Consider the following 66,630-nt stretch of genomic DNA (forward strand, 5'->3'; position numbering starts at 1 on the left):
TTTTCTGTTATTTAGACATTTCACCCATTTGAAGGTAGGAAAAAGCAACTTTACAACCTCAAATCTGGTCTCTGTGGCTGATGAATATTTCACTTTGGATGAAATACCTTAAACAAAGCAGCTGAGGTAAAGATGCATGTCCACCTTCTCTTATTTATTTCTCCATCCATTTTCTGCCACTTATCCAGATCCAGCTTACAGGGACATAGTCGCAGAGCCTTGCTGTCATAAAGAGTGCAGTCTGGGTTGGACAAACTCAGCATAATGCTTATGTGAGTCAATGCAGGTCCATTAAAACAGTCCTACACTGGTAATTGTTTGAATTACTTGCATTGCATTTTATCTTGAAAATCTTCAAAGAAAAACGACCTCTCGATTTTTTTCTAGCGTCTAAAAAGCCGAAGAGGGTTACAGAAAATAAAATAATCTCCAAACGTTCCCCTGCACATTAGTCTGTGTGGTACTATTTTGACAGTCAGCCTTTAAGATCAGATTTGGAATCAGCTCCCTGCTCCCACCAACATTTTGGTACGCCGTGAAGATAAAAGCACCCGACGTGCTTGTCTTGGCATCGGTGCGGCTGAACCCTTGGCCGGAGGGTAAAATCCGAACCACAGAAAGCGAAGCCTGGACTGCCCGAGAGGAGAGGGCTGAGATGAGAGAGGGCAGGTAGTATGAAAAGAAAACAATAAGTTGGGGCATAGAAAACAAAGCTAGAGAAATGTGTGCTTATAGATGGAGGTCTGCTTAATAATTTCATTGAGTCAATCTCATGTGAGTGAGGCATCAGTGATGGCCAGAGGCAGCTATCAGGGCTGTGACGGTGATGGCACAATCTGTTTTTATGGCCTGTGGTCCCAGGCCGCAGGAACACCATCTCTGAGCCATGAAAGGAAAGACGACTTCAATTGAGTTATTGGATTGCGGAGTGAGAGAGGTGGGGAGAGGTCTTTTAACTTCATTAAACACTAATATGAAGCAGTCGGTGCCTGTCCTCCTTTTTAAAGCAAGCTTTCATGTGTGTGTGCGTCTGGCTTGAAATGAAGGCTTTGACAGAAGTTTGTGAGCTTGGACCCCCTCCCCCCCGCAGTCCCTTATACTGCACAAGCCAGTGGTGTTATTAGGTTAGGTTAGGCAGATTAGCATGTGCATTTTTGTGTGTGAATGCATGTGGCAGTGTGTGAGATTGTATGTTTTGACAGCATTAGTATTATAGGATTAGTCAGAGGCCATAGAGGTAATGTTGGACAAGCACGTGTGTGTGTGTGTGTGTGTGTGTGTGTGTGTGTGTGTGTGTGTGTGTGTGTGTGTGTGTGTGTGTGTAGCTGAGTGGTTTGCTTGTTTTGTGGGGGTTACAGGGGTTTTTAAAAATTAAATCGACTGTAGGTATCAGACCTAGTCCAAACAACCTTTTCACTCTCTAAAAGGAAAAACAATCCTCAGCCCTTTGGAAAATGCAAACAACAACTGAAGCAAGATAACAAACCATCCGCTGGTGATTTAAAAAAAAACCTGACCTCAGAAGCAGACTCTTAATGCTAATAATTCAGTATTGAATACTGTGAGACAAATGGAAGGACAGAAGATGAATCAAAATAAAGTGGATGCATTTCATTAAATAAAGTTCCAGTTTAGCTTATAGTTCAGTTTGTTCAGTGGTTTTGATTTTGGTAAAAATCAAACAAACTAACGTTCATTACAGAAAGCTAAACGAGCCAATTTATTCTGCCATTTTGATTTTATGTATTGTTACACATGACCTCAGAGCGGTGGTCCAATCAGTTGGACCAACTGATTAGTGCTGATTAGTTGCTGAGGGCTTGCCACATGAATATGAACCCACAGAGCTAGCTTCTCGGTCTCTCTCTCCTCCTCCTCCTTCACCTTCATCAGCACCCATAAGTTTCTGTTGCTTTTACAACTTTATTTATTAGGTACAGGCTGAGTTAGGAGTCACCAGCAATTCTGGCTTCAGTTTATTATCCGTTAGCTGAGTTTACAAGAACAATTTCAGTGGAGAAGCATGAATCCGACAGGCCATTATGTGACTGGTTCGAGGTCGTCTTCCTCTTTTGATTGTTTTAGCCGGGGCGCTTCCCTTTTTGTTTCAGTTTTTCAATTGTACGTAAATATTTTGATTATAAAAGTTTGTTTAATAGCAGCAGCATTGTGGCATCTTTTATGTCAGGTTCCTTTGAGCTTTATTTGGGGGCTCTTCCAGGATTGAAACCCAGGACCGCTCACAGTCCAAGCTTGAATTATACCCCTATATGAAGACAACAACAGAGAATTTCTATAGTGGCCATCTGACAGCAGCCACCTTCAGCTACCACAACCAGATATGTTTCTGTTGTGGTTTAACCACCTTGAAACAGGTACCATCTTGCAAGTGTGTGCTTCTAAAACCAGCCTGCATTAGCAGTATTTCATAGGCACAACTGGCATCCACGGAGGACAATTTTTCCCATGAAATGTTGGCATTTTTGTACATAGTGTATTTGCAGTATTTCCAAAAACGAAAGTAAAATGTGATTTTTAACATTTTCATTCATCAGTCAATTTTGTTCCACTTATCCGGGCCTTGGTTGCAGGGGGCCCCCTGAACCAGGAAACCCAGACCTCTCATTCCCCAACTATCTCCTCCAGCTTATCCCAGTCGTCGGGCTGAAAGATGTAATCTCTCCACGGTGTCCTGGGCCTCCCCCAAGGCCTAGGACATCTCACTCAGGAGGCATCCTCATCAGATGGTAGAACCACCTCAACTGGCTCTTTTCAGTGTGGAAGGGTATCAGCTCTACTATGAGCCCCTCTCAAAAGACTGCACTTGAATACAAATGAATTAACCGAGGACTATTTTGTGCATGTTCTGTGTTCGACCCCCACCTGAATTATAGACCATTTCTGTACATATGGGATTGACCAATATGGCTCCCCTAGGTCAGCTCTGTCTATTGCCGCATTCAGCAGATTTTATAAATGCTTTTTCACATTAATACTACACAAAACACTTTTAGACAAAAGCGTGCCTCCAGTTCTGTAGCAGTATTCTCTGTTTCAATATAAACACAACCTCATGCACAAAGTCAGATCCGTGAAAAGAACAGCTTCTCTGGTTTATTAGGGAAGAACTTAACTGGCATGCACAGAACCCCGATTCTAACCCCAGTTCCAACACCTTTGGGATGAACAGGAATGCCAGCAACGGGCCAGGCTTTGCAGCCAAAATCAGTATAAAATTCACTAATCCTCTTGTGGCTGAATGAGAGCAAATGCCTGCAGCAACTTAAAAAAAATCTGTTGGAAAGTATAAAACCAAGAGAACAGACGATCATATAGAATTATTATACACACATTTAATCAATTTGGAGTATGTTTTTTTCACGTTCATGCACATACTGCTTGCTTGTCATGCAGTCTAGTGTTTTTTTTTACACTTTTAGCATGTTTTAACCCCATTTTTCATTTCTTGCTTTTAGTAGAGTTAAATTGCAGAACTTCAGCAGGAATTTAAAGTTATAAACAACTGACCCATTAGAAGCTGAGTAATAAGGTGACATATAACTGTGAGCAGTATATGCTTGTAAGTCTCAGTCATACTTATTGGATGTTTTCAGTCTTGCAAATCTAATAACTGAACATTTGCGGAGCGGTATGTGCTTTTCTTATCTTCCAGCTTTTGTGCATATCACATTCGACAAACAGCAGTAAAAAGCAGAATGTGTGAAGTCTTTATTCAACAGATGGGTCCTTTAAACTGGACTGGAGGTTGCTTTATCTTTGCTCAACCGAGCCCTTTAATGCAGATGGATCACCCAGCCACTATTAGACAGACAATGTCTCATGTCAGGTTTACACAGTGCCTGTCTAACAGCTCAATCTCGAGTGGTCCTGGGTGTTTTGTTGTGACAGAATGATATGTAATCTCATATCATTCTGTCAGTCATTACATGAAAGGAGCAGTGTTTCCATCGACTTCTCTTAAATCTCCCTAGATTAGCCAGATGCCAGGAGGCTGTATGGTGGTCTGGACTGAGGCTGCAGGTTATGTTTGGACTGATGTTAGAAGACTCGGTTGGTTTATTGGTTGGTCAGTGGTTGGTGTGTATGTTGCTGGCAGGAGGTCCATTCACTGACAGAGGGATTACGGCAAGCTCGGAGTTCAAGCCTCTGCGCTGACAGACATCTTGCCCCCGAGAGTCAACACACACTCTGGAGACACACTCCACCTGCACCCGCGCCTGACCCCGATGTGTGTGTGCATGTGTGTGGGTTCATCGGGGGAAGGATTAGTGAGTGTTTCACTACGGTCTCTATCGACATAAGTTTTCCTTTATTTTAAGGAAACCTGTCTGCTTTGATGAAACGACATTTATGGATGATTCGCACGTCTTTGAGTTTAATATTGACATTTGCCTGCAGCACAGTCCAAAGGCCGCTGTGTGGGCAAGGAAATGGAATCAGATGAAACAAAATCAGGAACAACCAGAAGTGTGCAGTCACAGACATGGCAGCAGAATACATCAGCAACCATTAAATCAATTAAAGAGAAATATGGAGCGATATCTCGCCAAGAAACCTTATACTGCAGGGTTTACCCCCTAAATGAAATGACTGACAGCTCACTATTCTTTCTGGGTGGTCTTTGGAGGTCGCTCGCAGTGATGGTAGCGGAGGGGTTTTTGACCCTCTCAGCTATTTTTCATTCCTACTTTTTCCCCACATAAATCTTTAATGGAAGTAACCACATAACCCTCGTCACGTGTCTGTTTCTTAGTCCCAAAGGCAATTCTGACATCTTATTCACAGATCCATAGCACCTCCCTTTAAGAGACACTCTGTCCTCTTTAAGGATTTCAAGACTCTTTCCCCCGCTTGGGATATTAACACAGCTTTTAAAACAGTTCACTCTGGAGTCACAGAAAACCTTATGTCACTTCTCAAATGAGATGAGAGGCCAGAATCATTTCAAACAAACAGAGACTGCTTGGGTCGCTAAAATCACTCAGGGCTCTAATGTAGTTTAACATTATTTTCATCTGGCTTGGAAGCCGCTTTTGCAGGTTATGCGGGATAGTATAAGAATGTGGCTTTAAAAAAGTTTGATTCTGTCATCCAACAGAAAAAAAACAGTCCCCCAACAATCAATTACTTTTTAAATATGTGTTTGTGACTCCAAAACTGAAACAGGCATGCAGAATAGAATAAAACACACAAAGCTTAAACCCACAAATTCCAAGTGCCAGTGGACTCAGCTGCAGATATCTGATACAGTCCAGCGACTGCCAAACCCATGTTCCTAATGAATGATTAGCTCAAATTAGCTATAGATTCATTTAATAGCACACACATTGTTGCCACATAATTTTCAAATAACTTCATTTTGTTCTTTGTCCATTCCATTACCCTCAATTCTTTAATTGTTTACAGAGCCTCCTGTTTAGACCCTTTCACCTCTTCCAACCTTTTTCTCTGGTTTTTCTAATTCCTCAGCTTTTCCACCTCCCAGCCAGCCCCACATATTTGATCTACCACATCCTCCAGAGCTGTTTCTGCCTCATGTTTATGGGCATTTGTCTTCATTTGTCTTTTGTTCTCTTTACTGAGCTACCACACCCATTTGAACTGATCAACTACTGCAGCGGTCCCCAACCCCCGGGCCTCGGACCGGTACCGGTCCGTGAGTCGTTTGGTACCGGGACACGAGAGTTGAGGCTCAGGTGTGAAATGTGTAGTTTTCAGGGTTTTTATTGGTTTTCAGCGTTATTTTGTTATCGTTTTTATCGTTTACTCGGTGTCCCTGGGTCTTTTCAGGTGTGTTATGAATAAATTTTCTTGTTTTCGGTACTGGTGCTAGTTTTATTTTGTTGTATTTATCCGCGACACCTTAAAGGCCGGTCCGTGAAAATATTGTCGGGCTGGACTTTTTTTTTTTGCATACCTACAGTGCTGTGAAAAAGTATTGGAACCCTTTCTGACTTCTTAGTTTTCTGCATATTTGTCATACTTGCATGTTTCAGATCATCAAACTAATTTTAATATTAGACAAAGATAACATTACTAAGGGGTAAAAGTTATCCAAACCTCCCTGACTCTGTGTAAAGAAGGTAAATGCCCCTAAACCTAATATGTGGTTGTGCAGTCGAGTGTCTGCGGTAAATGGAAATGTATCTTTCACATCACTGTGGAGGAGATTTGCTCCACTTTCTTTGCAGAATGTTTTAAATTCAAACACTTTGGATGATTTTTAAAGCGTGAACGCAGTCTTAGAAAGTCTTAGAAAATGAATTTACACAAAAACAGGTAGGTTTGAATAACTTTTTCCACTTGATTTCAATGTTTTCAATTCAGTTTTATTTATATTGCGCCAAATCACAACAACAGCTGCCTCAAGGTGCTTGACATTGTCATATCGAAATGAAATCCTCATTAAAAAAGCTTTTTTTTTTTAACTTTTCTCATTTACACTAAAATACAGTGTTTATATTCACAGGAAGTACCTGCAGATCATCAGCCATGTAAGGAGCATCTTCACTTTTTTCATTGTCACTGAAACTTTACACTTGTGCACATTCACCTCATCTGCAGCTGTTCAAAGAGGAGGATATGATGCTTTCTCTTCATATTTTATGACTCCATTGTTGATTTTTAACAAGCTTGCTTCCTGCTCTGGGCTAATTATCATATCCTCACTACAGGCTCCAAGCAGCCATTTGCCCTTTGCCCTTTGAGTGTCATACCTTATCCAGATGTAAGGGCTTTACCACCGACCACACTTCACAGGCATTCTTCAGATTTCTTCTCATTTTGGCCGATTATTCCTCGTTTCCCCCGAGTCTGCCAAAGTTTTGACACCTTGATCCAATGCTAGACCAAACAGAGCTTAAGACACGGCAGCAAGTATGGACCACTGATCGCGTCTGTCTTAATACCTCAGTGGATGTTTGGGTCAGTCATGTGAACGGACTTTATAATTGGCTGTGTGTTTGGGTTTCTGCTGAATTACCAAGGAATACAACATGTGGTCCGCTCAGTGAAACAAAGAGTGATTTTTGTGGACAGGTGGGATTTTTAAAACAGGTGTACCAAGCGCTGAAAGAATGCTTGCACACAACGGCAACAGCGCCGACAGGCCGTTTATCCTCCCCGCCATTAAATCGTTTTTCATTTTGTATTTTTAGCCTGCGGTTGTGTGTATGCACAGGCTCAAACTGGTTGTTTGAAATGGATGCACTTCAGTGAGTTGTTCAAACGGCAGATGACTCTTGCTTGTGTTATACAGGAAGCTAAAAAAAGATTTATTGCCAGTTTTCCCTCGGGAAGAATAAGAAAGAAAATGTTGCCCGTGTTTGTTTGCACTCAAAACACCATTGTGGTTTTCTGAGATGCTAATGGCTCAGAGCAGCCGCTCGCATCTTGGCTCATGCGATTTAAACCGTACTGCTTCAAAACTCATAAAGTATTTTGTAAAATGACTTTCTGGAAGAGCTCTGGAAGAGTATTTATGATGTGTGCCACCAGATTTGTGGAATTACATAAATTGAGTGAAGTTTGCGGGCTAATTGTGCTGTTGGTGTTTATGGATTTTTCTCAGGAAATACAGTAAAAGAATATAGTCAGAGTTTTCATAGGAAAATATGAGCTGAAGCTCTTAAGTGCCCAGCGACAGTCCCACACTGTCTCGTCTAGCATTCCCTGCTAGCGGTTTGACTGTTTTTCATGTACAAATAGTTTCTGTCCGTGGCTTTTTTTTTCTTTTTACCTTATGGATTAAGTTAGTGTTTTCTCACACAGGAAATTGCATGTCTGTCGGGAGGATTGTGGGTCAGCGTCCTCTTCATAAATCATCTCTCTAACAGTGACCACATACTAACTTCATGTTACACAAAATCACTCTGCTGCCCTCAATTTGTACCTAAACTCTCATTTTCGGTAAATGGTGCCATATTTGATTTAAAAACTCTCTGAACTTATTTCCAGCAACATTCACGGTTAGCCCGAGCTGCTTAGCTTAGCTTACCTGCTGTTTATAGGAATAGGACATGTTAGATTTTCACTGGATTTAGGCTTTTCGTGTGAAATTGAACAACAAAATTCCTCTAGGCCTTTCCGATTCAGCAGACAATCTGTGTTGTGCTTTGCTTTATCCACATTCATGCCACCGTATACTAAGATAATAACGCAGATTAAGCCTTCTGCAAACACTCTGCTCCGTGTCATTCCATCGATCAGCCAGCACCACCCCGTAAATCCCCCAGCAGAGTGAAAGTATTGTTAAACTACTTTTGGAGCGGAATCGGGGTAGAACGAGTTGGCTGGACCTTTTATTTTTCTTATTATTTATTTTCTGTGTTTAATTGGACAAATGAATAGCATTCCAGCCTAAGAGCATAGTAGCATTATTGTTCTCTGAGAATAAACACAGAGGGGTCCTGTGTGGACTATAAAACTCCAGAATAAACAGCACTCTCAAAGCCCAGTATTGAATGTCTGTTTATGACTTGTAATATGAAGTGCAGAGCTCTAAAATCACTAATTACATCAGCTATGTGGATTTCTGGGGAGAGTTCTTAAAGAGCGGCTATGCACATGAGTGTGTGTGTGTGTGTGTGTGTGTGTGTGTGTGTGTGTGTGTGTGTGTGTGTGTGTGTGTGTGTGTGTGTGTGTGTGTGTGTGTGTGTGTGTGTGGAGGAGGCTTTTAAAATTAAGTCCAATGAGTTTTGTGGGCCGATGGCGGCCTCGTGCCTTTAGTGAAAACTCTGGCCTTTTCTAAAAGACATAGATCCGTTTGTTGAGTTTCGGCTCTGTGCCTGTGTGTGCGCTCCAGTATTACGAGCTTGTTACGTGTGTTCTACAGAAGGTTGTGCGTTTGTGTGTGGTTTGGTAAGGGCATTCGGGGGGCTGACCTCGATGCAGGGCGGGAGGGAAAAAACGGTTTCCTTTCCCCTGATCTCTGCAGACTCTGGTTATTAAAACATGTTTCCCCCTTCCGCTGAAATGAAGGAAGGTGAGCTGCCGACCCCATCAACATGTGCAGCACCATTAAAACCTGGAGGCAGTAACGAGAGCACGCTGAAACAGGAATGGATAAAGCCATTTTTTTGATAACTTGATGGATTTATTATTGATCCCACTTCGTGGGTTTGATTAGAAGTAGTTTTTTTAATCCTACAGTTGCATTTTTTCTATTTTTAACTTTCTTGTTATTAATAATAATTATTAACAATATATCAATTACTTAATGCATTTTTTGCTACATATTACAGTTGTGCTGCACATATTAAAAGATCTGCTGCAAGAGAAGAGACACCCAGACATGCAAGCATCAAGGAAAGAAGTGTAGAGAGTCTGAGGACAGCTGAGGGATGAGGGGGAGAGCCGAGAGGATGCAAAGAAAGGAAACATTCATGGCTGTATGTGCACAGCTATGCAGTTAGTGGCCAGTCGGCCCCGTTGGCCGCCTCTGCGTGCACCATCACCTCATCACTCAGCAACCTGCCTGGACGCTCAGCGGCCGCCGCCCAGTCCTCCCCTCCTGCTGCTGCTGCTGAAGCAGCCACATTACAACTGCGTCCCAGCAGAATGAGCCGTCACCTCATATCTCAGTGCAGGTATGGGCTCATTCATGAGTGCTGGACACAGATTTAACACGAGGCCAGTCGCTGGGATGACTGGTGGCCTGGCAGGCTGATGGATGGCCTGTCTGTATGGTTGAAGTTGTGCTGCTGTCTGACTGGACGCCACGATGACTGTGCTGAGGTCATTGCAGACGGATGAACCAAAACAGGCTGCGGGTGAATCGTTTTAGACATCAGATATTATAATAATGAGCTGGCTGGCTTGTTTAATTAGAAACAAAACAAAATGAAATCACATTTGGAGTTGCAAAGTTTGTGTAAACGTTACATGGTCTGCAGGTCAGTAACTGCTCTATACCTCAGTGGTTCCACAAAATGCCTGGAGTGCTTCACACACACACCTAACACAGCAGAGGGCAATGCAATGTGATTAACCTTTAAAGAGGCTTCAGACTGTAAATATTTTTAATAAAACAATAAACTTTTTCCAACCTATGTTATTTTTTTTAATGTTATCTACTCTTGTCAGGTCTCATATCTCCAGAAGTACATTAGTTAGAGACTCAAAAATCTGCTATAAACATGCTCAATAATAATCATCTAAAGGATAAAAAGGCCAGTGAAACAACTATTCAGTTTTATTTATATAGCACCATATCACAACAACAGTCCCCTCAAAGTGCTCAAAATCCTACAATTAGACAATCCTCTATGAGCAAGGACTTGGAGACAGTGGGGAGGAAAAACTTCCTTTTAACAGGAAGAAACCTCGAGCAGAACCTGGAGGTGGATATCTGCTATATCTGTGGAAATCGTTTATGCCAAAAAATAACAAAAATTACTCTAAAAAATATTTGCAAACAGATTACAAATGTAAAAAAATAAATAAATTGAAATCTCAGGAATTTCCTACTGCAGTCTTTGAATTCTAGCTTGTAGTTTGGATTACTTTCAGCAGTGGATCATTATGTACTTGGTACCTTGTGAGTACTTAGAATGAAAAATACACTTCTCCTTTAATATCTATAGAAGACTTTGTAATACATGCAAAATATATTTTAGCAACATCTTGCTGAAAAAGGTCTTTCCTGAAAAAGATGTCATCTGAGTGTCCTTCATACGTCATGCCATCCACACCACATTCACCAGTGTATCATTGTCAGGTTTTCTAATAAGAATGTTAGATTGTGACTGTGTGTTCTGGATGTTGTGTTACTAATTTACCTGTTTAGCTGTCAGTGACGTTGCACCAGGGTTTTGTTTTCAGTGCATTTGTGGCTTAAGATTTGCAAAAATCATACATTTTTTAAAATGTAGGCACACTTTATTTTTATCTATATTTTAACAATTTATTTTAATTAAATTCAGGGAGAAAATCCTTTGTAAATTATTTGTTCTGCTTTTTTGTTCATTTAAATTTTACAGAGTCACACTCATTTACACTTTACTGTAGCACAGCATGTAATTACACCAGACAAAAATGTCATTTCCTTTGCTGGATATGTTTCACTTTAAAAGCATTAACCGATCAAATTAAATACATTAACAAAGAATGGACACAAAGATATTCAAGTGCCAACATCTCAAGCTTGTTATGCTCTTCTTCAGTCACACTGCTCAAGAGTTGCTGTGTGAACTGTTCAACAGAGGAGCAGCGCTGCTGTAACAGGAGGCCTGTCACTGCCGACAGCACCTATCTCAACTATGGGTCATACACATTTATAGCTCATATCACATTCACTGGCTATAGACAGCAGCAGATCAAGTCAGCATTTGTGAGTAGATCGTATCCTGCTGTACATAATTTCATGCAGAGTATACAATAACAGACTATAGCAATGTAGACCGCATAAAGTAACACAATCTCCTGTCCATCAATTTCTAATGTAAATACAGACTGTTAAAGAACACATAGTGTTAGAGAGCTAATACTCACTGCCTGGAAGAAAGGAAAAATAATAAGTTACAGAGAAGAAACGTTGTTTAGACATCACTTTAGATTACAGAAGAACTAAGTAGAGAAGTGGATCACCTGCGACAACTAAAGCTCAGCATCATCCAACACTAATCCAGAGTTTTTTGTGCTTCTTTCACTAACAGATGGGTGTCGCAAATGTGTACGAGCACCAATGAAGCTGCTTAGCCTGAATATCTCAGATCTGGGGCCACTGCTTTAGTTTTATTCCGCTATCTACTATTATGGCCTGAGCTGCAACAGGAGTTGTGAGATATCGTAACATGGACTAATGCATTAGATCAGACACCAAAACGGGCGCGCTAAAGCCGGTTTAAGCAAAGCCAAGACTGCCATCTAGTGAATGAAACATGTCATTCTGTTCCCTGGGCTTTCATCCATTAAAAAAGGAGTCACTGCTGCCTTTTTAAGGAATATTCAAGGTCGTAAGGCAAAAAGAATACAAAAGTGACATCATAGTGGCAAAAAAGATTGATGTACCTTCTTGTTCCATGCTAATGACAATAAACTTACAGATTATCGTGAGGGCAGGACCCAAATAAATCTTTGGATTAATTTTTTGGATCCTCCTGCAAACACTGAACATGAGCTTTGGAATAATCGGCTTGCAGGTACACGGGGATGCAAGGTGCTGTAATAAAGGCTCTAATAAACAATAAAGCCAGGCTTGCTTGCAGGAACAGTGAGGATGAGTGAAGAAAGAGGGAGAAAGTCAGCAGAACATTCTGTTACTGAGGAAGAAAAAAAGGAAAATACCCTGAAAAATGGTGCTTTGGGGTTTCATATTCTGCACAGACCATTAAAACTCTATTTTATGCTGTTACCTCACTGTAGGTTCAGTGAAATGTCACACACTTTGGCTCAGTTTGAGGCGAAAGATGCTTGTAGATTTAAGGCCTTTGAATTTTTCCCATTTTAATCAGTCTGCGATGATTAATCTAAACCACAGTTGGGTGCTAATGCGCTGCCGGTGTCGTTTGAGTGTGTGTGAGAGTGCAGCCTGGGATTTTCCTGAAGAATTTTTAATTTTGGTAGGTGAGATATTTACAGCTTTGAGACCAAATCCAGACCCATAAAAACACACACACTTTTTTTTTTACATGCCTCTAAATACAGAGTTAATTTGCTTTTTTTGTCCTCTGTGACATTAGTACATGAACAGTGAGTGTGAGGTGTTTTAAAGGGTTCATTTCATTATTCCAAAAAGCACCCTACCGTCAGGAAATAAACACACTTGTGGAAAATGAAGTGTCTGATGTGGGTGTGAAACTTTTCTAAAGGCCAGAAGATTAGAAAGCATTCAACAAACCTACGCTGTTCACATTTGTGCAGCTCACAGAACTGGAAACCAAGATTTTTCTCCCATGCTATGAATTATACTTACCCCATCTACCAGGCCTTGGGGTAATAAATCAAGGATAGGTTACTGGGGCTATAAAGTCAAGCCACATCTCCCTAATTTCAGTAGTGGCTGGCTGCACTGAGGCCAACTGGAATCAGGGGACTTGCTCTGTGGGGCAGGGTGGTAACACCCAGGTGGTCTGGAGCTCAGGTAGTCTCTGACATCTTTCAAAACGACTGCCACGTCCAGACAATCTTTGGCCTTGTTTTGGCTCCGGGCCTGAATTGCTCCCCTTGGGCTTGTAGATCAGAAACCAGCTTAAATCATACATGTCCTTTTGTGTTTGTGGCGAGCATGAATGGAGTACTAGTGCTACTTTAAACCTGAATCTATTTAAAGTTTAACTATATTTGAATGAATTTTATAGAAACCTGAGGAAACACAAGGAAATGCTGAGAATCCACGCTACGTTTCTCTTTGCCACCAAGGATTTATTTGTTTTGAAAGCCCCCCCGCCCATAAAACTTCCAAGTACTGTGAGAAAACCTCGTAGTTTATTTGGGAAAAGAAGCTTGCCACTGAATAACACTTTGTTACATTAGTTCAGGATTTAATAACATATAAAAAGCAACAGTGTGAGGCATCTAGTCCACTCCTGGAATAAAGCAGAATGGGGTGGAGAGTGGACGTTTATACGAAAACAATCCAAAATGTTCATTATAATTCAAGCAATGGTCAAGACGGCCCTCTCCCTCTTCCTCCTCTTTTTCTTCTTCTCCTCCAGGCGACCTGTAGCGTCGGCAAAGAACATGACGTCCTCTTTGCTCTCGATCTCCCGCTGGAGGAAGTGCAGGGCTGCACTGTTAAAACCCATCACATCCTGAAAGAAGGAAAGTGGAGAGAGAATAGAAGCAACAATCGGTTAAACGCCAAAAAGCTTTGCTCGGTCCCGCTCCCTTCCACTCAGATGTCACTTACTCTGATTTCCCGCACTTTTGAGAGTGTATTGGTCCGTAGTTCATCGATGACAGACAGCAGCATCTGGTTACTGGAGATCTGACCAAAATGGATCCTAGAAATAAACAAAACACTTTTATTAGGTGCACCTTGCGAGTGTTATTCATGGTGTGTTATCCTGCTGGAAGCAGCCATCAGAAGATCATCACTTGCAGTTATAAAGTGATGTTAACGGTGAGCAACAATACTCAGGTAGGCTGTGCTTTTAAGTGTGCCATGAAAATATCCTCCATCCACTACCTGCAACCTGAACTGTTGAAAGAAGGACATATGGATCCACGTTTTCATGTCCGTTTCATCCATGTGTCACAGAAGAACCTGATCCTCATCTCATCGGGCGATGTTTTCCAATCTTTAATTATTCATTTTTGTTGAGCCCATTCAAATTTGTAGCCTCGGCTTCCTGTTCTTATAGCGCCTTTGAATAATCTGCATTTTCTCAACATTTTAGTTTCGTTAAAACGTTTGATCATTGAAATGAGCTTCATAACACCTAAAAAACCCACCATTCTTATGTTAATTCGTTTTTTAAATTTATGTTTTAAATCTTTTGTTGTTTAAAATTTTCATGCAGATCCCAGACTCCTGAGTCACCACTCAACTGCCCAAAGATTAAATCTGACTATAAAACAGACAACCATAATAAAGCACGTCTCACTTGAGAAGGAAAAACAGGCAGCGGCAGACCAGCTCCACCTCCAGGCCCTGCTGGATGTAACTGTTGAAGAGTTTCAGGAGCTCGGGGACATAAGGAAAAGGCAGCACCAGCAGAGAAACCTCCAGCTCACTGATGATCACAAAAAAAACGTAAAAAAGAAAAAAATCTGAGTGTATTTAAATGCACAGGACAGTGTAGGCAGATGGTAATCAGCTTCACATCATTCGCTTGAATCTTACCTCGATCTGACCTTCTTTATCACATCTAAAACGTAGCGGGAGGGCTTAAAGAGGGGCAGAGACAGATTGAGTTTATAGCTTGAGCTGAAAACAAGGTTTATTTGTGATCTCAGTATGAAGACATTTATTGTTCATAACTCTGTTTCTCTTACCGAAACATTTCCAAAGGCCACGAGGATAGGGTTGGGTTGCGGTGGAGGAAGCTGCAAAAGAGGATGAACTGTTTAATGTGACCTGTGATGCTTTTTAAAAAACAAAAAACCTGATTTAAACTTCTCTGATGTGCCCTTTGATCTTCTCCTGCACATCTGGACCCAAGTCTGTGCTTCTGCCAGTATTTACATGACTCCCTGAAAGTCATTGTGGATCTGCCACAGGTGCCCGGTCACAACTATGTGACTCATCAATTTAAACTACACTCTGGTAAGCGCACAGAGCTAAATTTAGCAAGTAGGGTAGTTTCCATGGTGATTTTTCAAATGCCCTATTGTAAGTGGACAGAGCAGGACTTCCAGTGGAGCCTTCCAAAAACAGCATCACCACTCAGGGTGGTCCAGAAGTGCACAGGAAGATGACCTTGAAGGGAGGAACTTAAAAACTAAGGTAATGGTGTTTGACCTCTTCCTCACATCACTGCATTTGCAGCTGCTGGAAAAATGATTTCTGCTCAGAATCAGCTGAGCATTGATAAAACAAAAAAATGCCTTTTTACTGCACTACCCCACAGCAAAAGTAGAATAACTGAAATCATGACTCAACCTCTTTGCCTGCGCTCTCACAGGCATATCTGTGCTCTTCCATCTTCCTTGTTTCCCCTTTATAAAGCTCCAGAGCCTCCATGATTCGCTCAGCCTGCAAAAAAAATCAAAAAAAAAAAAATCGCACAAACAGGGAAAAGAAGGCTTCTGATTTTTGACCCTCATAAATATGAAGAATAATTCTTAGTAAAAGGCAACTGAAATATAGAAAATCATCAAGGATTTATTCAATTAATTAATTATTAAAGAAAATATGCTTGATAAAAACTGAATGTGTACCAATCAAGTAAATTTCATTTGACCAAAGTCCGTTAAATTGAACACTTTACAATCCTACTTATGGAATACAATTACACAGAAAATTTACATGTAATCAGATTACTTAAAGTTTTCATTTTGGCCATAAATACTTTTTGAGTGCAGATAATAACTCAGCTAATTACTGAAGAGAACTCACAGCTTTGACTGTCTCCACAGTCTTCTTGCCAGCAGGTGCTGCCTCTCCTTGCGTTTCTCCCGGTACCTGAGAAGCAGAACGTATAAATGCATCACTCATCCAACATAACAGCAACTAAGTGTAGAAGCTGAAAACTAAGCACTCACCACAGGTGCATCTCCTTTAGCCAAGCTCTCCTCAAACTCTGCCTCTCGCTCCTATCGACACAAAAAGGAGGCGGTGTTTAGGTGTTTATGTCAACCACTGTAACATCATCTTTGTGGGCCCTGTCCTCCACCTCACCATCTCCCTTTCTTCCTCCAGGATGATGGGCTCCCTCGTCCTCTCCCAGAGACGCAGGGACTTGTCGTGAGATGACGACACGAGGTGGTCTCCGTTTGGGCTGATGGCCAGACACCAAACCTCCCGATGGTGGCCCTGTGATTCAAAGAGGACGTTCAGTGTTACAACGTAGCGTAGTGGCAACGTTCAAAATGTAAAATGATGAAGCTGAGCACTAAGAAATGTGGGGCAGCTACAAAAACAAAATCAAATAGAAAAGACCAAGTATCAACAGCTACTGGGTGGAGTGCTATAAAAATTAGATTATGAATTAATTCCTGATTTAAGATAAAACCCCTTTGAACCCTACGGCATAACACTCGTTGTCTGGTTATGGCGTAGGGTTATAACCCGTTTCCGGTTACATCGTAGGTTACAAATTAGATTTCCAGCTGAAGTCTATATAAATTTATTTATTTATTTTAATTAATTAATTTATTTTTTGGATGGGTTAATTCATTTTTCTGTAACATTATTGGGAGGGAGTGGGGGGTATTCATGTATTCATGCCATCTATGTTTTTGTATGCTATAAAACAGAAAAAAGAAAAGATTATCATTTCTGTGTACCTATGTGTTCTATGACAGTCTGGTATTTGAAAAGTAAAAAATAAATAAATAAGAAGTGTGAACTTAATCTAAGTAGAAAATTGATCACCCAGAATTGATCTGTGTGTTTCTGTGAGGAATAAATCCAATGCCATTCTCTGCGTAGCTCATGAATGAGGTGTAGTTTGGATTAGTTACCCTAGTTACACAGGCACACCTACTTCCAACTCCTACATCAGTTTACAGAATCATCTTCCCAATCAATCCATCTTCCCCAAATTGTATTTCTATCATTCATACAAACCCTCGTTACTCAGCTGCACGACTGAGACATTGTTTTGCTGTCTCCTATTTCACCACCAGATGTCACTGAAACAAAGCTTTGAATGAATTAACCTATTTTTAAAACAGCTGATGACATGGTTAAACACTGCTTCATTTGCGCATCACAAACGTATTGATGTGGCATCCTGGAGGATCTGATAGGGTCCAGGTATCACCTCATGCTACCGGCAGTGACACTGACAACCAGCCAAATGCAAAACTAGTGAAAAGAAACAGTCAGAAAAGATGAAAAGGGAAAGATGTGAGCGGCCTCCACCTGCCAAACCATTCCTGTTTTGGGGATTGTCTCATTGTTACCCCTCTAGTGCATCTTCTGTCAATTTCATTAACACCAAAGGAGCTGAAACTAATTAACAATTAAATTAACCGACCAGATTAATATCGTAGAAGTTTAACTGACTTCACTCTGAATAAAAAAATGTTCTTTTCATTTTCCGAGCGGTGGGCGTGGGGAAAGCTGTTACCTCAAGTGTCTGGATGTTCTCAAACTTGTCTGCGTCCCACTGTTTGATCTTCTTGTCCTTCCCTGCTGTGAAGAACAAATGAGTCTTGGGAACAAACTGAAGGAACATGACACTGCAAAGAGAAAACAGAGGAAAGAAATTATGAGACAAAGCAGACTTAGATCAATTTCAAACAAGGAGACAGGAAAGAATATTACACAACAACACATTTCAAAGGAAATTAGAAAAAAAGTGAAAGAAAAATCACATTTAATCAAAAATTAATTAACAAACGAAAAGAAATCATCAAGCACAGAAACTGAGATGGTCCATGAGAAACCAGAGGAGCGTGCAGATGAAAGAGCAGCTGGTGTGAAGTTAACAGGACACAGATCAGAGTCTCTAACCACAGAGATGAAGTCACGGTTGGAAGCTAAACTGCCCCGTAGATGACTTCATCACTGAGTAAAAATCTCTTTTATTTCCAGTTGAACCTCTGACTGTTTGGTTTGGGTCTGTGGTGGCCAGTACCTGTCGTCATGAGCAAACATGGAGCGGTGACAGTCGCCAAAATCCAAACCCCAGATCTTCACGTTTCTGTCGGCGGAGCCAGTGGCAATAATTGTGCTATCCTGGTTAAGAGACACACAAGGTCAGAGTCAGGAAGACTCTGGGCTGAAGTGAGTCTTGCAGCTAATAATTTTAATATCTCAACAGTACTCACGTGTGAGATGTCCAGACAAAGTACAGGCAGCTTATGTCCATACAGAGACAAGAAGAACTGGAGCAGCAAAAGGAAGAATGTGTAGATATGATGTAAACAGTGACATGAAGCCAGTGTGCGGTAAATATAAATTTAAGTCGAATCTTGTATGTCGAGCCTACCTTAAGTGTGTCTGTGTAGAAGATCTTGACTGTGCAGTCTAACAAAGAGACAGCCAGCAGTCTGTGGTCAGGAGAAAACTTCACACAGAGAACGTCTTCCTCCAACTGCAGAGTGCGTTTGTGCTTCACTGTCAGCCGTCTGAGTCACAAACACACACACACAACAACTCTGCAGGTAAGTCGTGATGCAATAACACAGTTTTCAACATCACTGCTTTCACCATATATAGCAATGTTTCATATTGCACCTACTGCAAATAACAGGAATAGTAAATTAGGCAGTTAGGGCCAGATATTACTGGACACATTCTTATTGTTTTACATGCACACCGTCCAAAAGAGCATCTCCAGCATCTCCAGGTTATAGCAGGAGTCTTGAGTTGAAGAAAACTATTGCATTAACTGTGTGTCAGCTATGTTGACACACAATAATGACACACAATACTTTGGGCTCTTCCCTTACTTTCCAAGGGCTCAACGCAGCAGATGGATCTGCGTACTCTAATTGGGACTGATTTAGACAGGACACCTTTTCTGACACAGTCTCAGGGACCTCCTGAGTCTGCAAAACTACACATTCACTCATCCATCTCCTCTTCAGCATCCAAATGTGGACCTTTCCCCCCCTTTTAAAGGCTGAAAATATTAATTTAATGTACATGAACACAAATCAGAACTGATAAGAGTGGACATGACGAGAAGTCGTGTTCAGAGACAAGAAAAAAATGTAAAACTTGTGTCCAGTAACATTAAGCAGTAGCATGAAGGCTGTGGCTACAAACTGCTGTGAGATTATGTTAAAGAGAAGACTTCATGGAAAAAACCAACAACAAAAAAAAAAACGCACACACAGCAGATTCACTGCAAAGTCTATTTAAATATTAAGATCAACCAGATTGACAATATGGAGAGTTGATTGAAACAGAGGCCATGTAATGTATGGGAATGTCCCGATCAGGTCTGCTCAGACTTGGTCTATTTCTACAAAGATGACTGGAACCACAACCACAGGCAGTTGTGTTAATAGCGCTGACAAAGTATTTAGAGAGGATTTGTTTGGTGAGTTTTGGCCATCAGGCAGTCACTGTCTGCAAACGCTTAAAAAATATTAAAAATAAGCATTTTATTTATTATGTTAATTGATCCTATATATACACATGTAGCTCCTCAGTAGTTTCAAGCTTATGCTGAACCTGACCACTTTATTCCAGGTGTTAAGGGTCCTATGAGATCATTGAAAATCTACCACATCGATCCTGAACATTGAACAAAATAAACTCACTTCTGGCTCGTCTCCTTGTCCTTTACCAGCTCAAACTCCCAGAACTTCACAGTCTTATCTGCACTTCCTGAGATAATCCCCCTCTAAAGGAAACACACACAAATAAAAAACAAATCAAATCAGTCTTCGGACTTCGATTTTTTAAAAAAAAAAATCAGTTTATGGAAAGGATAAGTTGGGTGTGAAAAACACTCAGACACACAAGCTGAGTACAGTGAGGTTTACCTGATCTGGGGCCAGGCAAATTGACCACACAGCTCCATCATGGGCATCTACAGTTTCCAGAAGGCTTCCTGAACCCAGCTCAAAGATCTGCAGCTTCCCACTCTAATAAGAACAAAACACAATCTTGACTACAAGAAAGTCTACAACTTTGTAAGGAGCAATATTCTCTCTTCCAAATGGTTGCCATTAGATTACAGGATTCAGAAAGAAATACACTCTACACGCTCAAATCCACTAAATCACCGACACATCAATAACTTATAGAGAACAGTGGTTGAAACTGACTGTAAGCCTTGGACAGAGTGTCTGAATGACTCAGTGTGTCCACATACCTTCGTTCCCAGGATTATCTGTCGGTCTCCAGGCACAAAGAGGGAGCAGAGGGCGTATTCGCAGGCCATGGTGCGAATCACCTGCAGAGTGGATCTGTCACAGTGGGCAGGACAGTTAGAAGACAATGACCAATGAAGCAAGAGCTTTTTCACTGAATGCAGCAAAATGAATCTAATTATAAGACCCTTTCAGGACGTGCTGCATCTAAACTGGTGTTACCTGTTCCAAACTTTGACGGTGTCTCCGGAGGCGGAGAGGACAGCCAGGTTGTCTGAGCTGAAGGCCAGTGTGCGCACATCTGTGCGGTGTCCCCCGAGTGTGAGGCGAGCCGTTTTATCGGCTACGGGGGTCTTGTGTGAGGTCTTCAGGCTGTAGGTCTCAACTGTGTTATTCTGGAGCAGCAGAGCCACCTTCAGCTCACCACCTGCACATGACAGGCAGTCCACCCACCTGAGAGGGGACAGAGGACATGGATGGTGTGTACATGTGAACAGACCCCTGATTCCGAAGAGCGTGGCTAGCGAAGATCCCTGACTTGTGACACAAGTACCTGGGAGGGATGCATCAGGTCAAATATGTGGTTCCATTTATTGTGGCGCCCCCTTGTGTAAATAAGAGAGGAGCCAGACACAACCTTTCTGATTCTGGAAAGTGCCATCCTACATAATTCAGGTACTTCAGATATATTTAGATCAACAACTTGTACACAATTTGAGCTATTTACATATAAGGACAAAATTATGTTGATGTTTGAAAAAGCTATGTTAAATACTCTTTGCCCTGTTGAACTTAAAAACTTGCTGTTTTCATAGGGGGGTTAATAATTGTGTCCTGATCTGTACTTACTTGAATAAGAAGTCTAAATGTTTTTTTTTCCACTTTGCAAAATTTATATTTTATATTTATTTCTATTTGTAAATCTTGTGCAGCACCACTATTGTCAGGTGGTAAGAACTTGTGCTTTTAAATGACATGAATCTTCATTTTGTTATTTTTCTACATGAATTAGCCTTATTTCATCCTATGAAATTATTCAAGGAACTAAAGACTGTTAGTTGTCTGGAATTGTACTGCAATGTAAGGCCGATTAGAGCAGTTTATAATACTTCATTCCTGCATGCTCCGCTTTTACTTCAATGTCCAGCAGGTGGTGGCAATGTACACAACAACCATGATCAGAGGAAATTCATGATCTCCTACAGGTAACTGTGGCTTAATGTTTAGAAATAGGGTCACTGGATCAACACAGATAAAGAGACAAACAGCGGCAGCAAAGTGAATTCAAAATGTTTGAAAAGTTAGATTTGAAACAAGAAAATTCATTTTAACATTTATTCGGATGCTATCTGGACCTAAGTTTCAAAATCTTAGAGAGAGCATAATTCGCTGCACTGACCTGATCTTGGAAGATGCCTTGATGTTTGTTAGTCTGATGATCTCGTCCTTCAGCATCCTCTTCACCACGGGCTCCTCTGTCTCCTCACCTGAAGCTTCCTGAGCTCTGCAGAGAGCAGGGATAATAATCATCAGTTCAAAGGGAGATCAACAATAACAAAAAAGCTGAAACTAATCATTTAGGCAGCAGCACTAGCACTTGTCCTTCCACCTTCACTGACATCAGTGTGTTAGAAGTAGTCAAGATAGGTGGTGTCAGTACTGGAGTTATATTAGCGACATTCATATGAAGCTTTCTCAGAAGAGAGCAGAAATACACGCGTTTAATTGTCTTTGGTAAATTTGTCCACCTCAGTATCTGAATGTCTGGCTAATAAAACTAGCGCTGGTTGTGCGGTGGTAACAGTAACAGTCAATGTGCAAATATTCCAAAGAACAGAATACATGTGCGCTTACTTGGTGGCCTTCTTTTTGGCTTTCTTCAGCTTCTTTGTCATTTTTTTCTGCACTTCTTCCTCTGACAGCACAGTGAAGAGCTCCAGGACTGAGTCGTTGCCCTGAAAGACATAGACGGCATAATGTGTGTCATCAATCGCTTTTAGCTAGAAAATTAGTTTACAAACACAAAGGCATTTAAACTAGTATGTGCAATGTTTAAATTACAGCTGATTGTCAGGCAAATGCTGACGGGCAGTGTGACTGTATAGGAGGAAATAACTCAGCAATCAGTCTGACCAACAAAACCAAACCATTGAAACTATTCTTAATCGCATTTAACCATCAGGTCATGTGATCAGAAAACAAATGAATATACAGACAATTACAGCAGGTTGTGAACTGACATACATTAGTGATGTCAGAATGATCTCTTTCACATTACATTAGCGACACTGACTAAAAGCCACAAGACGACCTTACTACTGATGAGTGCCTAAAAGCTACCAGTGAAAGAAGAAACACATACTACAGCATGACTACAGCAGGTCTCAGTGGGCTCAAACTGCACCGAGCAAGCATTACATTCAACCCACATATAAATACTGTGTATTCCAGACATCATGCCGAGTCACAAGCAGCTGTAAGATGCTTCAGTACTAACGTGGCAGGCGATGACTCTGGCGTGGCGGTCTGCTGTCAGTGAGACGACGCGATCTCTAGCTTCTCTCAGGATGGAGCCGGCCTTTTCACAAGATAGGATGCGCTGCCCAAAAAGAAAAAGAAAGAATAAATGTTAAAGAGAGAATTTGGTTTAATTTACAAAAATACTCTAGTTGAAGATGGTGTTGAATAATTGGAACTATTAACAACTGTGAAACATTAGAAAAAAAAGAATCAACAGCACAAAAATGTGGCAGTGCACTGACTTTATCCTTCTGAGACCTACACTGCTTAATAAAGAATGACGTTCCACTACAAAGTAGATGCATGCAGAGCATTTGAATCATTTTACCCTCACTGCAATGAATGCTACTTTACCTCTTCAAGGCTTTCATCCACGTCTTCTTTATTGTCTTCTTCATCATCATCAACCAACAGAGTTTTTCCCTTCTTCACCGTAGGCTCACCCTCAGCCTTTGCCTGCGCAGGACGCGACCAGACAGAGTTTTACGACCTTACAACAACTCCATTAATATCGTTTTTAGAGCCAAAACCTACAGTTAATAAGGATCTGATTAACTTCAATAACAAATTTAATGTAATTGAAAAAAAAAGTGCCCGTGTTGTGTAAAATTACAGGCAAAATAATACAAAAGGGAAATGAAAGACTACTAAAAGCAAAACATGACATCTTCATAGAAAGTAAAGCATCGCACATTAGGGGAGAGACTCCAGGATCTCAAGAAAAACTGTTTGCTTTCTCTCTGATTGTCTTTTTTCAGTAAAGGGCAGTTGGGGGAGGAAGAGAAAAAAGTGCTCAGCTGAGTCCTTTCTCACCTCCTCCAGGTAGTTGATGTCCCAGGCTCGAAGCTCACTGTCTGCAGAGCCCGTCAACAGCCTACTCTCCTGGCTCAGCAACACCATACCCCAAACCTAACATACACACACACATTTAAAACAAAAACATCGAGTCATCTTAATAATCTAGGAAAAACATTAAAATTCCAGTGGAAAGTCTCTTATAATCCCCATTTCCTTCCAGTGAAAGCAGCTAGTCACAAGAGCTCCACTATATGGACCAAAGTACTGCACAGTACACCTACAGGAACTGCTTGGCCATGGAAAATCCTGCCATGAAGCTCCCAGTTCACAGTTTTTGTCCTGAGGTTAATGCCAGAGCAGGTTTGGAACCACACTGTGCGCTGCAGCTTCAGTGTGGGTGATATTACCTCAAAATGCTATCACAAGATGTCAAGGAAATGTGCAATAATGATATTTCTGACACTAAAGAACAAAAAATACTCAATAAATGCTGTATCAATGAGTGCAGCTTGCAGCCAGCAGTGTTTATTAGTGCAAACAAAAGAAAAGGTATTAAACATGCTGTTCTTGTGATGAGTTACTGTCATTAGAGATAGACTACCCAATTCAAAATGTGAATCTACTGCCAGCAGCAGCCACATTATAGCCCAATAGCAGTGACACAGCATTACATGCAGTGACGCAGCATAAGTCCAATGTAAGCACAAAAGCAGGCCAGCTAGTGTTTTCTCTGGTACTATGTGGTCGACCTTTTTAACCAGTTACTTAAATTCCTCCTTTAGCACCAGGAGATTGCATCAGTAATTTCCATCCACTGTTTGTGCTTCTTGTTATATGGAGTGTAAGTAGCAAGTGCTCCAGTGTTGCTCAGGTGAGTCATTTGTTTAATGTTGGGTTGCACATCATCAGCTGTTAGCATCTCCTCCTTCATAGCCTGGTTGTACTTGATGGTGTGTTTTTGCCTCAAGTTTGTTGTTTCCATCGTCACCAGGAAGCGTTTTCTTGCACATTTTGTAAAGCATCACACTTTGTTAGAGGTTGCTGAAGTAGCTCCCTTTTACAAAATCTTAATCGTGGCAGAAGGCTAGAATATGATTCTGCTGCAACCTTCTTCCTATTAAAAGGGAGTTTTTTTCTTTCCATTCTTGGCAAGTTCAGAGGAGGTTGTCTGATTGTTGGGGTTTTATTGTGAACAATATCTGGCCCAGCCCTAGTCATACATGTGTGGAATATGTAGAAGGGAAGAAATTCCACAAACGGACTTGGACTAAATGCAGAGAAAGAAGCATCTCACCTCACTGCGATGGCCCACCATAGTCTTAAAGCAGTGCTGTGTGTCCAAGTCCCACCACTTGACAAAACTGTCTTTGGAGCTATACGGTGGGCAGAGCACACAATTAGCTTTTCAAACCTCCATTTCAAATATACAATCCAGTAGACGAGACACAATGTAAACATCACGGTGTCCTACCATGTGACGAGGAGGTTCTTGTCTCTCAGGAACAGGGCCTGCGTGATGACATCTTTATGGCCTCTCAGCCTGTACAGCCCACACTCATTGATGATGTCCCACACGATCACATCTGTGTCCTAAGAGAGGAGTAAACAGTTAACTGAGGTGATTCCTTGCAACTCACAGTCCGTCTTGTAAAATAAAAAAGCATTTTTAAAGGCAAAGTAAACCACTCAACAAACAAACCTCCAATTTATCTTCCATTTATATTAACACCTTTATTTTCGTGTAACTGTTGTCACTTTGATGTTGAGTTTAGAAACACGTCAACACTTAACAAAACCAAGGAACAACCTGCCACACTCACCTTTGAGCCAGTAACAAGTCTCGCCCCGAGTGCATCATAGTGTATGACGCTGACTGCAGACTTGTGGCCGTTGAAGGAGACGTTGCTCTCACCGTTCAGCAGGCTGAAGATTCTTACTGCACCATCTTCGTAACCCACGGCAATATGAACTCCATCAGGTGAAGGGCAGAGAAAGGTCACCTCATGTTTCTGACCCTGCAGGATCAGGACCTACACACACAGAGATGACAAGAATAAAGATAAGAACAGATAAAATCTGAAGGGAAGTGTACCTGGATATGAGTTGTCGCATTGCTATAATCACACTTGAACCTCACCTTCTCTCCTTTTCGAACATCCCAGATGAAAACATGTTCACATGCAGCCACAGCCACATAGCGCCCCTTCTCCCCTCCTCGAAGGGTCACATACGTGATGTTGGCTTTTTGGCTGCCAATGACCCCAAAAACGGCGCTGGCAACATAGCGCAGGTACTGCTTGGTCAAACCCATGACCAGCAGCTAAGGTGATGCTGAATCCTGTTTCACACCAGAGCACAGGAGAAAAATTTACTGTGCACACCTTTTACGGAAGAAAAACAGAGACTCAGTGCTTGATTGGCTCCACCTGATTCTACATAATGTCTGAATAAATTTAAGACAAGTTCAGAGTTCAGCATGTTCTGCTAGATATTGAAGTCTACATTTTCATGAAGATAATACAGAAAACTGTTTTATTATCTTTATAACACTGTTTGAAAAGTTGAACATTACACCCACATGTTATTAGTTATCATGTCATCCTAAAGTGGCTTTGACGCCTCCTGTGCTAAATGTTCCAATATAGTGTGGGGAAGATCGTGAATAGTTTTTATATGAAAAACCAGTTTCCAGATACAACAGGAGGCATAAACACATAAACACTGCTGTAAACATGAACCATTTTAAACTTTGGTACTAAACCACATTTGCACAATCAGGGCACCCCTCTCTTTTTTAAGGACCTGGCTTTCTGTTTGTGCAACTGTTGGCAAATGTTGCCACAAAAATGGAAACATCGTTGACAATGCATGCTTTCCATCATGACAACAAAGACGAAATACATTGTATATCAAATGTACCCAAGAGTCCACATATTAATAGATATTTACAGCAATAAAATGACGAATCTTTATCTATATAGCATAGTTTAATTTGTGCTGTAATTTGTCCCTGCTATCTAGAATATATACTCTACCACGTATGCGTATTAAATATATCACAGTTTTCAAAAATAAGGTTTTCTGTTTTATACCAGCATAAGACACTACATACTTAATACATGTCTGATCTTAGTATGCTATTCCGTATTAATGAGGTGTAAAGTATTTTCGTATTGTTTATAATGTGTCGAACTACGGCCTTTATTTCTGCAGTGTCGATTCAGTGTTGTTGGTCTATTCCTTCGTTTTATGTCCTTTCCTCATAATTTGCAAATCCTGCTTTAAAATAATACACCAAAAATACGTACTACTTAGTAAACGTGTAGCAAGGTATAGCACATCAGTCCTCGCAGATACGGGTACGTTCGTTTTAGTACACAAAACTGCAGGCAGAGTTGCCGGTTTACGCTTCTGGCATTTGACTCAACACGACAACGTCAACCTCCGCCCGCCCGGAGACAAATTTGACCCAAATCGAGTGTGCCTAAGCATGATACTCAGTTACTAGACCCACGTGGTAAAACAATTCTTGGATAATTGTACTTAATAAAAGTAACCATGACATAAATGTATATCTCTAAACGTTATATACAACATTTGCGTTTGTTTCGTCAATGTAAAGCGTCTATGTTGGTCCTCTTACCTTTGAAGTGTGACAATTAGCAACTACCTTGAAGTGCCTGACTTCGGCTGCTGTTTCAGACCCAACCAATCTATCACAAATCGTTACTAAAACAATACCATGCAGTGCTAGTTTGCCTATAAAACTATGCACACAGATGCAGTCTATTGGAAATATATATATTTTTAAAATATTTAGATAGGATTTTAGCAGTGAACTGCGAGTCAAAGAAACCTTTCTGTTTCTCTGTTTTCTCGATTGCGCTCTTTCTATTGCTTTTGACTGCAATACCAAAAAAAGACATTTTATACATTTTTGAATGTACAGTCCAAAATAAAATAATATATTAGGTCTTTACAGATACTCGTTTTTGTTTGTTTAATTTTTGGACAGAGACGTCTGGCTTAGAGCCAATGATTTTTGCGGTTTACATCAATAAAGTGACTCCACAGTGATCCCTAAGCAACCATACCGGAAGTGTTTTTTAAGTCAGCTGACTAGCACCGGAAAAATAAAATGATCTCGTGAATAGCACCGGAAAAGTGTTTGTCTAACCTATACAAAACAAAAGCGTGTGCTATTTTAATAGGAGAGTATAGACATGACAGAAAACTATAAAGAACAGAGTAAAAGTACATTAAACATACTCTAAAAAATAGTTGAAAGGTCAGAATAATCATAGTCACATGGCATTGTATTTCGTTTGTAATTCCAACATGTAACACATACATGGGACCGCCACTATAGAGAGAGGGAGAACAGACTTTCACTAACTACTTGATAATGATAAAATTAATGAAACACATAATTAATGGAGTCCTAACTGGCTTTTTCTAAAGGAGGGACTAAAACAGAAGAAATTCTTTAACAAGGTGCATTTGTACACTATTAAAGGAAAGGTATATGTATATGTTTTGGGTGGTTTTTTTAAATGCAGGAGGTCACTCGATTTGTTTAATCCAAGCACCTAGCAGAAACGTTTTTTAATCATCCACAGCACTTTATTAATGAAACTTGAGAAATAAATGTAATAAGTGAGATCAAAAACATGGAAGCAGACACGTTTATGTTCAGAAATTAACGAATTAGGTCAAAGAAAATGGGAAAATGTAGTTGTCATGCTTATATGAAATGTAGTTAAATGAAAACATTTCTAGAAGTTTATTTTGAAATGCCTAACGGGATGTTGATTTCTTTTAATACTCCAGACTTTACGCCGCAACAATCAGCTCTTAGCATGGTTGCTAAATGTGCAAATCCTTGTAATTGGCACTTTGAAACTTACTTTTTGACTGCATTTGCAGTATTTGTGCTTGTTAGTATGAGGACCCTGAGGATGAACATCACGTCTTGATTTTATATGGTGTCGTGTCAAGATTTATTAATTGTTCCTTTTATAATTTTGGCGTGACATCACCCCTGTAAAGGAAATACATTGCTAGGTGGGTAACTGTCTGTTTGGTTTCTGAAACACTCTGACCAAAGTGCACTATTTATCGATTTATAAAGAGACTATTGCTTTTCTGGCCTGACATAGAAATGCTTCGGAAGAGAAAGAAGTTTACCTGGTAAGAGACAGACGATTAATTTCTTGTGACGGATGCTTATCACACATGTGTTTGATTATTTTAATGAAATGCAGCTGTTACAGAGCTAATGGAGTAGTAACATGCCAAATGCCATGTCTTCAAACTGCTTATTTAATTTACAAAAAGTAAGTAAAAGTATCCAATTTGCCACAAATTAACAGCAAGAAAAGCAGCCAATTACAAACAAAAACAGCTCGACCAGCTTACTAAAAATAACTTTCTGCGTTACACCGAACTTATTTAAGGCTTACGAGTTTTGTCGTGCTCATGACATGGTTTTATCTCGAGCTGGGGTTTATATGGTGTTACATGTGTGAACAAAGGGACTACTGTCATACGTGTATTCAATGAAGCGCCCAGCTTTTATCTGGTGATAATGTTATTACATGAGGGTTTCTTGTTGAGTTTGCCGCCGTAAATCAGAGACAGTCTGATATGTGTGTCTGGAATCAGACTGGTGGCAGGTAGTTTGTAAGGTCCGTCTTTACTCCAGGTCGTTATTAGGAATGGGAATCGACAGCTGGTTTTCTACTCTCTAATCCGTAGACCTGCTTCATGACAAACATCTTGACTTTTCATTGCAGGGAAAGCTTATTTGTAATAATGATTCCTGAGTTCAGTAAGTGTTTCAGTAAGCCAGGTTGAAATGTGTGCTGTTAAAACAGCTGGCCGAGCTCAGCAGTGCTGTCTGTCTGACAGTTGTGTATTGCAAACGGTGAGGTTGAACTCAGAGTCACGTGCATATTTTGTACTGTCTGAAGACCCGGAGATAAGTAAAACCTATGTAGGTCACTGACATAGTAAAAATGTGGCTCCATTACAGACTCCTACAGATCAGTTTATTAGATAGATTAACAGGATGCATGTTACATATGTATTTGCATAGAAAAAAATAACATCTCAGTCTTATAGGTTTGAATTTTTAAACACTTCTTTATTCTAAACAGTTTATTTCAGACCTGAATGTATTTTTCATGTGCTAGGTAACTGCTCTGTTAAGTGATCTTATTAGGTCTTCTTGATGATCTAATGTCCTCCTCATAGCCACCAAACAGGTCTCTGGAGGCCAGAGCCACCTCCAGGAGACTGGAACACCCTTGAACTGGGTTTTGCACAAAGATCCAATACTTGAAAAATGTTTAACAAAATCATAGGTTTTGTTTTTACCCTTCAAGCTTTCAAAGATAATGTCATTTTTGCCAGTTCTCCCTGCCTGCACCTTTCTGTGTTCTCCTTGTGTTTGTGTGGGTGCTCCAGCTTCCTCCCCGAGTCATTTATGGGGTTAAGGCCAATCAGTGATCCTAACGTGGCCATAAATGTGAACATAAATGGGTTGTCAGGTTTTCTGTGTTAGCCTTGCAACATACTGGTGACCTGTGGCCCGATCACAGCTAGGATAGACTGATTACCTGTGAAAATAAACCAAAATGCAGATCTTCTCAAAAGCACAGCAAACGAGCACTGTTCATTTCCACAATCATCTAGATTTTTATTTTATTTTTTTGTCTGTCAAAGCCACAGGGAGACACTGGAAATAGGCAAATGACTTTATCTTGTACTTGCAGCCCAGCTAGTTGGTGATCCTCTCGAGGCTTGTAGTGCCAGATGGGGATGGATCCTCTGGGTGCTCGCTCCCAGTTTGTGGATATCCAGACTCTTCCCACATGGCAGCAGCAGCTGGACAATGATGGCGAGGAGAAACGGCTGGTCCGGAGCCACAGCATGCTCAGCCAGAGTTTCCCCTCACCCTTCCCCTACAGACCAGATATCAACCGCAAGATCATCCTCTTGTGAGTCACGCTGTTTCTTCACATTGTTGCTGCTCTGTAGAAATCTGTCTTTTTCATAAGAGGTCACAACGTCAGCCACGGTTTCTTCCTACACATTTAGACACAGAATCATATAGTCATTCAAGCAAAAATGTCACAATGAAATAACTAAAGTTTGAAAGTATATTTAACTTGTAGCTTTAACTGGTTTTGGTGGTCTATATGATGTATTTTTTGTAACTATGTCATACTAAATTTCTTCTTTTTTTAACATCTGCTCTTTGCAGTAAGATACAGCTGCTGTGTGTGTCATTGCTTTTGTGAAAGTGACCAATCATACCGAAACCATCAGTAAATCAGATCAATGCCCACAAAAGTTTCACTTTTTACCTGTCAGAGTGTGTATTCCCGCCCACCTTAACCAAAGAGAACCCAACTCACAGTGGTTGACTTTGAGCACTTGGCTGCTTAATCTAAACACACTTTTGGATGCATATCTGTGTATTCTGGTAATCGCTATCAATCATCTGTCATTTAAGCAAAGTGTGTGATCCTAGATACATCCTAAAAAAGGGCAGTAATATTAATGTATTGATATTAGCAGTATCATATAGTAGTAGTAGTAAATGCTGCTTGTGTGTCCATGTGCTCATACAAACCTGTTCAGAGTCCATAACCTCGTAAATCTTCTTTGTAGAGAAACGCATGACTATGTGGAGCCCGACTTGGCAGCAGTTTTTCTTTAGGAGCCTTGTTGTGGTGCCAGCCTTCCCCTGAGCAGTCATCAAGAGCACGCACATTCCTGCCACAATAGCATGACCAGGATTTGAGCGCAATTGACCCTCGAGCAGTGGTGCTTTTAAACCTTCCAGCAGCTAGAATTACAAAGGGGTCTATTTTTGAGCTAATATCAGAGGTTCCATATGACTACAGCTTAGATTTTCATTCTTTCACTACTTTTTCAAACTTACTTTTAAACCCATGGTGGTTAAAAAGTAAAGTTCAAGCAAGGTATCTGAAGGTATTGAAAGTCTTAATAGTGTCTCATTAAATAGATAAAGAGCTGTTGGCTCATTTCTTTTGACAGAAAGTCATTTATAGAGTAATTAAGAAAAAAATATTCTATTTTATTTACTTTATGGTTGTTTTAAATGTCAGAGTCAATGTCATTGGACCTCAAAGCATCATCACACTGAAGTTCTTCACAGAATCTTGTAGCAATGTTACTCTTCCTGTAAGTAATGTTTGTTGATTTATGTGATAGTCATGATATAACTCTGTCAATGTGTTGCTATTTTTATTGTTTTAAAATGAACTTGTGCTTTTCGTGGATACTCTGATAGCGCACACCTGGTACTATATGTTGTTAAATGACTTTGTTCATAAATGGGGAGAGGACGTTTCATTAGTTTGGGATATATCTGCTCTACGACTTAATACAGAAGCTAGCATTTGACAAAACAGGAACAGGGGATTTGCACGAGATCTGTTTCACTGTTGTTTGCAGGCATCCTGCTTGACTTGATTTGGTGACTCATCTGTAATTGAGCTAGGAGGAATGAGCTGAACAAAAAAAAATACACAACTCTTCCTCCGTGGTCCTGGTTGCTGAATATGTCTTGTGATCAAACACTGTCAACACATGCATTTCCTCATTGTTTTTTCCTAACACAACCTGAAGGGCTTCTGAACAAAGAGTTGACTTCAGGTATTAAAATAAGCATTAAAGTTTCGCCAAATGTCTTCAAGGTCTAAATGTTTGCAGTATGTTTGATCCGTCGGTCACTGTTACTGTTAGAGGTAAAGAAAAAGTCTTTGGTTACCACTGTGCTGTGACTGGGGCCTGGTGATGACTGTCAATAAAAGTCACAAAAAGCAACTTGGATAATGAACATCAGTAGAAGTTCAATTGGGTGTTGAAATGTTCGGACAGTGGCACAGTTTTCATAATTTTAACTCTCTGTGTCAACACAATAGTTTTTAAAATGCAACAATAAAGTGCAGATTTTTAGCTTCTATTTCCAAGTGACTGTGCAAAAACATCATTCTCACAGTACTCAAATGGATGAGTTACCCAAATAATACTTTTTAAAAAACCCAGTGAATTAGTTTTTTCTTTTTGTTCTTTGTAAAAAGTTTCAAACCCACAGACATTACCAAATAGCAGATTTCCTCTTTCTGATCCTTTGATGTTGGCACCTCTGGAGCCTGTAGCGTGAAACACTTTCAACATACCCAGGATATCTTTGTTTCACTTATACTAATTCAGACCAAAAACAACGATAGACTAGCCTTCTGTTTAACCATGTAGCTACAACGGTGTTCCCAAAAGGGGTGATGTTGGAAACGTATGATGACTCAAACATGATTGTCCATACAAAATATTGTTAGAGAGAGATGAGATTAAAAATATAATGCATGCTATAGTCCAGTATACCTGCTCCAGTTAATGTGTATGTGTAGGACATACATACTGTACGGTGCTTTTATCCGATATTCATAAAAGAAACCCTTCAGTGAATGTGGGCACATTAAACACTTTGACTGAAAATGCGTTACGTTATAAAAGTTTTCTTCAGCCGCATGAATTGAAGCTCAAAGTTTGCATTTAGATTGCATCTTTATTGTTTCATTGTAAATCTGCTGTAGCTGCATACAGCATCAAACTATTCAAAAATTGCGTCCTTGTCCAAAACATTTCCACACCTAGAAAATACAGAATAACAAACTCATACAAAACATTGTTTTATGGCAAAAAAAACCTTTACAACATCTTTGGCAAAATGACATCACAACGGTTTTTTTATACGCCATATCATTCGTATTTACTCTGTATAGTTTTAATAGATTGTTTTTCTTTCCCCACAGTGTTGGTGACATTGCTCTGCTGAATTGCACCGCCGTCGTGAACACCAGCAACGAGTCGCTAAACGACAAGAACCCCACGTCTGACAGCATCCATCAGCTGGCAGGACCCGAGCTCCGAGACGAGCTGCTTAAACTCAAAGGTAGACATGGAAGGTTAAACTGCTGAAATGAGCTTGATTTCACTTTGGTCTTCTCAGAGATATCACTGGGAGTGTTAAATATAACCAGTCACCTGATATCACGCTGGCACTACCGCTGGCACTTTAATACAGAGTAACTTTTATCAAGTCTCTACAGCTGCTGAAAGTACTGATAACACACAAATAAGTATGTTCTGGCTTCTGTTCTGACAGGAGCCCAGTTTTCACTGGAACTACTTTCTGCAGAATTGCTTCCAGTAATATGCTTTGAACTTTGAGCTCCAATTTCAAGGAACAAATACAGATGTTCTTGAACCCTGCAAAGATGTCTGGGTTTGTTATTCAATCATCTGCATCACTGTGGATGTGTGACAGTGTTTTTGAGATTGGCTTTTCAGACGTCCCAAGTACAAAAAAAGGTCTAGTTACTGGTTTTTACCCCGACACACTGGAAGTGTCTTTTCATCAAAAAACGTCACCTAAAAATATCTACATTATTATATATATATTGATGCTTTAAGATGCAGTATTTGAAGAAGCTGGTGCTCAAAATAAAAACCTCTGTGTGGTTAGCATACCAGAAAATTTAATCAGCAAATTTAATTGTCAAAAGAAAACAGTTTTCCCTTTCATGAACTCAGTTGTCAGCTCTCTGATTCACATGTGTATTTGCTGGATCAACAGTCATGAGAGTTTATTTTTAACATGTAATAATAAATATAATAATCTTTTTGTGTGTTTGTGTCCAGGATGTCGCACCGGGGAGGCAAAGCTGACCAAGGGCTTCAACCTAGCAGCGCGGTTCATCATCCACACCGTGGGGCCAAAGTACAAAGCCAAATACAGGACGGCAGCAGAGAGTTCACTATACAGCTGCTACAGAAACATCATGCAGCTGGCTGCGTAAGAATCAGCAACTTATAATTCAGCCCACGTGCTAAACTTGGCAGTAATCGGACTTTCACAAATTTCATCTGTTTCATTCTCTGTCAGAAAGCACCAGCAAACAGTCACTGAATGAAAGTGACTGAGCTTTCCAGCTTTTCAGATTACAGAAACACTGATTTTAGAAAAGTTGGATCTGTTTTAAAAGTTGATGGAAAAACATTAAATCCATCTGTAAAATATGAACTCATTGGATAAATTAAAATCAACCCCCCCCCCAAAAAACAGTGTTTCAGATTAAAATCCACAATTTCCTAATCAATATTTCACAGACCAGATTGTGCCGTTTCTGTCCTGATCTACTTGGTGATATAGATGTTTGCAGTATATGATGAAGTGGAGAGAGCAGTGATGATGATTTAAGGGAGAAGGCTGAACCCACTAAGACATAAAAAAGAAAGGAAAAAGTCAGACTGGCAAAATTTAAATAGTAGTACTGGAGGTCAAAGGAGCTTGCAAAGTGTGAAACTGGCTGATTGGGACCCACACCCAGTTTCACACCTTGGCTCAGGCGATTAGAGGATCATCAGGGGGTCCTTTTGTCCCTCTGTGGGGGGTCACTCCCACTAGGTTTATATCTGGGACTCTCCACCATTTGACCTTAGAACTGAAGAAGCTTCTCGGATGAGAGGTGAAACGTCTTCAAGTAACTTAAAGAAGTCCAGACGCTTTTCTTTGCAAGCTCCTTTGACTACGATGACCTGGATGACTGAGAACCTTCACAGACGTAGTACTGGAGGTATTTAGTGTTTTGTTTTTACCCCTCAGCTGTAAAAAGGCTGGTCAGAGATTGTTGTCACGCCTCCCTCAGGTGGGCAGGCAGCATGGACACCTGAGTTTGTGAATGCGATAAATCCAGAACATGGCAGGAGTTTTAAATGAATACCATACATGTATGTACTAAGAATCTTGGGGAAATTTGAATCTCAAACTCAAGGTCAGAGGACAAGTTTTCTGAAAATCTTGCAAATGCGATAACTCGCGTAGGTCACCTAGGACTTTCGAATTGATATAATAGGTTTGTCTACTAGAAAACTGAGGGGAAGCACTGACAGCTGCCAGCATTTTCTTTACATGGAATTACATTTTTACCTCCATCAAGGATGTTATGTTTTTGGTAGTGTCATTCTGTTTATAAACACAACAGCTCAGTAAGTTCTGGATGAACTCTGAAAACTTTGTAGGTGTGTAGAGTGGGGTCCATAATAATCCCTTCAAATTTGTCTTAAATTTGTCTCCACCAAGATCTTCAAGGTCAACTCAATGACTTATTAGTCAAAAACTGATGAAAAGCCTGAGAACTTCAAAACTACGATTGTTACAAGTTGGTGTGTATTGTCAGCATATAGAAAGTGCCATATGAAGGTTTAAAATATCATGTCACATTTGACCTCTGACCTTTCTTCAAGGTCAATAGAGGGATCTGAAGGTGCTATATTGAACCATTGTTTGTATTGACAACATGTAGACATATTGGGAATGATGTATGTCACATTTGACATTGTATAGTCAGTGTGTACTGTAGATGTGATGTGCAGTATGTGAGACTGTATTTCTTCATTTTTCACCACAGAGAGCAGTCAATGGCATCAGTTGGCTTCTGTGTGGTGACCACAATCAAAAGAGGTTATCCTCTGGAGGATGCAACACACATTGCTTTGAGTAAGACACACAGACACACACAGGTTTTTATTGGAGTGACACTTTAGTCATATTTTCTTATTTTTTTATCTCTCTTTGTAAGTTTATTGGTGCAGCCCTCCACCAAAATCCCGATTTCTCATGTGACCCCTTTGGAAAATTGAACTCCCCAAGCTTGTAATCGGCCCAAATTCAAAACAGTGGAATTTAATCTAAGAGGTTAGATTGCCACCCTGAAATCACTCAGATCCACTCAAACAGAAGTCTTACTCACCTCTGGAGTTAAAGCTACTACTGGCTGTAAAATAACCACAAAACCTGAACTGAATGTAAGACTGGATATACACGGGGCATAGTTGAGTGTATTAGTTCAGTGAACACCCAAAGAGAACCATATGTGGCAAATATTCTGCTTGTTTGCAAAATGTTTGTTCAGGTTTGTTCACTTAAATACACGACTACAGGTCCACACCACAGAAAAGGACGCATCTCAGTTGGTTTCATCCTCTTCTTAGTCTTAGAAAAATTGCAGTTCTCTGTAAACTACAGATTTGCTGTTATTTGTCTGTGTTATCTTGTAACAAACCAAAACAAATGTGTTTGTAGGGACAGTGCGGCGGTTCTTGGAGAATCATGGAAACAGCATAGAAACGGTGGTGTTTGCGGTTTCAGACACAGAGGAGGTTTGTGTGACTTCTTGTCTTTAGTTTAGACCAACAGGAAACACTGAACCTGCATGTTCCTCTTATTTAAAACCAGCTGTATTAAGTTAGCCATGTGCATATTAATCACTAATAGATATATATTCATATTTGTGCTCTTTCAGTCTGTGTTCAAGAAGTTACTCCCTCTGTACTACCCACGCTCTGAGGGAGAAGAAAAGGCTTGCCTACCTCTCATCCCAGCTGACATCGGCAATTCTGAGGGTGAACCAGTGGTTCCAGAAAGACGGATCCGCATCACAGAGAAACCAGGAAGCATTGAAGGTGCAGCCTTCTTCTTTTTTTTCTTTTTTTTTCTCAATAATGTGATGAACAATTTCCTGAAATCGGAAAGGGACACACAACATGCTTCACTTTCATTTCAGTCGAAAAGAAACAAAACATTTCTTCCCTGTAGTTTGAATTTGTAGAATAAAAGCTTTTCTTTTCACTTGAAAGACTTAATTGTCAAGTTGAAATAGTCTGACCGAGCAGTCAGCCGTTTGGCTTTTTAGGCTGTCAGCCATTCATGTTGTTTGTCACTCACTCACCAACGGAACCATAAAACATCTGAGCTCAATCATTAAATACAGTGTGAAGATGACACTGGATAATGATTAACTTAGAGCTCAGGTTGTTTTTGTGAGTCAGTCAGACTGCATCTGCCTTCAGGCTCCTGAAGTGTCAGGACATGATTGTTTTATTTGTAGTAAAGCACTGACAGGACATGAGAAGTATCGCAGACAGATTTTAACCAACATAATGCCTCGTCACAATGATTGTCTCAAAGCCCTTGAACAAAAGTGTTCTCCTAAAAGAAAGAGTTTGATGTGATCAGCACACGACTATCAAACAAAGGAAGATTCGAGAAACTTTCAGAATTCTAAATAGGGAAACTGTTTTGAAGCACATCAAAGCTTTTCTAGTCTCCCAACATTTGTATTTGTCCTCTAGCTAAATGCAGACCAAGTAGTCTTTATTGAAAGTAATCGAGGCCCAACAGTTCTGTAGAAATAGCAAAATGATAAAAACACAAAGGACAAACAGAAATTTTGAGTTTTTAAACCCTCCACATAAACTGGATTTTGTATGACCTCTTTAGTTTACCTCAGCTAAGCCTTTGCTTGCACCCTAAATGTTAGGTTTTGGTGAAGAGGCCTGTGAAAGTAACACCAGCCCATGTGTTAGTGAGTGTTTGTGGTTTCCATTTCGAGCCTCTTGCCTCCATTGACCTTAAGTGTGGTGCCTGCTGGCCTGATGCTTCAAAGCATCGACATGTGGCTTTGGGGTGTTGATCCAAAGCAAGCAGGCTGCCTGCGAGTGAAACCCAATAACAACAGGCTGATGTATACACACTGACAGATGCACATGTCCGTTTGGATGTTGATAAAATGCACAGACATGCATGCAGCAGTGCATGTGGTCTTGGAGAAACAAGGAATGAAACAGACTTGAACCCGAGCCTGGAATCTGTCAGCTGAGTTTATGACTTCATAGCAGCGCTTTCACACACGTGTAACGGCATCCTTGCAGATGAATTGGAATCTGTGTAATAAAATAAATACGGACAAACAAGCAAACCCATGAGAATGTTGCTGCATTTATAATTTGCTAAAACTTGTACACAGATAGTGTTTTGAGGGGAAACGATCGTTTAAAAAAGCCAGAGTTAACTGGATTAATTATTTTTTGTAAGTAGTATCGGATACAAGTTCAGCATTTCATTACGATGTCTTATCTGTTGGCTTGTCTAGATGAATGTGAAGAGGACAGCCTGGAGTTGGATCTGGGTCAGGTTGGGACTCACGCCTTCGCCCGGATGGAGGGCGACGTAGACAAACAGCGGAAACTGATTTTACAGGGACAGATGTCTGAGGCAGCCATGCAGAAGCAACACCAGAGAAAGTAAGAGTCCAAGCAAACTGTGAGATAACTCGATGATGCTTTCAAATGTTTTTCTTTAAATAAATGTAATAACATAATACTTCAAGTGTTTTCCACTTGTATTAACATTGACGTTGCCTGTATTAAAGTTTTCACGTGCAAAATCAAGTGCAGTATTTTCTTCAGTTACTAAACTGTAAATAAGTACAATTTGAATTACTCTATTTATGAAGTATTTCTATCTAATGCTGTTTCAGTTTGCACTGTAAGTGTTTGTCACTTAAAATTTTACTGAAACATTTCTGAACGGCTACGTTTTGGCTGCTTTCATGATCACACTTAAAGTTCTTTTTAGTTTTTTTGGGGGTTTTTTTATAGGTTTTTAGTAGATGTTTTGGCAGTAATTTACAGAGGCAGTAGTTATAGCATGTGTGTAACCGCTAATTGTTCCATATATTTAAGATACTCTTTCTGTTTTAATCCTGCAGCTACGGTCGCTGGCTGTGTCGAGCGAGAGCAGAGGACCTGTCAGACATCGCCGCGCTGAAAGCGTTGTACCAGACTGGTAGGTGTTTGAGCATGGGACGTGCATATTAGATCTTTGAAGGAGTCTTTCAACGTCTGAATGTAGATCTGAAACAAAACCAGGAACCAAAAGACAGTTTTCAGACATGTGTATTGTAAGGGTGCTCGCCTGAGAGTTTCTGTTTCGCCTCTGCATGAAGAGCGAAGGCAATTCATCCTCTCTAAGGCACAATTGACTGTCATCACCAGTAGGAGGCAGTGTTGTTGCACACAGTCCAGGACGAGGTTGAGCACCAATTAGCTCAGCCGATGTCAAGTGAGGCAAAGGTTGAACCTATTTGAACTTTCAGGCCGTGTTTTGAGGTGGGTACATTTAAGCTTTAACATTAAATATATAGTTTTAAATTAAAGAATATTTAATTTAAAACTATATATTTAATGTATTTTACTTGTATCACAAGAAAAGTCTTTCCAAAAAAAATGTTCTTTATGTTGTTGACTGTCTTAGGGAAATATGCAAAAGAAACATTTTACATTTTGTATTGATGCTACACAAGTAGAAGGTCTGTATGCATTCAAGTAAGAAACAAAGGCTGTCATACAGCCACTAATGCACATTACAGTTGGAGTGTTTTATCCAAAAGTCAGCTTTCCAAATCACTGCAGATTACAAGCGAAAAGTCCAGATCATAGTCACAGACACAGAGGCTGAACTGCTGGAAAACTATTACTCAGTGTTGGCCTCATCTGTAGGCAGAGGGCCAAACACAGACTGTATCTCCACACTTCTCACTTACTACATCTGCAGCTCTGTTTCAATACTGTGATACTATATTTAAATTAATACAAAATTGCAGGGTCTGAGTGTCTTTACACTTTACTGTGTATTTGTCCAGGCGTGGATATATGTGGCAGGACGGTGATGGTCGTGGTTGGACGAAACATCCCCGTGACCCTCATTGACCTTGAAAAGGTAACGTGTGCCAGTATGTCAAAGTGAAGCACTTTTAGTGATCTTAGTCATGTCGGACCTCACCGTAACAGATGGTGCAGATTTATTTTTTTGTGTACTCGTAATAATGCAATACGTGTGAGCAAGCACAGGTCACATTGATCTGCTTTTAACCTTGTTCACTGCACGTTTGATTTTACTCCTCAGTACCTGTTGCAAAATGCAATATATCTGTTTTTAAATAGGAAAAGCTGCAACTATAAAAGAAAATGTATCAGATGTGGGTGATCTGGTTTTTAACAGAACTGTAAGTAAATAAATACTCACAGTAATCCTGTGTCTTTGTTTCCTCTGCCCGTGTGCTGTAGGCGCTGTTGTACTTCATCCATGTAATGGACCACATCACAGTGAAGGAGTATGTTATGGTTTACTTTCACACGCTGACCGGAGAGCATAACCATCTGGACACCGACTTCCTGAAGAAACTCTACGACATCGTTGACGTCAAGTCAGTCTGACATTTTACTCACCTGATTACACTGAGCCTGTGGCTAATCTAAACCTTGAGCTGAAGGCATGACTGCAATTTTTTTAAGTATTTGCCTTCCATCTTTTAAATTAAAACATGTCAAGTATATTGGAAAACCAACATTAAATCAGATATGAAGTGGAAGAGAACATTGAATAGATAAGGCATTAACTTAGTTCCAGTTTTTGTCTTATTCCTCTGGCATTGAGTCACTGAGTAAGAACAGTCTGCTTCAGCTTTCCATCCAGAACTGTTGTCATCTGGGTTTACAATATATGTTTAAAGTAGAATTAGATTTGGCTGACATTGTTGGCCAACTACTTCTCCAGTCTTAACTAACCAAAACTTAAAAAAGAATCAGACAGAGAGAGGTTGTGTAAAAAAGACGGTCTTTGGGAATTCCCCTCTCATTCACTCCTTTTCTCTCTCAAAGGCCATGACGATACTATGATTGAGTCATTATAGTAGCCGCTTTCATATTTTCTTCCATGCAGCATAGTGCTTACTGGATTTTAAATCAATCTAACGGTCATTTTGTATCAACATGACAAAGGGTCCACTTTTCGAACTAAATCAAGGTGTTTAACATTTTGTATATTAGGTCATACAAACATTTAGAGTTGACTTTCATTTGACCTGTTTGGTGTTCGTTGGCTCTTGCTCTTAGCCTCTGCAGCTGCATTAAAGTTGAGAAACATTGGTCGTGCCACAGTACGATACCACCAAGGTTACAGTGTTTAGATGATTGGAAAAGCCAAACAAGCTGTGAAACACATTTGTTTCATTGTTGGCGTTGGCGCGAAGTCTCGCGGTGACTTGAGGCCAAGCAACTTGGCTCTGACTTGGCCTCAAAGAGTTCAAACGAGTTCTAAACTGAGACTGGATAAACCTTTCAAAGACAGCGCTCTGAAAAGTTGTTGTCAGACATGACTTTGTGATAACTGAGGTTGCAGAATGGATTTGGACCTGAATCAGTCATTCTGTTGAGCAATGACGTGTCCATTGTGTACCATCACATTGGAACTCGATACACATGGAGGCAGATGCTGTTTGATCTCTTTGAGATCTCCTGAAAAGTTCACCATTTATGAATATTTTCGTCGTGCTTAATCGTAGCCACATCTTCCAAATGGAAACCAGAAAGATCTAGACTTCTATTCAGAGATCAGAGTAGACCTACAGCTTCACTGTTCTGAAGTGACTCCTCTATCCACGCAGACTCCCCTGTTTGTGAATGTTATGTGTCCAAAATTAATAAAGACAGACATGAGTGGTCATACAGTAGATATTATTAGAGTTAGGTTTAAGTGTACGTCTTAATCATCCTACTACTACTGATTTAAAACTAGCACTTGAAACTAGATTAAACAAATTTCTAGTGTCCATAAACATCAACACACACATGAAACCCACACAATATCTAAACGTAACTGGGAAAAAAGAAGGGGTTGAAATTTTGTTAACTGGAAGCCACCAAAGGAAAAACCTAGAGAAACTCAGGTACTCGGTGGGTAGGAGAAGCGTTTATAGTTGTCATCTCTTTTTAGTTTTGGTTACTAGAAACCAAACTTGCTTCCTGTGTCAGTGGGAAACTCCATGCAGTCAAGACGTACCTTTCCACGCTTGTCTTTCTCAGGTTTCATTGCTTTCTTACTGTCTATTCTGTCGGTTTCACAACACCTTTCTTAACCTTCATAAAGAAAACTGAAACTGTAGCACATTCCTGATGTTTATCCTTTATGTTGTGTGATAAATTTACCCTAAGGGTGTCAGATGCAGGTTACGCGATATATTTCAGTGAGGCAGGAAAAGGGAATTTAAAAAAAAGCAAACCTTGCTTTCACAGAGTCTTTAAATGCGAATGAAGACGCCTTCATTCAGCTTCCCCTTTCATCGGAACAGGAAACCCCCATTCAGTCATAAGTGACGAGGGCGAACGTTTGTGTTCTGCTGATTCATCAGTGCAGCCTTAAAATGTTAGGGATGTTTAGGCTCCACCACCTCTGCAAACTTTTAGCTGGACCTAACGAAACCCAGACAACAGTCTGCCCTCTACTAAAGGCTCATTTAATGTGAAACAAAAAACGCTGAGGTTATCTGTTTGCTTGTACACTTTCTGACTTGGATATTGTACTTTGGCTGCAGTAGAAAATGATGACTGCTAACAAGTTTGTCATTTAGCAGGGGCGTGGGTCTGGCAGAGCTCTGTGTTTAAAGCACAAGAACTGTGCTGCCTGTCAGTCACAGAGACAATCAAAGCCTTTTTTCAGGGAACTTTGTGTCCTCATTCTTCTGCAGGGCGAGGAACACACGCACATCACGTTCAGGGATCACTTTACTTCTAAACAGTTACAGTTTCTGTCCTAGCTGTTTTCATTTAGGAGTATTTTTCTTTCTCTGCAACATTTCTCAAGCAGTTGCTTTGTTTTGGGGTTTTTTGGTTTGGCATCGTGATATTGAACCCTGGTCTGGCTATTTGGCTATTGATTGACTGCAGATGCATGTTAGCTTCAAATTACCTAACCAACAGACTCTCGCCAGATTGAACATATCCACAGTTTTGGAAGCGTATATGTTGTCTGCATTTAGCAGGAGACCGATGGACTCGAGAGTGATTATTTTTAAATATCCTCGGGTCCGGCTCTGGACCAGTGCAGAAGGCCACAAGTCACGGTTTTGTACGTTTGAATTATTTGGATAACTAAAAGTTCCTGTGTGTTCCTCTGATGGACAAATGTTTTGGTTTTTCTTAACACAAGCAAATTTAGTATGGATGGAAGTTCAGGTCGGCACTATTTCCAGAGTTTTCCAGAATGCAAGAACTTTTTGGCAGCATCCAAAGGGGCCGGGGTTAAAGGGAAAGAGCTTACTATTATTATTTAATTTATGTGTTTTATTTTAAGAGTAAAGTGGAAATGTTGAGTGTAAAGTTAAAGTGCATGGACTGTGTGGACAAACGTGTTCTCTCTGGATAAATCTGAATCTGAACCTCACCCTGAAGACTCAACATCTGTGTGTGATGGTTGATTCCTACAATATCAAGAAGAACTTCCAGATGCAGCACATTAATTAAAAATATCATCTGAATTAGTGAATATCAGAAATACGAGGAATTTGGCTCTAAACACATGTAACTAGTAACTGACCCACAGTTTTAGTTGGCGCTCTCTTACTCTGGGATATACCCCTGATTTGTTTGTTAGTCTCACGGTCTGTTTGTTTGCTTCTGTCTTGAAAACAGAGATGCGGGAGTTGACTCCAGCAACTTAGGAATGGCAGACATAACAGGCTTATACCGGTTTGGTAACCTCAAGTTTACATGTCATGTTTTTGCCAGTGATGTGGCTCTGTTGCTTCATTGGAGCATGGTCTGTAGTTAAATAATGGTGATTGAAATTGAGTTCCTCCCAAATGTAGATGCCTCTCGGGCCCCTCTTCCATCAGGGAGAGTTGGTTGCGTGAGACTGACAGACTGGTGAGCCATCTGTGGTTTTGGCTGCTTTGACTGAGCTTCAGATACGAGTAGATGGAGACAAGTGTCTAAAATTAGCTTCCTTCTGTAGACAGTTTGGCACAGTTTTATGGCTAAAGTTGTCTGATCAAAGCAGCGTAAAGCAGCATTGTAGTATGACAGCTGCTGTAGCTGACACTGTCGATTACCGGTAATTGTCTAATTACCTGTCTGTTCAATCAAATAAATAACCAAGCACTGGAAAAACATTTGGCACTTCCATGTGGTAAATGTGTCCATGCTAATGTACAGGATGGAGCTGATTGTAAAGTGGTGTTTTTGTGGGACAGTAAATGTGTGGCTTTGGAAACGGCCACAGAAACATTGTGTCTCCTCTTTCAGAACATCAATCATTTTCATTTCATAATACAGGTTTTTTTAATTTTATGTTTGATTTCCAGAATAATGAGTCATAGGGTTGCTGAGAAGTATTATTCCACTAATGTTCTGCTTTATTTCTTGCAGGTATAAAAAAAATTTGATGGCTTTCTACTTTGTACATCCAACATTCCGCTCGAAGGTAAGGGATGGTTTTATTTACAGTTTCTGCAAAGCTTATTTAATATACAGGCCTGTGTAAAACATTTATATTTCAGTTGATAATGTATAAATGTATGAAAACAAACCTTGTCTGTGTTGTTTATTGTATTTCAGATGATTTTGATCAAGTTTTTATCCTTTTTTTGTAAGAAAAAGAGTGAGCACAAGACATTTAAAAAGCCATATTTATACATTTAAGATTAAAATGCTGTGCCTTACACCCTTCAGTGGAAACTTATTTCCACTGCTTGCCTCATTCTTTTGTTCACTAGCCGGAGCTCGTGACCACAGGTGATAGTAAGAATCTAGACTGACCTGTAGATTGATAGCGTTGCTTTCATGCTCAGCTCTTTCTTCACTACAGCACACCGACACATACGCACCAGTCTGCCTGTCAGTCTCCTGCTCCCCTCACCCCTCATTCACAAACAACACCATGAGATGCTTAAACTCCTCCACTTGGATCAGCAACTCATCCTGACACAAAGTTGGGACTCCACCGTTTTGCCGTCAAAAAAAACATGGCCTCAGATTTGGAGATTTGTGCTAGTTTTCATCCCAGCTGCAAACCACTAAAGTGCAAGCTCGAGGTCACTGCCTCAGAACCACACATCTGTAAAAGGCAGACAACCAGGAGCGTTTTGCTTTTCTTATTAATCTAAGTCCTTACATTCCTACCACACTGATCCAGAAAATATTTTCCTCTTTAGGTAACTTCTGGTTTATCTGGTTTCTTGATAACTTTTTCTTTATTCATTAAAGTTCAGTCTTGCTCAGTTTTCTGTTTTTGTTGTGTTCAGTTATTCTTTGATTATTGCATGACTGGTGTCCTGGCAATGTAAAATCAAGCTTGAATGTTTTTAAAAACTGAAGTAAAAGTATCCAATTTGCCACAAATTAACAGCAAGAAAAGCAGCCAATTACAAACAAAAACAGCTCGACCAGCTTACTAAAAATAACTTTCTGCGTTACACCGAACTTATTTAAGGCTTACGAGTTTTGTCGTGCTCATGACATGGTTTTATCTCGAGCTGGGGTTTATATGGTGTTACATGTGTGAACAAAGGGACTACTGTCATACGTGTATTCAATGAAGCGCCCAGCTTTTATCTGGTGATAATGTTATTACATGAGGGTTTCTTGTTGAGTTTGCCGCCGTAAATCAGAGACAGTCTGATATGTGTGTCTGGAATCAGACTGGTGGCAGCCGTGCAGGTAGTTTGTAAGGTCCGTCTTTACTCCAGGTCGTTATTAGGAATGGGAATCGACAGCTGGTTTTCTACTCTCTAATCCGTAGACCTGCTTCATGACAAACATCTTGACTTTTCATTGCAGGGAAAGCTTATTTGTAATAATGATTCCTGAGTTCAGTAAGTGTTTCAGTAAGCCAGGTTGAAATGTGTGCTGTTAAAACAGCTGGCCGAGCTCAGCAGTGCTGTCTGTCTGACAGTTGTGTATTGCAAACGGTGAGGTTGAACTCAGAGTCACGTGCATATTTTGTACTGTCTGAAGACCCGGAGATAAGTAAAACCTATGTAGGTCACTGACATAGTAAAAATGTGGCTCCATTACAGACTCCTACAGATCAGTTTATTAGATAGATTAACAGGATGCATGTTACATATGTATTTGCATAGAAAAAAATAACATCTCAGTCTTATAGGTTTGAATTTTTAAACACTTCTTTATTCTAAACAGTTTATTTCAGACCTGAATGTATTTTTCATGTGCTAGGTAACTGCTCTGTTAAGTGATCTTATTAGGTCTTCTTGATGATCTAATGTCCTCCTCATAGCCACCAAACAGGTCTCTGGAGGCCAGAGCCACCTCCAGGAGACTGGAACACCCTTGAACTGGGTTTTGCACAAAGATCCAATACTTGAAAAATGTTTAACAAAATCATAGGTTTTGTTTTTACCCTTCAAGCTTTCAAAGATAATGTCATTTTTGCCAGTTCTCCCTGCCTGCACCTTTCTGTGTTCTCCTTGTGTTTGTGTGGGTGCTTTTTCTTTATTCATTAAAGTTCAGTCTTGCTCGGTTTTCTGTTTTTGTTGTGTTCAGTTATTCTTTGATTATTGCATGACTGGTGTCCTGGCAATGTAAAATCAAGCTTGAATGTTTTTAAAAACTGATGAACGGTTCTTTACACACATCCATTCTCTTTCTTCACTTGTCTCAATCAAGGTTTCAACATGGTTCTTCACCACTTTCAGTGTATCTGGCATGAAGGAAAAGGTCCGCTACCTCGACAATCTGCAACAGCTCTTCACCTGCATCAAGCCTGAGCAGCTCGATATCCCTCCATTTGTCTTGGAGTACGATGCACGAGTAAGAACACAATAACAGAGAGATCCATAACTCAGTCCTATGTTGTTTGCACATGATCCACGGATATCTTTCAAAGTGATTTGAATCATTTTGGAAAGGTAACTGCTAAAATACATAAAGGATTTGATAAAGCTCTCAAAACTAGCCCAAACGTTTGTTCCAAAAACCCCACACAGGTTGGAACTATTTATTTTAACATAATCAAGCTGACGTCCATCCAATTATTGCTCATCTAATTAGCTCTCCTTCACCAGCAGCAATGCATCTGAAGTATAAAGCAGCAGGTGTTCTGCCTTTGCCACACAGTATGTTATTGCAGATGGATAGAGCTACATTAACCTAGTAGAAATGAATGGTGTAAATCAGCCACTGAGTAATGCTGAAGGTTTTTTGTTTTGTTTTTTCATCCTGCTACCTTGTTGTGGCTAACTGCACGGAAGGTCAACCATTAAATAGACAGGAAATGAAAGCACATCAGATAATGTTGTAGGCTGATTCACTCAGCGGTGGGAGCTCAACGATTTGCAGAGGTTCAGAAGTGACATTCAGTTATTATTTTCCCTAATTATTCTTATTTTTACTACCTGCCTACCTAATGTGATATTAGAACAGAGTGTTTTAATACTGGAAAGTGGTTCAGCTTTTGCCACTTTAAAAACTTTTTAACATTTTATAGTTTAGCCATATGTGGTTATAGTCTGACCATTACTAAAGTACTTTGTAAAACATCTAATTTGGGCCAGTTTTTCTTTTTTTTTTTAGCTTTCTGACTTTACTGTGACAGGCAAAGTATGTCAGTTGGGTGCAGCTGTGGTAACCCCTCCGCCTTCCTCTGTAAGAGTTAGGGTTCATTTGAAGTAGTGGCTAGAAATTCTAATGTAGACACCAGAAAGTTGGTCCCACTTTCTCTAGATGACTAAAATATAGGTCAGGTGCTGAAGCATGTAGTTTAAAGTTACAAGCGACCTGCCAAAATAATTTGATGTGTCAGAAACATCTGGAAGTTGCAGCAGATTATCCCAGTTAATATATCTTAACTTGGAAAATATGTCACTACATTTGGAGCGCTGATGTTTGGAGCCAGTAACTGACTTCCTTTGATAAATTAGAGTTTGTGTGTCTCCACCTCCCTGTAAGCATCGGTTTTGCATTTTCAGATGCCGAAGGACGGACCGTAACCCTGTTTAGCCTCACGTCAGCTCTCTGGCTGATGGTGTTTTAGTAGAAATATTTAGGTAGGCTATGTTCCTGTTGATTTCTCGAATAAACCTGAAATCACACAAACCTTTGTGTGTTTCTATTCACGTTCTTTTTTCATCAGTTGTATTTGAGGGATCAACAGACGAGACAAATCTCTAGACTTTCCCTTTTCTATTCTCCTCTTCCTGATGTAAACCAGAGACGGTGGAAATGATTTCTGTTGTTCTTTGTCTTTTATTTTCATCTCCAGGTTTAATTTCACCTGTTAAACCGTTGACTATAACCTCAATTAAAATGCCCAGGATGCTTTGTGATTACTAAATGGACAAAATAATTATCAATAACTTTGATTAATCAAGATTTTTATCGTTTTAAGAAAAGTTAGCTGATGTATTTTTTTTACTGGCATGTTTGAAGAAAAGCAGGTGAGGAGTTTTTGATTATCCACTGATAACTCTGCCATCACACCTTCCCCTCAGGTTAAGAGTGTAATATCAGTAAATAATATCAGTCGCTCTTCTTGTTTTCATCTTGGTAACGTTACCCGCCTTCGTCCTTCACTTACTCCAAACAGCACCGCCATACAGTGCTCTTGTCACATCTCGTTTAGATTACTGCAGTTCTCTGTGGTCTACCTCATAAATCTCTTCATAAACTGCAGTTAGCTCAAAATCCAGCTGCTTGTATTGTATCCAGAATTGGATCTAATGAACGTATATCACCTGTTATTAACTCCACTGGCTTCCAGTTCACCTACGTGTCAATTTCAGATCCTGCTTCGGGACTACAATCTCTCTCTCTACTTTCAAATCGCGTTTTAAAACCCATCTATTCAGAACTGCATACCCTTCATTTTGACTTGGTCTTGTCGATGTTTACCTTGATTAGCTTTTATAGTTGTTTTTTTATTTGTTTACCTTGTAATAAATAAAAAGTGTTATTAATAATATTTTTATTATTAACTGTGGGTGTCTGTTTATACTCGGAGCTAAAATATGGGGAAACATGACAGATTGATGGCACATGTTTAAGCGTGTTTCCTTTTGGCATTCACTGAGTTGCCATGAAACGACGTAAACATTTGGATGTTCTTTAGTGGCATCAGCTAAAACAGACTGTCAGAGTAGAACGTCAGCGTTGCCCCTATTTTGAGTACTGAGGAAATGTCAAACCCTGAGGAAGCATAGTTAGAATCAAAAACAACGTCTAGTTTGTTAGTTTGATGCAGTTCGAACTTAAAAAAACGTTCTTGCATCCTCCGTTTCTTTAGAATAATTCACTTTTTCTTTGTTTTTTTTTGAATAGCTGATATGTTTGTAAACCACTGTGGATATCCACTTATTGATGTTGGATTGCAGCAGTAACAAGCTTGTTTTCATATTTTGTTACTCGGGGTAGTTATGAATAAAGACACGAGGTCACGGAGCTGTAATAATTACTGGTAGATGAGAAAATGCACTTGTACATGAGGTTACCTGTACAATAAAGTATCATCGTTTCAGATTCAGCATTTTGCAGGGAATGTAACTCCAACAGTGTCCTGATGCATCAAGACACAGAATCAATTTTTTGGAACAACAATGTATTTTCCACTTTCAGCACAGCCAACAACCTGGGCAACATTGTTTATATTGACACCTACCCAGAAACACTTGTCCTGCTGAGCTTAATTACAGTGCTGATGGAGTCCAGGAAGTAATTGCTCTGTTTGTTTGCTGAAATTGAACCTAACCAGGAGGTAAATTCTTAAACGGAATCTCTTTGGAATCCTCGGCCAGTTTGATCAGTCGTTAACTCTCACAGCAGACTCAGAACAGAATTGGCATTCGTTTATACCTAAAAGTAGGAACCAGGGCTTTCACTAAAACTCTATTTGCGCTGTTACTAACTACAGAGGTTGTGTCCTTAAACTCATAAGATGATGCCACAGTTTTTTTTCGTAGCAGTCAAATAAACCCCGTATTGCAGGTTTGAAGCTTCTAATGGGGGTTAAAGTGCGCCGTGTTCCAGAGCCTACACCAGAATGGTAAGGATGATATGACGTGTGAAAGAAAGTTGGCTACAGTTACCACTGAGCTTAGATAATTGTAGATTTTCTCAAAAGGGAAATTGAGATGGTATCGCTCATGTAACCACTCACCAGCCGTCCATTTTCCTTTATTAGAAAACAAAAAAGTGAAACTTGCCTCATTCTTTGTTGGTAGACTTATTTCATTTCACAACACCTGCTGGCATTTCACCATTGGCTCTCAAAATGGCCTCGGATCGACTTGTCTTTAGTACTGTTGGCTGTTTTCACATTTCTCACATTTGGCCACATTTATTTTAGCTTTGCTTGTCAGAGTTTGACAAAGTGGAATCTATTATTTCTTTTTAATGCTCTAATAAGCCTTTTCAAGGCACACTGCCTACAATAGATGAGCTGTTGTGTAAATGTAATTATGTAAATATTCTTCTTGCACAGAACTTGTTTGATTACAAGTTTAAATGGCGTATTTTCACATCCAAAAGGAGTTGTTTTTTTTTCTCTCAAAAATTTTTTATTACTTTTTTTGACAATCTGTGTGGAAATTTGTGGGGTGGGGGTCTTTCCCCCACTGGTCTACAGCTAAAATCCTTCTGAGTAAACATAATCTAACTTCATTAATTTTTGGCCTTTTTATGCCTTTATTTGTTTTCTGGCTCTTGTTGTCATGAGGTGCTGTTAGTTCTTAGACAGCTACTTTGGTAAAAATGGCTCAAATGTGGATATGTGCTCGTTTTATATGCTTGGGATCATTGTCCTGTTGTATGATCCATTTTCAGCCACGCTGTAGCTGTCAGACAGATGGCCTCTATCATATTTCTATATACAGAGGAGTCCATCATCCACTCAGTGACTGTAAGGTGCTCAGGTCCTGAGGGCCGAATCATCATCCAAATCGATACCTGTCTACAACCATCCTTGACAGTTGGTATGAGAGGTTTTGGTTTTCGTCAAATGTTTCGCTGTCCATTATGGCCAAACATCTCCACTTGAGTCTCATCTGTTCTACAGGTGTTTTGCTCTGTTTACATGCAGCTTTGCAAATCTAAGCTGTGCTGCCGTGGTCTTTTTACAGAGAAGAGGCTGTCGCCCAGCATCTCCCCAAACAAGCTATAGTAGTTTTTAGTCTTTTTCTAACTGTACCGTCATCACCAACTTTTACATTATAGAGTCTGAGATGCAGCTCTCTTTGTTATTTCTCTGAGCATTGCACAGTTTGACTTTAGACCGAATGCTGCGATGTTCATTCCTGAGATGCACAACTGAACGCACCGGAACAGCAAACTGCCAGAATGTCTTCATTTATAAAGTGCTCACAGTTACTGCAAATCAACTCATCACAAGCGTCTGATTAGCACCATCTGGCTGCTGCTTACCCTCTAAATTCATATGGAAGCAGTAAAGGTTTTTCACAGAACTACATGGTCCTGTGAAAACCTTCTTTTGCACATGAATATCTGCTGACCTCTACTCTGAGCTTGGACTTGAGCTACCTAAATCTAAAGCTGCATGTTTTTTTTTTTTGTTTTTTTTTTTAAGTGGATCAAAATGTGCCTCAAAACCACTTTTAATTTCCTTTCTCAATATGCTGTCGACATGTAGCCGAGGGATGAACCAACACGTCTACATGGCGTAATATTCTGGTCAATTGATGAAACAGATGTTTCTCCCTGTTACAACACCCCACGTAGACACAACATCTTGGTCTGACATTCTAGACTCTGAATAAATGTATTATTTTTTTAAATCATCATTAACGTTCAATAACCGTTCTGTCCTTTTTATGTGATGTTTCTAATTAAAGTTTTTGTGAAAAGTTTACAAGCTCAGCATTTAATAATAACACATAAATGTAAAAAAATAGAAAACTTAAAAACAGTAGCCAATCAGCTATTTCACTGTCATACGTGGAGCCCGAATATAAAATTTCAAAGCAGACACATTCTGAAAAACCAGTATCCTTTACTTAACTCGGCTGCACACTCACACCTTGATTCACACTCATGTTTTTGTGCTTGTATATTCAGTAAGAAGATCTTTTGCTTAACTAAAACTTGAATCTTTCTTAATGTTAGCGTGTTGACATAATCTTTAGCTTATCAGTGTAATTATTCTACCAGCAGAACAAAGCAGTCATGCCACACCCAACACTGCTGCCGTCTCTTCTGACAGTAGAACACTTTGAAGTTGTGAAAGGCTCTGACAGGTGTAGTCAGATTACTGCCCACAAATTTTTTTTCTGCATTATTAAAACACGTACAGCAGCTAACAGGACAGCCTGCCCCTCCTGGTACGAGGAATACAGCTTCCTGACACTTTGCTATATCAAGAAAACAGCACAATAGACCTGAATGAAAGCGAGGGTGGGTTGTGATTCATGAATAATTTACTTCCTGTTAGCATGTCCTTTCTGCAGCTGCTCCATCACATTATTGTCTCCCCAAAACACTTCTGTTGTGTTTTGTAAGGCTTTGTTTATTTCTTTGTTGCAGTGCATTTGACGTCTCAGGGCCACCGTAGTATAAGTCAAATTCTCTTTGTGTTGGCAATAATCACTTTAGTGTTACCAGCTTTGGCTCAAGCGATCTGTGCTAACCCAGGTGTTTGTTTTATTCTCATCTATAACAGGTGAACGGACCCTACCATCATTCAGAAGCTTCCGGTCTGTGACACGAGTCCAATCGAATCTTTCTGTCCCAAGTGGCGAAGTGGTGGATGTCTTTTCTGGACATGAAGTTTTCTGTGTGGTCTGACCTCCAACCTCTTTAAGGCTTTGAACCTCAGTTGAGGAAACTCTTCTTTTGTTCTGTTCCTGCCAAAAAAGACCAAATTAAGAGTCGCAGTGCACATATAGCACGGCGCGGTCTGGTGAGCAATCATTGTTACTCACCACAGACTATTTTTGGATCTGGCATGGCTCCTGGATTATGCCTTATACTGAGAGACTTACTCAGCAGTTTTGTCATACTGCCCAAAATATGAAGTATCACATCATAGCTGGCACTTAACTCAAAGGCTTCCCTGTGATGTGGTCGTATCAGACATCCTCACCCATGTCTCAGAAGATGGCTTTTCAAATGCTGGAGTGATACGGGGAGTGCCTGTTTGGATTTCTACACCACACGGAGCAGCAGAAAGTCTGCAGTAAAGACAAACATTGGGTTTTGCTCAGCCGGAAGTTTTTCTCCACCTGTTTCAGCGTAATATGAGACCGTGAGCGCCAGCAGTCCAAACCGGAAAATTCCAGACAAACATTAATGCCGGGGAGATTTTCTTTGATTAAAAGCACACGTCAGCTGGCTAACATTCAATTTACATCACAAGGTCATCTTCATATTGTGTGAACATGTGAAGTTAGCTTAGCTTGGCACAGAGACTGAAAGAGGAAGCAGAAAGGCTCAGCTTAAGGTGTCAGAGTCACTTCAGCTGTAGCATCATACATTAAGTTAAATTCACAAATATTACAGGGAGATGCCTCTTATCGTCACCATTTCCCAGATATGTAGATCTGTTACTAGAGGCAGTGCTGAAGTACTTCTGCTTAGCATTAACAATGTAAAAAGCCCTGTTTGTTTTCCAGTAGCTTTATGGTGGGCCTGAAAGGAAGCAGGGCATGTGTGCCTCTACCAAACTTGTTAACACCGTGTCACTGAAACGCATATTTAACCTCACACATTTAACAACATATGCCTAACATTAACTGCTTCCGATCTTTGACAGTTCTAACTTAAATACTATAAAACACGTTAATTTTCCTGTTTCTGGAGATGGAACATTTGTAACTGTTTCTTGAAGCAGTAACTGGAATCATTAAAAGAAATTGGCCACTAAACAGTGATACAGTTCTAATAAGGCAGTGCCTCTGTAACCCACAACAGTGGAAACATGATGTACAAGTGAACCTAAATTACACAAGTCAAGTCATGAGGAGTCCTCACTCTCACAAGCGCCGTGAAGGAAAGTGATTAACTATTTTTTGTGCTTTTGTGTCAAATCGCTCTGTTACTCAGTCACTAACTCCTTTGTTTGCACAGCTCGCTTCACTTTACGTTGTCGTCTGTAGTTTGATTTATCTTGGACTGCCACATGTGTGGGTGTCCAGGTCAAATGGAGTGAAGTAAACTCTGAAAGCATTTCTGATTGTCTGAACCTTCGATCAGTCATGATGTAGCAGGACCCCCGCATGTGTGGTAGCCCAACACTGACACTATCACCATAAATCGGGGGGTTCACCTGTGTGTAGTTCTGCGTTCATCCAGGCCAAACATCAGGAACTCTGCATGATTGCATTTGAACTGTGTTGGCTGCATGGAAACTCTTTAACCTTGAAATGAAAGCGGGGATGTTATTTAACACTAGCACACAGAGTTCAGCTTCTAACTTTTGAGGTTTCAGATAATGTGATGTGCACACTGGTGGGGGGTATATATCTCGTGTCACTTACTCCAGGAGCTTCTGTTTACTGTGTTTGTAGGGCTCCTTCTAAAATCAATAATAAATGCCCTTGTGAGGAAAGCATGCGCAGTCAGATTGAGCTATTTAATGTCTTTTGTTGTTTTCCTCAGTGCTTTGAGTTCCATCCAGTGAAATGAGGTTAGTGTTCCCTCCTTTGACAAAATGAAATGTGCTGTCACTGTTTTACCTTCAGCTGAATCGGTCAGCACAGACTTGCTGTTAGAACTGTGATTATATCAGAATGTGCATCAATGAGCCAAAATATCTGTGTGTAGATGTGTCCTGTTTGGGGGAGTTTTTTATCATTTTAAAGTGATATGTGGAGGGCCTGCTGTTTGACATCCTCTGAGCTTTACAGGAAATGATGTCATTCATGTTTAAATTTCCTGTTCTTTTTTTTTTTTTTTTTAAACACTTTGATCACAAGAAGTTTTTTTTCTTGATAATAACGGGCTTAGACTATCCTTTTAGAAAAGAGCTGGTTGTATTGTGGAAAGTATTTAATACCTGATGAAGAATAAAGATTGATTTTGGTGCTGTAGAAACGTTTGTTATGTTTTCAAAGTGACTTTTCTGCTTAGTCTCAGTTTTCTTAATAGCGCCTCAAGGTTTTGCTCCAATTTGGAAAAAAGTGTAAAGTTTAATTTCTAACGCAACTCTGAATTCTTACAATCATCATTATTATTATTCAGGTGCATCATAATATTCCATTTACCTCGCAGCTAATGGATGAGGAGAGATTTGGTGCTAAGCTTGTGATGTGTGCTCTGCAGCAACTTAGTTCTGTGAAATGAAAATTCCTCACACGGTGTACATGAAGGGTATTTATGCAACTCTTAGCATTTCGGAGAACTCCATGTTGCTTTGAGTTCAAGCAGTTTAAACCCACATTCCAACACATATGGTTTGGCTTGACTAAACAGTGAGGTACGGCTGAACGAAGGACGGCTTTTTAACTTCTTACCTTTCAGCCTGAAAAAGTCCATATAGTAAGTATTAATGTTACAACACTGTGATACATTTATTTTTATACATTTTACAAAATTGAAAATTCTTCGTGCTTGTGTTTAACATAAAGCAGAACGTGACACTAAATAAAAGTAAGATAATTCATTCTTTTTGTGGCTCTGCCACAGTTTTTCCTTCCACTGTTGTTTAAACGGGGTCGTGTGATTGTTGGGGTTTTCTCAGGTTTCTCTGTATTATTGTCGGGTCTTAACCTTACAATATAAAGCACTTTGATGCAGCTGTTTTAATTTGAGGCTATTTAAATTAAGTTGAATTGAACTGTGAGAAATCGGAGAAAATTGCAAGTCTGTTGACATCTCCACAAACGGAAATTCCCATCCATTATACTTACATTCAGAGTCCAGGCAGAGCTGCGTTGCTTAAAAATAGAAATTCTTTCACAAAATGACGTAAGCGCTCAGCAACCCTGCTTTCATATAGGAATAGAACCACAAATAGAACCAGTTGAGTCGTGTCCCCTATTACAGAGAGACGCACCGCAGGTGATTTGTACTCATCAGCACAGACTGTTAGGCGTCTGTCTCTGTGTATAAATTAGATGGCAATTGTTTGCTAACCTTAGCCAATCTGTGGGCGTTTGCATGGATGTGCAACACCTTCAACCTCTTGCTGGCAAGCTAGTTGCTGTAAACGCTTACAATCAGTCTCCAGCAGCAGAAAAAAAAAAACTATCACCAGTAAACCAACAACTTTTCCTGGTTGCAGAGATTTGATTTGATTTTGGCTCTTATATTCTTGTACTCTTTGTAATAAAGAGATAAATGAGATGTCTGTCTTGTGTTTATTTATTTCAAATTGTCCAGTAAACAACTCTTGAATTTTGAGTTTTAGGTAATCAGCTGAAACGGCTGTTTGCACAAACAAGAAAGAAGTCTCATTTTCAGAGGCTGTTTCCAGATATGTGCGCTAATACAGATTTAGTACTCTAGTGGCAGCCGGAAAATAAACTCTTGTGGGCATGTTTGTGATAATGGAGGAACATGTCCACAAGGCCCACTCTGTGACTGTGTTTTTGGGACAGCACTACAGCCTTGATGACAGAGAGGAATACTGTGCTTAAGTTCTGGTGTAGCAGAAGAACAAAAGACTGCTGGGATCAACGGGGCGTTTTAGAGGCTTGTGAAATGTCAGGACACAAAGGGAGTAACAGCCACACAGATGGCACTGTAATTTGGCTCATTTATATTTTAACACAGTGTAAAGATCGTATAGTGTAAAATAATTATCTTAAAATAAAGGGATTCATGATTAAATCCCAGTCCATGGCTTAGATCCTCCAGGGCGACACATTAAAAGGTTTGCTGTGTCTCTCAGCTCGGTCTCAAAAGCATTGAGGAGATTCCAGGAGACAGCAGTTGCTCTAGGAGAGCTGACGAGGACCACAGAAGGTCCTTAAGCAATCAGCAGAACCGGTATCTACTCCTATGTCTGAGGAAGAACAGTGTAAGCACTGCCAGAGTTACAAATTGACCTCCAGCAGGCCACTGGTGTGAATGTCTCTGACCAAACAATCAGAAACAGATTTCATGATGGTGGCCTGAGGGCCCCACATGAGCTTGTGGGTCCTGTACTCACTGCACAGTGCTGTGGAGCCTAACTGGCATTTGTAGTTAGAGAAGTCACATCATCAAAGAAGATGTACTGTTAAAAAGAACTACGCACCTTGGCTAGATAATGAACTTAAGGCTGCAATCTCAGAAAAGGATATAGCAAAAGTAAAAGCACATAAGTCTGTCAGTCCACAAGAGTGGGCAACATATCGTGAGTTAAGAAATCAAGTAACTAAATTGAATAGATGCAAGAAGAAAGGATATTAAGCTAAGGATATACCCTATCACCACCCTGTCACGTCACCTTATACAGGATGTTATCATGAATAATAAGCAATGCCAGTTTAAGTTTGAGACAGTAAATGTTGAGATGGAGCGTTTATTAATATCACTTCCTGATGATACATGCTCCGGCTCTGATAACATAGACAGTAAACTGCTCAAAGTTGCAGCCAAGTTTGTGTCCCTTCCTATATGTCACATATTTAATAGATCTCTGGCATCCAGCTTATTTCCATTGCAGTGGAAAGAATCGAAAATAATTCCTATTCCTAAAAACAAGAATGACATTTTTAATGGTGTCAATAGCAGACCTATTAGTCTACTCCCTGTTCTGAGTAAAATTATGGAGAGGATTGTCTATGAACAAATTCAACATTGCTTAACAGAAAATCATCTACTCACTCAGTTTCAACATGCTTACAAACCGGGTCACTCCACCAGCTACCAGTTATCGGTCATATGAATGAGAGCCATTCATATGACCGATAACTGGTATAAACATCTAGATGATGGGAATTTGGTCGGGGTGGTATTCTTGGACTTTAGTGCTGCATTTGATTTGATAGCTGGATTAGAACAGGTCTGCCAGATTAAATTACTTGGTGTTAGCATAAACCACCCCCTTTCATGGTCTCAGCATATCGACTATGTTATTAAGGAAATGGGACAGGACATAGCTATGGCTAGGAAAGGCTCCTATTATATTACTTCTTCAATTATGAAAGGTGTCATTAATGCACTAGTATTATCTCGTCTAGAGTACTGCTCAATCATTTGGTCAGCAGCTAATAAGACAGATCTGGACAGACTTCAGTTAGTCCAGAACAAAGCGGCCAGATTAGTGTTAAGGTGTTCATATTATACAAATATCGATAAAATGCACAATAAACTTTCTTGGCTTTCTGTACAAGCTGGATTATACTATGGCTTACTTGTATTTTTAAAGAAAGCAATACTGTTAAACACACCATATTTTTTTCTGCTCAGTCGCAGCATCCAGATGAAAAACATAATCATGCTACACTGTTTTCAGCAAACCGTAATTTAGTAACTCCTCGAGTTAAAAGCAACTTTTTGAAAAACTCTGTTATATTTAGAGCATCTTTTCAGCGGAATAAGTTGCCTTGTGCAATTACAGAACTGGCTTCTATTCATAATTTTAAAAATCACTTAAAAGCCTATTTAGGCAGCTTTTAATTTATTGTAAATATTGTAAGAGGGCAATGTCATTTGTAGAGATGGCACGATACCACTTTTTTATGTCCGATACCGATACCGATATCATAAATTTGGATATCTGCCGATACCGATATGAATCCGATATAGTGTTTTTTAATCAACAAAACTGTTTTTTTTTTAAATATCTTGCTGAATTTTGTATAAGTTCATACTCAAGTTTAAAACAACAACTACACTAAAGCTATTCTGTTATACCTGTATGCAAAAAAAAATGTTTCATAGTTCAGCAATACTGATCAATCTAATAAACTTAAACCTACACCATCCTCCCTATTCTGGTATTTTAAAGAGTACTTAGCGTAAATATTAAGCAACCTAACTAATAGGGTTCCAACTCCCAGCAACAACAAAAATAAATAAATAAAAAATAGGGAACCACCCCTCACGCTCCACCTCATGATGCTTAATCGACGTAATCAACCTTAATTTGATGCAGTGTGAAAAAAAATGCACAGAAATCAATTATTTTTCAAGAAATATTAAATAGATTCAACATCTTTCTTCAGCAAAATTGCAGACTGCACAGATGGTACCTTCCCAAAGGAAAAAGTACTATAGCTTACTAGGGTATATATATTACCGTAGACTTAATAGTTACTATATACAGTAATTGACTTCTATTCCTTTTACATCAAATTAAAACTTTGGGTGTAAGATTCGGATAATTATTTATTAAAAGCTAGACATTTTAAATGAGAATAAAGAAAAGTGTGTCTTTGTGCCCCTTTTCCCTGTTCATGCCCTATCGGCCCCCCTGGCTAAACTTTGCTAGATCCGCCCCTGCACAGTTACCAGCTGTCAGCTACTTAGAAAAAGATCCTCGAGTAGAAAGTAATATTAAATAAATTCTAACAACAGCTTATCAAGCTTAAACGTGCTGCTGTTGTTCAGCCGCTGGTTTCCTCTTTCTGGTGCAAAGTGGGCCAAAAGCAAACAAGAGAGACGGACTCGCGACAGAAAAGTCGATCAGCTGATCGTTAAGCAGTTTCATGATTGAAGTAGCAGCCAGTCGCTCCATATATCGCTTGTTAAGCTTAACGCAGGAATGCTTTACAAACATTCAGAGATGGACTTACACACTTGCTTTACTTCTCTCGGGGATAACTTTGTCGGAGATGAAATGCCGGGTTGCTAGCGAAGCTCCACATGCTATCCAGACCACCGACAGGTCCCGCATGCCACAGCCGCTCTATCACGTGATGCATACTGCTCCGAGTGCTAACGTTCTGAGGTGAGTTACGGCGTGTTGCAAGTTTTTTGAGGTGCTTTCGTGATATTTAATGGATCGGATTACATTTTTTATTTTTCTCCGATATCCGATCCAGTAATTTAGGTCAGTATCGGACCGATACCGATACGTAATATCGGATCGGTCCATCTCTAGTCATTTGTAATGGAAATTTGTGTATTTTGTCTTAGTGTTATTGATATTTATATGCTTATATTTTCACAAAATATTGTAAAACCTTACTGTGGATGGAAGAGCCAAATTATGCAGATATTTTGCATCCACTTTATTGTGTAATATTCTATTTGATTGTATTTGATGGTTTGGGCCCCAGGAGGAGCAAGCACTGTTGTGGAAGCTAATGGGGTTCCTTATAAATAAACAAATAAACAAATAAACATTACATCAAACAAAAGTCGTTTTATAGAGAGCTGTCAGCATAAGGCAGACGGGACGAGGCGATGCTTATCATGAGGATATTTTCCCCCTTCCTTTTTTCCGTGTCGTGTAATAACCAGGATACTGTCTTGCACACAGTTCTGTTTTTTTGAGGAATGGAGAAGGAAACTGGACCAACATGTCAGCCATGTGTTTGTATAGTCAAATATATTTTATTATTATTTTGTAGCTCATGTGTACATACTGCTGCGAGTGACTGACCCGCAGGAGATGTCAAAGCCCTCTGGTGTGTTTCTCTTTAAGAAAACAGGAAAGATGGAGACGCATAAGTGGCTGAATAAGATGGATAAACAGCAGGTGTTGCAGTCAGTGTGGCTTTTTCCACCGTCTCATCTTCCCTTTGCAGAAAACAGCATCATTTTCCAGGAAGTGAAGAAGAAGTGGCCCCTTTCCTGATTACCCCCCCCCCCCCCCACACACACACACACACACACACACACACACACATACACAACCCCCACCGCACATCCAACCTGCATGTTGCCCTCAGCACCTCCCATCCCCTCACCTGCCAACATCCTGCTGACCACGTTGACCCTCTTTCATCTCTTTTTCAGTTTTTTTTAAAGTCTCTCTATTCGTTCTGGATTAAAGTGCTGGGGGAGGGGCGGGGGGGTGGAAGGATGTTGCTGTCTATTCTGTAAATGAAGAGCTGCGGAGAGCACAGGACCAAATCTATCTTTTGTAGGCCTCTCTCCGTGACAGGCTGGGGATTAGCCGGCCAAAACACAGACAAAGAGAAGAGCAGGAAAACACAGGAAAGCATCAGTTGCTTCTCACAGCACACCAACGACTAAAACGTGTTACTTTAACTGCAATTCAAAGAGATATCACAGTTTACCTGGCAATTTAGCCTGTCATTGACACACAGAGTGAATAAAGCACTATTTAAAGGTGCTATTTCACCTCAACTGCTGTGAGACATTAGGCTGCTTTTGATTTCACTAGTTGAGTTTCATGTCATCCTGTCACTGTCAAAGTCTAGTGTTTATAAAGTGTGTGAAAAAAGTGAAGCTCAACAGGTTTGAGCGCTGTTATTACTCATTATAAAAAAATAGTCGTTTTCATTTGAAAATATTTGCTTACTGCTTTCTCATCTAAGTTTTTACTGAGATGAGAAAGCAGTTTGTCACATAGACTTTAACAGCAGCAAGTAATCATATGTGTACCAGCACCTCTGTGGTTTTAACTTGAGTTTCATTCCAGGGAAGACAAAGAGACTTCCTGAGAGGTGTCCAATATGTGATATATGTTTAGCCTAAAGTCAGAGTGTTGATTGTCATGAAGGTGGTTCTCTTGCTCACAGGCTAGATAACTATGTGTAATTTCTGCTCCAACGTATATACACAGTTTGGGTTTAAAGGTGACTTTAACTGCCATATTTTTATTAATTCTAACAATAGAATAACAACAACTTGCTCTACAGAAAATATTTTATTCTCACAACCTGTTGAGCCTTGCTAACCCCACAAATTAAGCTCTTTTATAAAGTCACAGCCAAGCTGTGTGTGTGGGGGGACTTTTGCATTCAGTAGGCAATTCAGAAAATATATAATTGAACACATTCTTATGCTTGGTCATGATTTTGCTGCCAAGTCTGTTAGAAATTGCAAAGAATGAAAAAACATCGCTTTTGCATATTTGTCACATTTCAAGTCATCAAACAAATTTTAATATTGCACAAGTATAAGCAGCGTACATACAAAATGTTTTAAATGATTTCGTTTATTAGGGGGAAAAGTTATACAAGCCTAGCTGGACCTGATGTTTCACCTCTCGACCTCGTGATAGGGTGGGGCTAGGCTTCACAATGAGCTCACCCAAAACCCTGGCTGATTGTGACCCACACCCGTTTTCACACCTTGGCTCATGTGATTAGGTAGAGGATCAACAAGGGGTCCATGACCCTCTTGGGGGCACTCCTATAGGGCTTAAAATCTGGGACTCCACCAATTTCTCTTAGGGTTAGGAGGTGAAACGTCCTCGAGGTAACTCAAAGAAGTCCAGATGCTTTTCTTTCCAAGCTCCATAGACTACGATGACCTGAATGGCTGAGAACCTTCACTCACATTTGCAGTTCTTGCTAAGTTTAGGGGACAATTACTTTTTCACACAGGTCCAGGTAGTTTGGATAAGTTTTTAGATTTAATAGATGAAATCACAATTTCAAAAAAACTGTAACAAAAATTTGTGATGGAATTTGTTTTTCACTGCACGGTGGCTTCCTCCCACAGTCCAAAGACATGCAGTTAGTGGGGTTGGGTTAATTGGAGAATGTAATTGCCCATAGGTGCGAGTGGTTGTCTGTCTTCCTTTGTCAGCCCTGTGTTAGGCTGGCGACCTGTCCAGGGTGTGCCCTACCTCTCGCCCCATGGTAGCTGAAATAGGTTCCAGCACCCTGCGACCCTGACAAGCAGAAGAGGATGGATCTTATGTTTTTATGATAATGTCTCTGCACTCAGTCCATTGTATGAGTGCACTTAAAGCAGAACGTCTGTGTTAACAAAGCAAGATGACAAGTTAAGTTGTGACAGCCATTATTTCTGATTGGGGCTATGCTGAACTTTTCTACCCATTTTATTAAAATCTCACCAAGCACGCTTAATGCAGATGCCACCACACAACCTGATGACTCATCTCAGCTTTGAGGCCAACTGTAGCACAGATTGGTGTGAATCTGTTTTACATGACAACAAGTGAAACCCATTATTAAAATCCACTGTTACTTCTCACACCAGGGGAATATCAGAATCAGAATCAGAATCAGAATCAGAATACTTTATTGATCCCTGGGGGAAATTATTTTTTGTTACAGTGCTCCATTTTAAACCAACATTAAGACAAGACAGACAATACGCTAACTAAGAATAGTACAATATATACATATATATACATACATACATACATACATAAGTCACTTATAAATAAATATTTGGAAAAGAAACATGTGTAGTTGTAGCAGCAAACAGTGTGTTAAGTGGATGCGTTGTACAGGGAGATGGCCACAGGCAGGAATGATTTCCTGTGTCGTTCAGTGGTGCTTTTCGGTAATCTCAGTCTCTCACTGAACGAGCTCCTGTGACTGACCAACATGTCATGGAGTGGGTGGGAGGTGTTATCCAACATTGTCTTTATCTTGGACAGCATCCGCCTCTCCGACACCACCTTGAGGGAGTCCAGCTCCATCCCCACAACATTGCTGGCCTTACGGATCAGTTTATTAAGTCTGTTGGCATCTGCGACCCTCAGCCTGCTCCCCCAGCATGCAACAGCATAGAGGATCGCACTGGCCACAACAGACTCATAGAAAATCCTCAGCATTTTCTGGCAGATGTTGAAGGACCTCAGTCGCCTCAAAAAATAGAGACGACTCTGGCCCTTCCTGTAAAGTGCTGTGGTGTTTTTAGCCCAGTCCAGTTTATTGTCAATGTGTACTCCAAGGTATTTATAGTCCTCCACAATGTCAACACTGACCCCCTGGATTGAAACAGGGGTCAAGTGTTTCCTGGTCTTCCTGAAGTCCACGATCAGTTCCTTGGTCTTTGCCACGTTGAGCTGCAGATGATTCTGCTCACACCACGTGACAAAGGAGTCGACCACAGCCCGGTACTCTGTCTCATCATCCCTGCTGATGCATCCAACCACCGCAGAGTCATCAGAAAACTTCTGAAGATGGCAGGTCTCTGTGCAGTGGCTGAAGTCTGTGGTGTAGAGGGTGAAGAGGAAGGGGGAGAGGACAGTCCCCTGTGGTGCCCCTGTGTTGCTAATCACCTTGTCAGACACACACTGTGGGAGACGTACATATTGTGGTCTTCCTGTCAGGTAATCAACAATCCAGGACACCAGAGAAGCATCCACCTGCATCGCTGCTAACTTATCACCCAGGAGGGTCGGCCTGATGGTGTTGAAAGCACTGGAAAAGTCAAAAAACATGACCCTCACAGTGCTCGCCGGCTGGTCCAGATGGGTGTAGACACGATTGAGCAGGTAGATGATGGCGTCCTCTGTTCCGAGACGAGGCTGATAAGCGAACTGAAGGGGATCCAGATGTGGTCTTACTATGGGTCGCAGCTGATCCAGGATGAGCCTTTCCAGGGTCTTCATGATGTGGGAGGTCAGTGCCACGGGCCTGTAATCCTGGGGGCCACTGGGACGAGGCGTCTTTGGTACAGGGACGAGGCATGATGTCTTCGACATCACCGGGACCCTCTGCAGACTCAGACTCAGCATAAACAGTTTATGAAAGACTCCACACAGCTGGGGGGCACAGGCCTTGAGGACAAGGGGACTCACTCTGTCTGGTCCAGCAGACTTGCCTGAGTGAAGTCTCCTCATGTGCATCTCAACCTGGTATTGAGTGAAGGTGATGGGTGGGGGAGGGGTGTCAGGAATCTCACAGGAGGCAACATGTGAAGAGAGAGGCTGGCACAGTGGTGTGGCTCTGGATTCCAGGCTGACTGCAGGTGAGGTTGTGGGGGTGGGAGCAGACACTGTGGTGTCGAATCTATTGAAAAACAGATTCAACTCGTCGGCTCTATTCTCACCTCCCTCAGCTCCCCTGCTGTTGGTTGGCCTGAATCCAGTGATGGTCTTCATGCCCCTCCACACCTCTCTCATGCTGTTCTGCTGGAGTTTCCACTCCAGCTTCCTCCTGTAATTGTCCTTAGCCTCTCTGATCTTGTCCTTTAGTAACACCTGGACCTTCCTCACCTCCTCTTTGTTGCCCCCTCTGAAAGCCCTCTTCTTCTTGTTGAGGAGGGCTTTGATGTCCTTAGTCACCCACGGCTTGTTATTTGGGTAACAATGAACAGTCTGAGCTGGAACAATGGAGTCGGTGCAGAAAGTTATGTAGTCTGTGATACACTCAGTAAGCCCATTGATGTCCTCGGCGTGAGGCTCACAGAGTGTTTCCCAGTCGGTCACCTCGAAACAGCCCTGTAGTTCCGCTATTGCCTCCTCTGACCACCTCCTAACAGTCCTGGTGGTCACAGGTTCCCTCCTCACAATTGGCACATAGCAGGGGGTGAGGTGAATCAGGTTATGATCTGACCTACCAAGTGGGGGGAGGGAGGAGGAGCTGTATGCATCCTTGACGTTAGCATACAGTAAGTCTAAAGTTTTCTCTCCCCTGGTGGGACAGTCCACATATTGTTTGAATATGACAGAAAATAAAAAGCTGTGAATCAGAAGGACTTGTCTTCAGGTTTGGAAGATACATGCAGGTACCCAAAAAAGACAAACTATTGACAGACGAGCTAAACCTGCAGAATTAAATGAGGTTTAGACTGTAAGCCTCAGCATTTCCTTTGAAGCAGTGCTGTGTGAATCCTCAATCAATAAAACACAGGACCGATTTCCCGTCTTGTCCATACTAGTAATTGTTAACATTTCACAGAACAAATGGAGGCTTTAAGTGCATGTGGAAGCTGTGCAACGTGTTTATCAAATATGTGTTTGATCAGAATCACAGCCAGACTACCAGAGAGTGTGAAGGCAGTGGAATGCTAAATAGAGAAAACTGAATATTTTAACTCGTTTCCAGTGTTATTACCTCCGGTCTTGCTGATAGATTTCCCTGCTTTATGATAAGATTTGATCAAGGAGCATTTTCTTAGATTGTGGATTTTATTTTCTATCCCCAGGCCAGTGTGGTTTGTCCCTTTTAACTACTTACAACCACACTGCAAACATTTCTGACCCCAAGTTGAGTCTGCTTGCTGGAACATGTCTGGTCCTCAGTATAATAAAAGGGAAGAAGAATGCAAAGTTAGAAGAAAAAACAGAAAAAGCACAACATGTTCACAGAGGCATGAAAACCAAAGGAAAATCTGATGCACGGAACGCTGACATGATACCGGAGTGCACGAAAACAAAACAACAAGCCGTCGGGTCTGCAGCCA

The 66,630-nt window shown here is 40.4% G+C and overlaps 2 protein-coding genes across 8 annotated transcripts; one reads left to right on the forward strand and one right to left on the reverse strand.

Annotated features, from left to right (window-relative positions):
* Positions 1-13,427: 13,427 nt before the first annotated feature.
* Positions 13,428-28,938, reverse strand: wdr3 (WD repeat domain 3). 4 transcript variants are annotated; one of them, XM_076875314.1, is made up of 27 exons: positions 28,906-28,938; positions 25,856-26,056; positions 25,539-25,748; positions 25,190-25,308; positions 25,013-25,091; positions 23,734-23,829; positions 23,275-23,376; positions 22,898-22,999; positions 22,255-22,355; positions 21,800-21,904; positions 20,623-20,853; positions 20,403-20,496; positions 20,071-20,172; positions 19,846-19,928; positions 18,564-18,702; positions 18,403-18,459; positions 18,210-18,310; positions 17,700-17,811; positions 16,304-16,438; positions 16,168-16,218; positions 16,022-16,087; positions 15,566-15,658; positions 14,959-15,009; positions 14,807-14,850; positions 14,568-14,696; positions 13,871-13,964; positions 13,428-13,772 (listed from the first exon to the last, which is right to left on the reverse strand). In XM_076875314.1, exons 2-27 carry the CDS (start codon positions 26,027-26,029, stop codon positions 13,617-13,619), a joined length of 2,826 nt encoding a protein of 941 aa, XP_076731429.1. In that variant the 5' UTR covers positions 26,030-26,056; positions 28,906-28,938; the 3' UTR covers positions 13,428-13,616. The 4 variants fall into 4 exon arrangements, with proteins under 4 accessions (XP_076731429.1, XP_076731427.1, XP_076731428.1 ...); XM_076875312.1 differs by lacking the exon at positions 28,906-28,938 and adding an exon at positions 27,362-27,591; XM_076875313.1 differs by lacking the exon at positions 28,906-28,938 and adding an exon at positions 27,362-27,430 and having other exon boundaries at positions 25,856-26,099.
* gdap2 (ganglioside induced differentiation associated protein 2) lies at positions 28,542-55,488 on the forward strand. 4 transcript variants are annotated; one of them, XM_076875317.1, is made up of 15 exons: positions 28,542-28,782; positions 28,878-28,908; positions 30,495-30,719; positions 33,567-33,706; positions 34,456-34,609; positions 36,225-36,313; positions 36,899-36,975; positions 37,119-37,278; positions 38,748-38,898; positions 39,366-39,442; positions 40,299-40,375; positions 40,723-40,862; positions 44,860-44,914; positions 47,119-47,262; positions 53,117-55,488. In XM_076875317.1, the coding sequence occupies exons 3-15, from the start codon at positions 30,535-30,537 to the stop codon at positions 53,156-53,158; spliced, it is 1,491 nt and encodes a 496-aa protein (XP_076731432.1). In that variant the 5' UTR covers positions 28,542-28,782; positions 28,878-28,908; positions 30,495-30,534; the 3' UTR covers positions 53,159-55,488. The 4 variants fall into 4 exon arrangements, with proteins under 4 accessions (XP_076731432.1, XP_076731431.1, XP_004572044.3 ...); XM_076875316.1 differs by lacking the exon at positions 28,878-28,908; XM_004571987.3 differs by lacking the exons at positions 28,878-28,908; positions 53,117-55,488 and adding an exon at positions 48,420-49,411.
* Positions 55,489-66,630: the final 11,142 nt, after the last annotated feature.

This window comes from Maylandia zebra, linkage group LG16, assembly GCF_041146795.1.
Source record: "Maylandia zebra isolate NMK-2024a linkage group LG16, Mzebra_GT3a, whole genome shotgun sequence".
NCBI classification, from domain to species: domain Eukaryota; kingdom Metazoa; phylum Chordata; class Actinopteri; order Cichliformes; family Cichlidae; genus Maylandia; species Maylandia zebra.

Bases quoted from the DNA above. Each gene is read 5' to 3' on its own strand.
- wdr3 (XM_076875314.1), bottom strand. From the start codon at position 26,029: ATGGGTTTGACCAAGCAGTACCTGCGCTATGTTGCCAGCGCCGTTTTT. The intron at 23,377-23,733 runs GTGAGAAAGGAC...CGTCCTGCGCAG, and splicing joins ACATCAACTACCTGGAGGAG to GCAAAGGCTGAGGGTGAGCC. The intron at 15,010-15,565 runs GTTGAGTCATGA...CCTCTTTTGCAG, and splicing joins GTGAGAGCGCAGGCAAAGAG to CTTCCTCCACCGCAACCCAA.
- gdap2 (XM_076875317.1), top strand. From the start codon at position 30,535: ATGGGGATGGATCCTCTGGGTGCTCGCTCCCAGTTTGTGGATATCCAG. The intron at 37,279-38,747 runs GTGCAGCCTTCT...TGGCTTGTCTAG, and splicing joins GAAACCAGGAAGCATTGAAG to ATGAATGTGAAGAGGACAGC. The intron at 44,915-47,118 runs GTAAGGGATGGT...GTCTCAATCAAG, and splicing joins ATCCAACATTCCGCTCGAAG to GTTTCAACATGGTTCTTCAC.